Source organism: Acipenser ruthenus, chromosome 3 (assembly GCF_902713425.1).
Source record: "Acipenser ruthenus chromosome 3, fAciRut3.2 maternal haplotype, whole genome shotgun sequence".
NCBI classification, from domain to species: Eukaryota; Metazoa; Chordata; class Actinopteri; order Acipenseriformes; family Acipenseridae; genus Acipenser; species Acipenser ruthenus.
The window spans coordinates 89,018,042-89,086,091 of record NC_081191.1 but is presented as its reverse complement, the minus strand read 5'-3'; the positions used below and the strand labels follow the sequence as shown (position 1 = coordinate 89,086,091).

At 36.9% G+C, this 68,050-nt stretch overlaps 1 gene segment (V, D, J or C); it reads left to right on the top strand.

The window, feature by feature from the left end:
- Nucleotides 1–11,810: 11,810 nt before the first annotated feature.
- On the top strand, nt 11,811–56,948 carry LOC117435234 (immunoglobulin lambda-1 light chain-like). The segment is given in 6 exon segments: nt 11,811–11,861; nt 11,960–12,262; nt 45,525–45,584; nt 53,897–54,175; nt 54,394–54,453; nt 56,454–56,948. Coding segments are annotated over 6 exon segments (894 nt in total).
- The last annotated feature ends 11,102 nt before the right edge of the window (nt 56,949–68,050 follow it).

Sequence of the window (68,050 nt, the reverse complement as noted above, 5' to 3'; positions counted from 1 at the left end):
TTGTATTAGCTTCAAATGAAATGTTACAAATACCATTGTTTTATACTGACACTACTACTACTGCTACTGCTACTATTAAGCTAATAATCTCATGTACTATAGAGTTATTTTCTTCTACAACAAAATTTAATAATTTACGCAGGAAAAGATTTCAATCTTCTAATATTCCTACACTATCTCCAGAGTGAATCCCCTGTGTGTAAAGTGACAAGCTTATTGAACCCACCACATCTTAGAAAACCGTAAACAAGTGTCATTTCTCTACCAAACTACATGGAAAGTGTTACATGTTTTAGTTTGTCCTGGAATTAATATACTGCCTGACAACTGAATTATTATTATTATTATTATTATTATTATTATTATTATTATTATTATTATTATTATTATTATTATTATTGAAATGTTGTAGTATTTAATGTTGTATCAGAATTAGTAACCGGTTATTCAGTCGATCTATAAGTCAATCAGGCAATCGTAGTGAAACTATTTAAACCTGTTTAATGGATATTCACTGCCTTTAAAAAAGGATAATTGGGAGATGAAAGTAACATTTAATCGAGAGAATGCACTGCTGTCTTGATTGGTGTTTGCGCGCGGAATTTAAGATTGCCGTTAGAAGAATCAAGAACCAGCAGTATGCGAGTCACTTCCTCTTTGTCTGTACAATCTGGAGAAACACACCCCATTGGAAAACTACAGATTCAGAGAACCTTTACTCTTTTATATTTTAACTGGGCTCTGCTGGTACCTGCTAGTTAAACTAAAGAAAGAAATGACAACTTCGCTGTCATGTTGGTGTAGATTCCAAGATGACTGAATTGAGCTTCATGATTTTCATTACGTTCTTTTGTGAGTTTATCTATTTTTTCATATAAACCAGCACTTGTAATATAACTTCAGATGTGTCACTAGACTAAACTCACAACTGATTTTATTTAATTTTTAGCTGAGATGTTGGCTCTTATCTTGGAACAACCTCAATCAGTCACGAAATCCAAAGCCAAGAACATGGTTAGACTTAGCTGCAAGGTCTCGGGCGTAAACTTGGATATTGTTTAAATTCACTGGTATCGACATATATCAAATGAAGCGCTTGGACGAATATTATACTATTCCTCTACAACTCAGATGGTTTATGATACAGGTTTCACTGAAGAAAAATGTGTAGCTGAACGAGTGCTTTATTTTGCTGCTTCTGTGTTTTAGATTCACTTTTCTCCAGTACGGGACACTAATTGTATGAATACAGCACTTAATTTTGCATAAACTGCTATCATTTATCAAATCGATCAATCCCAATAAATAGACAAGTAAATAAATAAATAAATAAATAAATAAATAAATAAATCAACAGCTGGTGCACATTGTACTTTGAAACAACCATATCCCATATCCATTTACCTATTATTCAGGACCACGGACAGCGCTCCTGTAGCGCGACGTCCTTCACAGACTGCAGATACCGGATAAAGGGCCGTCCTGGTGCAGATGAATTCATTCAGCACGTGCTTTCCGAGAAGCTCAGAGAACTGGGTAGATTTCTAGCCGACGCAAAACTGTAGGGGAGTTAGAGACGCGGGTATGTTTTACTGAAGTTCCAAAGGTGCAATGCGTTCGCCTAGTACTGGGTAAAATCTCCTCAGCGTCATTTCCTCGAACAGCATATGGATATCTAATTGCTGGTGCACAACAATTCTGGGGTTTCTGTTCCAACCGTTGGTTTTGAAGTTAAGACAAAATGATGCTCTGGTGTTCTTTCGTTTTGTTTGGTTCTCTTATATGTGAGTATTCGGTTACGGGTGTCTGGCTGATGCAGCATTTTATAATGGTGATTTGAATGAACCGCATTGTCACTGTTCTTCTTTTATTTCAGATGGAGTATTTTCTGTCTCTTTAGAACAGTCGCAGATATCCGTCACAAGAAAAACAACAAAAAGAGCAACTTTCAGTTGTAAAGTCGTCGGGGTCAACATTAATGATGCTTATATACATTGGTATAGACAGAGACCAGGGGAAGGGTTAAAGAGGATATTGTACTACCAGAATGACGGAAAATATGAATACGACCAAGGTTTTAATAAAGATCATTTCAAAGCCGAAAAACTAAACGAGGGGGCCATCTGCAATCTCATTATAACCAGAGTCGAAGATAACGATGCCGGTAGTTATTATTGTGCTTACTGGGACAGCACTGTGACTTAAAACTTAGCAGACGCTCAACAGAAACATTTTACATGCTGGCACAGAAACACAAAGGCTGTTACAAGTACCATTGTATTATACATTTTAAAGGTCTATTAAGGTCCTCCTACAAAAGACGGGATCCCCCAAATTACCTTAGGACATATAAATACATCATCTGAGATAAAAAGGTTATGATTATCCATCATTTAGGGATTTTTAAAGAATCATTATCTAAAATATAAAACCTTAGATTTCTAATTTCACCAATAGTTTATTCATCAAAATTCATAAGAAAAATAAAAACGACCCAAAGACGCAAATCAAACCTACTTATTGTAAAACATTAACCGCATTAACGTTACAAACTTCATTGTAAGCACAATTAATAGCCTCCACATGTATCAATGAATTGTGAATGAAAAACATCTAATTAGTATTTTTGTAATATCACATCCAATTAGTAATACAACTTTAAAAAGGCGAGCATTTACACAATACACCTCTACTTCAAATACAATATATTCATAATAAAACTGAATACTTAAAATTCAGACCCCGGACAGAGGACAGAGAACAGCGTATCACTCTCTCAACGTCCTTCTCAGAAAGCAGCTACAGTAGAATTTGGCCTGTTTCCCTCGATGTTTCTAAGCCTTTATACAGAGGTGGCGACTATAGAAAGTACGCAGATCAGGGAAGAAAAACCCTTTCAACAGTACAGTCACCAGAGGGTTAACAACCTCGTCACTTCCTTTCCAGGCCTTTAAATTAAACCAATCAAACCCCTAGCCAATGCCCCGAGCACATACCTATTACACCATCAATGGAACGGCGGTCCCTTCTTATTTAAAATAGTACAAATTATGTTGCTATATACCAAAGAAAGGTTTGTGTAAAGTGTTTTTCTTTTAAACATTGTAGTTGTGTTTACTATTATAAGTGATCACATTTTTTTAATAGTCATGTATGATGAAATAGTTTAAGGACAGCACAGTTCCGCCAAATCCCTTTTGATTAATGTTATTAATATTCTTCTTATTATGTAGGTGCATGAATTAAATCAAATGCTGCTGTGTCGTCCAAGCTATACTCTATAATTATATAAATCATACTTTTAATTGTGTGCAGGCCCCAAGAGTATAGTCTGAAATGAAACATATCAAACACACTTTGTCAGTATTATCTTGGTTCGCCTTGCAAAAAACTGTAGTAACTCTGAACATCAAAGTTGCTGTGAGCTCAAAGTCATTGTGAGAGTGTTGACTCTGTAAGAGTTAGTTTCTAGCGAATATGTGCTTAACTGCCTATACAGAACTTCAATCAAGCATAGCCATGTTTATTTATTTGTTAAGTTTTGCTCAATTTGAATGTGCAATGAAACAAACTCACTGGATATTGTTTATGTTGATCTATGATTGGTTAGATTCATTTCCTGTTGTGCCTGAATACAACAAAAGCTTAGTCAGTTGAAAGGACATTCTAAAGCCAATACCATAATTTTACCTCAGTGAGAAGCTATGTCCTGGGCACCATATATAATAGTTGTTTTTATCTTTATCATGTAAGTTTTACATTTTAAAAACTAACTTTTGAAATAACAGCCCGTGTGACAGATACATAAATTGTGTATCTGAGTCTGGAACCAACTCCCCAGTAATGTTGTTGAAGCGGACACCCTGGGATCCTTCAAGAAGCTGTTTGATGAGATTCTGGGATCAATGAGCTACTAACAACCAAACGGGCAAGATGGGCTGAATGGCCTCCTCTCGTTTCTAAACTTTCTTATGTTCTTATATCACCATGTCATTCTTCATTGCAGGTGGAGTGCTTGCAGTTTCTTTGAAACAGTATCCACTCTCCATCACTAAAGAAACTGGCAGAATTGCAAGAATAAGGTGCAAATTCTTACCTAAAGACGCAGTGGAGCTTCAATACATCCATTGGTACAAAAAAAGATGGCCAAAGTCTGAAGCAGCTTCTTTATAGCATTGTTGCCAGCTCTGAATACGATCAAGAGAGCTATAAAAATACATTCTCTGTTAACTTTGATGATGAGACTGTGGCGACTAGTCTTATGTTTAAGTTTGAGGAAGGCAATAACAGCAAATATTACTGTGCCTCTTGGGACTCTCACAGCGATGCAGAGGTAGAGGAAACATCTGCAAAAACTATATTCCTAATTCTTAGTAAAAAAAAAAAAACAGTTTGCCCTTATGTAGCAGATAATAACAAACTATCCTTAGTCTACCGTTAAGGATTTTTGTTTAGCAAACACCTTGATATAAACTTTGCTTGTACAGACAACTGTAAATACTTCCATATTCAAGGCCAGTATAAACGTCCGTGTTCACAGGTGCCTGTGCAAGCAGATGTTCTAACTGGGTTTTAGATAAGTCATGGACTCAATATTCTTTATTCATTAGCACAATTTTACATTTCAGAAAAGTTGTTTATTTGTTTCACAATTTTAATTGCTATTTTTCCACTCTCCAGTTGTGCAGATTGATGCTAATTGGGGACTGGCTACATGCATAAAAGCAAGCAGAAAGGCTGGGGAGTGAATCTGTGTTAAAATACTAGATGTTTGTTCAGTGAAGGCAAATGCCCGCCTGGCACTTTGATGATGTTTTGTTAAACCTTTATTTTGGCCTGTGTGCCTTTTTGCTTGTATTTTTGTTATTTAGTGTATTAAAAGTGCACTTGAGTACTTAAACTGCAGCCTTCCTGACTCTGAGTCTCTGTCTCGCTGCTACCCTGCAACAGTATATTAATGGAAAACTTTTACTGTCCCATTAAAGTAGTGATTGGTACAAATAGACTTCAACAGATCCATAGGGGCAACAATTTAGAGAAATACTCACCCTAACATGTCCATACACAGAACCATAAAGACTACAGAAAGACATTGTGCTGCTGACGATTGAGTACAAATTTGAAAATCTAACCCAAAATGATGTGTGATTTTAAGCTTCCTTTGTATTTTTATGTTGCATAATTTTTTTTAAATAATGAAAATGGCTGGTAATGTTCTTTATTATGGGGCTGCTATAACCTGTGATGGGATTGTTCCAGTGGTCATGTATGATGAAATACTTTAAAGATAGCACAGTCCCCCAAATTTCTTTCGATTACTAGTGTTAAAGTGATAAAAATCACTGTTGTGCTGCTATTTTTATTGATTTATCTAAGGCTTTTGATACTGTGGATCATTCTATTCTTTTGAGCAAGCTATGGAGTATAGGCTGTGATGGGGCTTCTGCTGCTTGGTTTCAGAGCTACCTTTTAAAACGCAATGTGTAAAATCGTTTGGATTTATATCATAGCCTTGCTTGGTTACTAAGGGTGTGCCACAAGGTTCGATATTGGGCCCTTCTCTTTTTTCCATTTATATGAATAATATTGCTAAGGGAATAGATCATTCATTTATCCATCTCTATGCTGATGACACTATTTTATATTCAATTGGCCCTACTCTATCTTCAGTGTTATCAGACAAGTTTCAATCAGATTCAAAAATCTTTTTGTGATCTACATTTATTGCTTAATGTTGATAAAACTAAATGTATGTTATTTAATAAGGGACGTGCAAATGTTACCAATCCTGCAGTTCTTGAGCAAGGCTGCAAAATTGGTACCTTTTGTAAGGTTGACCTTGAGCAAGTGGAAGTTTATAAATATCTGGGTATTTGGCTAGACAGTGCACTTACTTTTAAACCACATATTTAAACCACAATCGAAAGTTCGAGCTAGACTTGGCTTTCTTTACCGAAATAAATCATGCTTCACACGGCCAGCTAAGTACTTATTGGTACAGATGTCTGTACTACCACTTTAGATCGTGGAGATGTCATTTATAAAGCTGCTTCTAATGTTGCCCTTAGGAAGCTTGATGCTCTTTATCACTCTGCAATAAGATTTGTCACTGGTGCTCCCTACCGCTCTCATCACTGTGATCGCTACACTTTGGTTGGCTGGCCCTCACTTCAAACACGTCGGTTATGTCATTGGTACAGACTCATTTATAAAACCCTAATTGGGAAATCACCCCTCTATTTAGTGAATTGTTGACTGTATCGGTGTGACAGGATAGCGTGTGTGATGACGTCAGGCCAGAAGCAGGAACTGAAACAGATACTGCAGGTAGGGTGCAATGGCTTTTGCGCCATCTTTATTTTAAATACAAAAATATAGTAAAAGATTTAAAACAACAAAACACTGTGCTCACAGAGCAAAATAAATACTTAAACAAAACACAAATCACAAACACAAAAATCGAACAGCCAATACAGGTCAGGCTGGGCAAATGCCTTCACTGATCCTATACGTTTTGTTTTGTTTTGTTTTGTTTTGTTTATTTTTCACTCTAGCTCCGCCTCTGAACATCCAACTCCTCTGAGCCGAGAGTGGGTCTTTTATATTCGTGGCTGGAGCCTTAATTACCTATTAATAAATTACCTTATTAAGGCTCCAGCCACATTCCCACGAGAGTTATATGGAAGGGGTTTTAACCCCATCCCCACGACTACACATTACAAGGCCGGCTCTCTCGCCGGTCTCAAACAGCAAATAATAAAAGAGGGACGGTGCTCGACCGCCCACACATAAACACAATAATGATTAGGACGGACAGCTTTGTCCGCCCGCCTACAAATACAACAATAATAATACAAACATATATATACAAATAATAATACAGGGGCGGGGTGTACTCCGTCACAATCGGTCTCCTATTACAACCTTCGTTTCAGCAATTTGATTAGTTTAATTCTCGTGCTTTTACTGCATAACTCATTCCAATATGCAGCTGCTCACGATTGGAATGAGTTACAATCAAGGCTTTAACTCCCTGGTTTTATATCAGAGGGAGCTTTCTTTTCTAGGCTTAAAGCTCTTTTCCCTGTTTCTTGTGCTTGTCAGAGCAGACGCTGATTTTATTAGTTTTTTTAAAATTTTGTTTTTATTTGATTTCATATTGCTGTAATGTCTCTAACTGTCTATGTATTGTTATTTGTTGTATTTATGTTGCCTCTTGGCCAGGTTGCCATATTAAATGAGAACTTGTTCTCAATGTCTTTACCTGGTTAAATAAAGGTTTGAATTGAATTGAATTGAATATTCTTATTATTATACAGGGGCCTGAATTAAATCACATTTTGTGGTGCGATCAGTGCTATACTCTACAATTATATAACCATATTAATTTTCTCCAGGCCCTGAGAGAATAGTCCGAAATATGAATTACGTTATGTTCTCAGTTTTTATTATTCTGGTTCGCCTTGTAAAAAGTTAATTAAATTAAATTAGAGTAGTAACTCTGAACATCAAGCTTGCTGGGAGCTCAAAGTCATTGTGAGAGTGTTTGACTCCGTTAGAGAAGATTTTGATTCCAGTGAATGTACTTAACTGAAACATGAGCAGCAACTCAAGAGAGATGCCTATACAGAACTTCAATCAAACTGTACGACTCTAACCACGTTTCGTGTGTGCTAAAGAATACATAAATAAAGTTAAATTATTTTGAATGTAAGTTTGGAATGTGGCTGGGCCTTGATTGAATAATGGAACATCAATCAAGCCCCAGTCACATGGTACAAAACGGAGGCCAAATCCTTTGTTTATGTGGAGGTGTTTGGAAAACCTGAAGTGAAGGCCACGGCCCAGCTGAAAGGTAAAGTTTTTGTTTAGCTTAACCCTTTATTTTGGTCTCTGTGCCTTGTTTATTTTGTTCCCGTGGTTTTTCTTGTTTGATGCTAGTAAATGTGTGCAACAGCACTTTAAACTGCAGCTTCTGCCTCTGGGTCTGGTTTTGGTAGTTATTTATTTATTTTTAAAGCTTTTGTTTAAATGTGTAATTATAAGCTAAAACCAGCAGCGTTCACTTTCAATCATTCCAGTGTAAAGGGACTTCCTCGTCGGGTCTTTTTGCATACCAGTTTTATTTTAGCTTAATTTGAATGTGCAATAAAACAATCGTTGTCATATTGCGTGTGTTGATCTTTGATTGGTTAGATTCATTTCCTGTTGTGTCTGAAGATGATTTCAAAAGCTTAGTAAGAGGACATTCTAAAACCAATAGTAAAGTTTTACCTCAGTGAGAAACTATGTCCTGGGCACCATATATCATAGTTGTTTTATCTTTATCATGTAAGTTTTACATTTTAAAAACTAACTTTTGAAATTACAGCCAGTGTGGCTGTTACATATCACCATGTCATTCTTCATTGCAGGTGGAGTGCTTTCAGTTTCTTTGGAACAGAATCAACTCTCCATCACAAGAGAAAGTGGCGGAATTGCAAGAATAAGGTGCAAAGTCTTACCTAAAGGCTCAGTAAATACTCAACAAATCCATTGGTACCAACAAAAAGATGGCGAAAGTCTGAAGCGGCTTCTTTACAGCCAGGGTCCTAGCACTGAATACGATCAGGAGAGCTATAAAAACAAATTCTCAGTTGACATCAATGATAAGAAGGACGAGTGTACTCTTTCAGTGCTTAAGCCTGAGAAAAGTGATAACGGCAAATATTACTGTGCCTTTTGGGACTCTCACAGTGATGCAGAGTAGAGGAAACATCTGCAAAAACTGTCTTCTTAATTGATATGATCTTGCCTTAGTAAAAAGTTTAAAGAAAGCTTAACACAAAAAATGGTTCTGCACAACAACAACAAATGGAGCCAATTCATTTCAAATAAAAGATACTATTTGTATGCATTAAAAGAGTTCTAAGTGGATTTCTGTGTTGCAATTGTATTGATGGCAGCATAGATAGAAAATAAGTGAATTCTACAGATTTACTTCAGATATTATGCAGTTATTATTTTCAGTTACTAATCAGTAGCCCCATTGTCTGTAAGATAGCAGGTTTGGTTTCCCATCAATCTTCATAACATGAACACTGAGAACATAACATAAGAAGATTTATAATATGAATTCATTGCTATGCTATTGCCTTAGTAAAAAGCTAAAAATAAATAAAAATAAATGTTGGTAGATAAGAACAAACTATTTTCTTAGTCTACAGTTACAAGGACTTTTGTTTAGCAAGCACCTTGATTTAAACTTTTCTTTTTCATATTACTGTGAATACTTCCATATTCAAGGCCAGTAAAAACCTCTGTGTTCACAGGTGCATGTACAAGCAACTGGTTCTAACTGGGTTTTTACAGAACAGTCACTGGGCTAAGTGCTCTTTACTCCCATTGTCATTAGCACAAATTATTTTTTCAGAAAGAAAAAAAAACATAGGCCTACCCAGTAAAATGTACCAAAATAGAAATAAACAACCTAGTCTTTTAAATTTAAAGGCTTGTAAGGAGTTTTAAGTTAATTGGGCAGCAGTGTGGAGTAGTGGTTAGGGCTCTGGACTCTTGACCGGAGGGTTGTGGGTTCAATCCCAGATGGGGGACACTGCTGCTGTACCCTTGAGCAAGGTACTTTACCTAGATTGCTCCAGTAAAAACCCAACTGTATAAATGGGTAATTGTATGTAAAAATAATGTGTAACTAATAATGTAATTGTATGTAAAAATAATGCGATATCTTGTAACAATTGTAAGTCGCCCTGGATAAGGGTGTCTGCTAAGAAATAAATAATAATAATAAGTTCTTTATTGTTGTTCAGAACTCACAGTTCCTGAGATTATCAGATTATCTAGAGGAGGCTGTATGATAAACGTTTGGTGAAGATTTGGCAGAAAGACAGACAGACAGAGACGTTCTACGCAAAAGAGTCCCCATTTGCTGAACGAGGACCCTAAGAAACGGCAGAACAAAAGCCATGGATCATAGTATCAGGATAACGATTCTCTAGATATTGGTAATAAAAATAATAATGGTGGCATACAGACAGACATCTCACACTAAATGGCTTGTGCTGAACAATGTACATAGCACCTTTCATCAGAATTGGAAAAAACAGATTCTCTAGTATATGAAAAAAACTCTAAATAAGAACTTGTAAGGAGACAAATAAACATCTACTGTGTATTGACAGCAATGCTAAAGGAAACTTGATTCACATAAGCTGTTTAATAGATGGTGCTGAGGCTCCTACAACTAGATAGATGCTTTGTCTCCTAGCTTACTATAGTATTTGGTTAACATGAGAGGTATTTTTTACTTGCACTACAGGTATACAGGATGATACACATTTTTACCTCAGCACAAAAACAATAGCAGTCGAGCGTGCAGCAATTGTGTATTATAATGTAAAGGTTTGGTATGGAGAGATCAAGTTCAAATGAAAAACAGAAAGTTTAAAGTCTGTGAAAAATACCTTTTGAATTCAATATCAAAGGCAAACTTTTTAACTGTAATCTCTCAATTTCCCATGTGTCTCCATAGACAGCTTCTTCAGGAAACATTAACATATAACTTGGAAGTAAGTATATATATATGTTTCTTTTTACCATTACAGAATTCAAAACACAAGCATCTTGAAATTTTACAAGAAATTACAATAAACAAATGACTTAAAATATGGTCCTTTTTTCCTGTTCGTAGCTGTTTTCAAATTCCGTCCTCAAACTCCATATGCTATTATACCAGCCAGGCTCATTGTTTATATACTGCCTACTAGAATTTGCATTTATTTCAGTTCTGAAGTTTTAGTAGCTTCTCTTCCTGCATTCACTGTGTGTTCAGCTAGGCTCTGGCACACAGGACATAGATAACATGTTACGATACATTCCCCATTATCATCATCCTGAAATATACATAAATGGACATGCGTTATACTCTGAAGATTACAGTAAATATATAGGCAAGAATATAGGATAGGCATTCAACACCAATCTGGTACACAGAACCATGACAGAGCAAAGTCATTTCCCACAAGAGGCATGCTGCCAAGCTGTAAATGTGGAACCATTTCACTGCAATACAAAAGATAAACTAAGACAAGCAATTACAAAATCTTAATTTCGACATAACAGTTCTAATTTGAATTTCCCCCTTTCCTTAATGAGTCACCGTTTTCAACTTGTAGTGCAGCTTGAATTGAATTATTTTATTTTACCCTTCAGTGCCCGAGAAAAGCAATAGCAGCAAATATTACTGTGCCTTTTGAGACTGTGTTGCAGAGGTAGAGGAAGCATCTGCAATTGCTACGCTCTTGCCTTAGTAAAAAAAAATAAAAGCTAAAAAAAATGGTTCTGCACAACAACGACAAAATTACTTTAAAAGAAAAGTATTGGCAATACTGTTTGCAAGCAATAAAATGGTTCAATGCAGATTTCTGTGTTGTATTGGTCTTTTATTGATGGCAACCTGGATAGAAAATGTTAATTCTACACATTTAATTCAGATATTATGCAGTTATTATATTTATCAGTTGCTAATCAGTAGCCCCACTATCTGTATGATAAAAGGTTTGGTTTCCCATTAATCTTTAGAACATGAGCATTTGATGGCTAGTTTTTCAGTTAACATTTTTTTTTTTTTTTGGTTATAGACACAAGTAACACTGTTCTTGAATAAAATGAAAATGAGCCTGTTAAAAATGCTTTGATAAAAAAGCAAAGCGTGGTAATCTGAGATTGGTTAACAAATCCATAAGTCATTTCCTCTCAAATCAGACTGTAAAAAGAGTATCATGCTGTACTTACCATCAAACCTTGAAATCCACAAGAAGTCATGTTTCAGGCTTCATATATCGTATTTGCTGCTTTTTTTCTTTGTAAGTGTTACATATTGATGATTTCTCCTTTCTTTTTATCATAAATATACGCATCAAGTATACAATAAAAAAAATAATCCTTTCTTTTTCAAATGCAGGTGGGGAAGCGGCTCTGACTGTGACACAAAGTCAAATGAGTGTTACAAGACAGGGGAATCGAGAGAAAACTGCCCGGCTACTTTGTGATGTGAAAGGACTAGCTACTACATATGTTCATTGGTACCAACACAAAGAAGGCTCAGCTCTGAAGCGGATTCTTTATAAAACGGATAAATCAAATAACCCTGTGCACGACGATGACAGTTTAAAAGTATTCAAGGTTGAAGCAGGCAATAATGACCTTATTAAACACAGTATCACTGAGAATGACGCTGCAACATATTACTGTGCCGGTTGGGAAAGTCACAGTGATACAACGCCATAGGCAACCTGTACAAAAACCCCTTGCTTACTTTCTACACTGATGCTTTTACAAAAGATTAAACCAGCTGCACTAAATCTTGATGCAATGATTCCTGGAAATTCATCTGTACAAGATGTTTGTTATTGCACGATACAGATAAGACCAACCACAATTTATTTAGCTATTCTGTGGCATTATATTTCACAAATAATTACAGGTTTTTTTTTAAAAAACTGCAGAACATTTGTGGTTCCCTTTAAAGTAAAGTATAATAGAAGTGCTTATGTCTCTGCTATATCAATCAATCTATTTTATATAGCGCCTTTCATAGTGGACCACCATCACAAAGTGCTTTACAAGATGCAGTAACAACAAGAAAATCCATAACACTTATACAGAGTGTATATATATATATATATATATATATATATATATATATATATATATATATATATATATATATATATATAAATTGCATTCAAAGTACTGTATTTAATGTATTATATATATATAATACATTAAATACAGTACTTTGAATGCAATTTTCAGAATTGAATAATAGAAAGCAATTATAAAAATGTCTTAGGTAAACAAATGAGGTAAAGAACTGAATACATTCATGAGATTTGCTCATAGATGTGACCAGGTATTTCCTAAATAAACAAAAGTAATGTCTAGTTTCCTTTTCATAAGATATGTAGGCTACTGTGAATGTTGTATGCTGAACAGGAGTATCTTAGTAAATTTACCAGTCCCTGGCCCTTTTTCAATTGATCTAAATGGCGGTGAGTCAAATTAACGACATCATTATCTAAACCTCCTTTGATTTTGGTTTAGCCCCATTGCTGGTGTGAAAGCTGTAATGCCACCCGGTGAGGTGTTCACACCATCCACTGACGTTATTTGTATCACATTGCCATTTGTTGTTTTCAAGTAGTTTACTTTATTCTACCACTGTTTTAGTAAAGGAGCCCAGTTCATCTGTTCTTATTCACGTCAGCGTTATGGCAGTGTTGGTGCACCTAATCTGACTAGAATCGGTCGATTCAATGGGACATTAAAATTAAGGAAAACCTCATGCCTTAGGAATGGGCCAGTAGGTACCAAGTAGCCTCCCAACAGGTAGAGTAGATCCGGATCAAGCGCTTTAATGGACGTCGGATGTAGTAGCCACTAGAGGGTGCTAAAGAAGCGGTGTTGAAATAATAGTAACACTGTTGGGTTTAGGGGTAGAGATTAAGTTTAGGGGTAGGGGGTAGATTTACGGGTTAAGTTTAAATTTAAGTGTAAGTCGCATATGACTACGTGTTCAGATGCTACTAGGTACGTATTGGCCCATTCCTATGGGATGATTTTTCCTTTCCTATTTAATCGACTGATTCTAGTCAGATCGGGTGGTTAACACCAAGATAACACATCTTAATGCTGCACTCTCACTTTTAGCATTGTTCATAACTCTGGTATTAAGGCACGCCTTTGCATATTCAATTGCATTTAGTACTCTGATGTCAATGAGTGAATTGGCAATTAGTCTGTTTGATGTTTGATTGTTTATTGTAGGCTCAAGTGGTGCACAAGTTCTTTTAATTTGGAGAGCAACCCGCTAAGCCTGTGAACACCCCAGAAAGAATACTCTGTATTAAAATGTATAACCAGTTTATTCTTGTGATATTAAATACAATTTCAATATATCTGGGGCAATAACATTTGTTTCCCGGTCTCCTCTACCATCTGGTTTGTTGGAGGTATGACCAGTGTCTGTTTAACAAAAATCCCCTCTAGCTTTCCCTCTTTAAAATCTCCAATTTTCCTACCCCCACTAGAGGTCGCCACTTGGCAGATCTTACAACCACCCAGCACTGGAAACACCTCTTCATTAAAGCCCCAACTAAACCTATTCTAAAGTTTATTACTGGTCTAAAATAGGCAGAATCGGAAAATTAACAACAATAATTAATAAATACCAAATCAGTTAAAGTGATTAACAAGCGCTAATTAAATATAGATAGAACCAGTACTAGTCATAATCACTAATTAATTTAGGTATAAACAAACCCTTAATTTCACAACCACCCAACTGTTCTCTACTAAAATACAAATTATAAAAAACAGATTAGTGTAGGGTTGAGTAGTTGCAGGAAGTCAGGCTGTCCATCTGTATCTCTCCCCTTTAGACAGTACCCGTTTCTATTGAGTGCTCCTTTAAAAACACAGAAAGTGAGGAAAAGCAGAATGACTATTTAGTTATCCAGTCAAGAGAAAATTACAGAAACGACTAACTTATAGTATGGACAGGAAAGCAAACAAATAATCAAAACTCTACAAGGTGCACAGTACTCGAGACTGAAATACATATTCAAAACAGAACTCAATCGTTTCTAATCGTGGCAAACAAAACTAGTCTGTCAAGCTCTTTGTACAACGTCTCATCTGCTCTCCATCTGTTCTCGTGTCTGCTCTCGCTCCATGTTTTGCCTGCTCCATCAGGTGCCGTTTCAGACAAAAGTCTGTCACATCCGGCGTGGAGGGCTTAAGATTATACCATAGACATATATAGAACTAGATCTGCCAACGGCTGACTTTGAGAGACTTCCATCCGCCATTTTGGATGCTTATAGGTCTGCTGTTGGAGCACGCCGACGCGGAGTCCACTGGCGACATGACGGCTTTTGTCGACCGGTGGGCTCTGGGTGGCGTGCTCTGCACCACCCCCCCCTTTGTTTTGAATATTTAATTTACCCACTGGCTTAGTTAACGGACGGTTTTTGTTGGCCCCCCCTTTTGATTAGGGGGTGCCAAACCGAATCTTTTCACCGGCTGCCTTCGGGCAGCTGGTGCGCCGGCTGCCAATAGGCGGCTGGCGCAGTCTGTTATCGGCCCTTAAATAGGCTGAGAGCTTTGTAACCAATGTAAACAGGCAGATACACGCAGCTTTTTTGGGGGTTTCATTTATTTAGCTTCAATAAAATTGTATTTTTTAAAACTTGGATATTAAACTATTAAATTATTCTCCAACTCTCGGTATGTCTAATTAATTTATCTATTTAGTTGCAAAAGCAAAAATCAAGATATACACATAGCCTACAGACATAGCTACCCTAGGCTATATATGTAGCTAAGGTTGTTAACTTACTCTTCAATGTCTTTCTGTTTCTATCTACAGCCAGTATCCTTCAATGCTGTAATAAATCTCCTTTTGTTTATATAAAAAAAAAAAAAAAAAAGTTTTTAGTGCACATTTCTAAACCATAAACAGAAACTAATGCTTACTGGAATAATACATTTTTATACATTTACATGAAATGTATGTAATTAAACCGGACAGGATTTTAAATGAAATAAACATTGTTAATCTGTATCAGTTTCTAAATGAAATGGTGGACAGTTGACAACGAGTGAAACTTTTATTAAGAATGCTTTCCAGTATTCATTTATAACCTATACAATAGTACATAATAAATTACATTACAAAAATTAATACATCATATAATATTATTATTTAATACTGTAATACATCATATACTATTTCATATATATATATATATATATATATATATATATATATATATATATATATATATATATATATATATAAGACAACTAATATATTATAAAATCCATGATTTCCATTACATGAGAGTAGATATTAAAACTTCACACTGATTTGAACACGGCTCTCGCCAGGATAAGCACAAACTAAGACATAGCTTTACAGTAAACTAATGTGATCCATCTGCATCTCCATTTATCTGTGTTTCCTTCCATCTGATGTAGATATCCTTCTGCCTGGCATTGATGGCTGAAGTGTCACATAGCAGGAAAAAAAATGACAGTGGTTTGAACTTGCAACATGACATCCTTGAAGAACACACGGCCTTAGCCCCGCTGCACCACTGCGCAGTTGTTGCAATATACATTAATTTAAGCTTACATCCATGCCTGACCAGCTTTCACGGAAAACCTGTTCTGCTCGATTCTAGAAATGTTCTATTTCCTATTTGAAAATATCCAGTTTCCGGTTTGTTTGGTAGAATGGAACTGTACACAAGAGTGGCATGTAGCTTCCTTGTCTAAATCTGATAAATTGTAGTTCCTTGTTTAATTAAATAAATAAAGGAATAATTTATTTGGTAGAAATAAATAAATGATTTAAACAAATGTGTGGGTACTATTGTAGGCAGTTAATATATTCTTAAAAGCAATAAATTAACGGACTGTTAATGGGGATAAAGAGATACCTTCGATTGTCAAGAGCTCGGTGGGTACTCCACAATAAACTGTGTCCTATTATAATGTACAAACCCGTTTTCAATATCGCTCTCTGAAAACAATGGCGGATTTACACATTACAACAAGCCAAAAATAGACCACATTCCAGACTGTTCAAAGTTCAGAACTCGTGTTTTTTCAACATGAGAGTGATTCAATACTGGCATTTATTAAGCATGCAACAAAATAAGTTTGAAAATCACACAAAACAGTTGCACAATTAATGTCACATTAAAAGCATTACAATGAGAACTAAGGTTTAAAACAATTTACCAAATAAATATTAGTACATACTGCCACAACAACAAGGGGTCACACAATACCTGAATAGATTTTTAAGAGTATTGTTACCTAGCCTGGAAGCAGTCACTTTCACCGTTCTGTAACCTTGTGTTTCTCCGAGTGTCAGGGCCCCCAACCTTGATGGATAAATACTGAGTGCTGAGGGCTCCAGGTGCAGTCTTGTAGTTTCTTTGAATCTGAGCGAGCAGGGATCAGCGGTCAGGGGATAGCGCAGAAGAATAGAGCAGGGGCTAGCGCAGGGGGGGTAAGGAGCTAATGTTTACAGTCAGCTTTTATACTTTTCAAACAAAGAGATTATTTGAATTTCCCGCTGCATGCTCCAATTGGATATTTTGTAGCTGAATGGGCTTGAAACCTTGATTGATCGCTCCCCCCTTCCTCTGTCTGATTAGTTCATTATCATAATCTGGAAAGGGGAACTTTTAAAACGTACATAACTTTTGCTAAATCTGATTTTATTCTGAATTCCTGTTATTTTTACCATAAGAAATGACATTTTAGACACCAAATATGTCGGGTTGCGACTTTGGTTAGACATTGCAAACAGTTTAATTCTCTTAGGGATTTATTACCTGGGTTATTCTATACTTGTTAGGCAATTTAAGAATAAAAACGCTTGCATCTTGTACTCAAAGTGGTATTAAAGCAATATGATGTGATGCGTCTTAAATCTCTAAATCTTTAAGCTATTTCAAGTGGTCATTTTTCTCTCTTTCAGACTCCTATGTTTAGCCACCTTTCTCTCACTAGACTGGGTAATTCAATTGCAGAGACAGGTTTTTTTGTTTCCCGAGTGCCTGGTGCATTCAAGGTGTTAGGTTGATCTTTATCTTTAGGCAAAGCTAGACAAATTAGATTAAAGTTCATTCAATGTAGATTCCTGTTAATATACAGTATCATAAGATAGTCCACGACATTTGCAATATATTTGTGATGATAATGTCTATATAACCTACAAATGCATAGAGGAATAAATACATTTAGAAATAATTATTTTTAAATAAATAAATAAATAAATAAATAAATAAAATAAATAAATGTAGAAATTAATACATGTTGATATCATAAATGTATAAATTAATTAATAAACAGCAAGCTAGAAAAATAAATGTCATATTAATTAATTTGGCTGATGCGTTTATCCAAAGCAATTGACATTTATATACCTATCTAAAAAGTACAAGTTTCATGTCAATATATATATATATATGAGGTAGTTCCTCGTACGTGTTAGAAAAACCTGTCGTAAACTGACGAGATTTAGTTATGCAATGAGACACTAGTAGTGATCAGTCAGCTTGCAGCATCTGTGGAGTAGCGGTTAGAGCACTGTGCTCCGGTCTGGACGGTTACACATTTACAATGTCTGCTGTTAGGTTGCTATGAAGTTTTGACGTGAACAGGGATGATGAGACGCAGATACAGGCGCTTGTAATAAAATCCACTGTGTTGTGCTCGATCTTAGTGTTCCAATAAATGTCCATCTTCTCCTTCATGACACCCGAGCCTGAAGACGTTCATGTTTCCGAAGTATAACTACAAAAAACAACTTTCACACTCATAAGAACACCAGGGCCATAGCCAGCCATGAAAAATCAGAGAGGCACTTGACCATGCATAGCAAATAAGCAGCTTTTTCCTTTGCAACATTCTAATTCAATATATAACAAAATATGAAATGCAACAATGCCAGAATATAGACAATATGCTTAGTTTTAAATCCTAATCTATCAAACTTGAATTTTAACAGTGATGTCATTATCCAAATACTGAGAAGGCAAGAGTGCTTGCATACATAAAGTTCTATTAAATCACATCCAGCAATAAAATTAGCTTAAACACCCTTTATAAGGGGATGCAGTATATCATAGCTATGAAAACACCCATTGTAAGGGATGCAATATCTCATATTTATCAAAACACCTTTTTTGAGGGGGTGCAGTATCTCATAGCTATTATAAACATTTTCGGGGGGGGGGGGGGGGGTGATGCAGTATCTCATAACTATTAAAACACCATTTATTTTACTGAAGAATGCTGTAAATAAATGAACAATTGATACACGTTCCAGCAAACAAATATTAAAATATCAAATTCAACAGAAAATAGATATAAACCGTATTCACGAAAGTAAAAATTTGTGTACAATACAACAATCTACAATGACATAGTAGACATAGTTTAAGGCACAGCATGAGCCTTAAACAGAACTGCAGTACCTATTGTTTTTGCAAGTGTTATTTATACATCCAATGTTTTCAACTGATTAACTTAAAATATATATCCAACAGCTTTATGTATTTTAATAACATTTTACCTGACGTTGCAATATATTCATATAGTGTTACTCCGAGGTTGGAAAAACCAGTTAAAACTCCTGCTGAATGGACTGACTGCAACAGGAGTTAAATTAAGCCACTGCTGGCAGGTTGAAATTGAAGACTCGTTTCCAAATTTAAAACTCAATTAAACCAGTTTAAATAGAATGTTGCAATTCACCTATCAAGTGGACAAACATCTGCCACGCTGCAATTAACCCAAGGTTTTTTTCATCGTCTCTCTTGTCTCCATTCTCCTGGTCTCCGTGGAATAAAAATACAGTAAACGGGTGATTCTCACCAACTGGCTGTAAAACCATGTCCGTGGTGGATATCTTTTTAAGAATGCATAATTGTAACAAAAAAAAAAATCATTGCAAAGGAGGACAATTCTTTGCTATTAGTAAATAAAAATGTATTGTTTTTCCTCATTTTTCACATTAAACTCTTTTTCCACTTTAAATCTCATTACCGTAATGCGTCCGAAGTTTTTTTTTTTATCTTTCTTAAGCATTTGTTCATGAAGAAAATAAGAAATGTCACTGACATAAATATGTATCTTGTTCATAATTGTTCATAATTTACTATAATCTTTGGGTTAAAAAAGTACACCTTAAAATTACTGATTTTTTTGGAGAAAAACTACGTGTCCGAAGCAATTTGTCTCATTACCGTAACAATTGTTCAAGTTTCTCCAGAGAATCCAGGAAGTATTTAAATCAAATTTTAGTTACCCATGATGCATCAGAAAGGAGGCAAGCTTCAAGATGGACACAAGGTGAGAACATGTGCTCTGTCTTTTTCTTTTAAATTCAGAGTTTACCTTGGTATATCCTATGTTTTACAGTTTTGAATCTCATTACCGTAATTTGTAAAATCTAAGAAATGAATTAGATTTAAGAAAAAATTAACTGGCTATAAAAGAGCTTTAAAAATGCCTGAGGTTTCAAAAGTAAAAATTTCTCAAAGTCAAAGTGGCTGACACATTTTATTTACAGAATTAAGGTATGCCTTCTCATTACCGTTACACTCATTTCTCATTACCATGTCAGTTATGAGACCTGTTACACTAATGAGAGGTAGAATTACGGTAATGGTAACTATAAGGCATATTATACAAACAGTTGTATTTATAGTATTATATATACATCGCATCATAGATTATTGGTGAATTATTTATTTTTTTATCTTTTTTTAAATTTAGGCATTAAAAACATTGTTTTGTTTAGATTGACAGACAGTGAAAGAGAGCAGCTGAACGAGCAAGGGTACAGAAGCACAGAGGAAAGATCTACAGTAGTGCTGAGCTTTTAGAGGAATACAGAATAAAGGAAAGAGAAAGGTAGTTTCAGAAAGGAAGACATTTTCTATTTAAAGATAAAGGTTTTCATATCAGTCTCTATATATACAGTGCCGTGAAAATGTATTTGCCCCGTCTGATTTTCTGCATTTTTGCACATTTTTCACATTGTATTTGGTCAGATTTTTTTGTAGATTGTAGTAGTATATAGAGGGAGTCTGAGAGAAAAAAATGACACCAAAGTTTGGTGCTTCTTTCATTTGTTTGGCGTGCAAGGTAATCAAACATGCAATCTTCAGGTGTGAAAAAGTTATTGCCCCCCCTAGTTAACTCAACCCAATTAAAGGGATAATTAGGGTCAGCTGTTTGAGTACTTTGGTTAACAACCAGGCCTGATTTGGGCCAGCCCTGCCCAATATAAATCTGACTAACTTTGGCCCTTACCATCAGAGTGAAGTTGTCAGCACACAGGTTCTAGAGGCACATCATGCCACGAAAAAACTAAATTCCTGAAGACCTCCTGAAAAAAGTTGTTGATGCCTATCAGTCTGGAAAGGGTTAGAAAGCCATTTCTAAGGCTCTGGGGCTCCACCGAACCACAGTCAGAGTCATATTGTCCAAATGGAGAAAGTTTGGTACAGTAGTGAATCTTCCCAGGAGTGGCCGTCCTGCCAAAATCTCTCCAAGAGCAAGGCGTAAAATCGTCCAGGAAGTCACAAAGAACCCTAGAACAACATCCAGGGATCTGCAGGCCTCTCTCGCCTCGGCTAAGGTCAGTGTTCATGACTCCACCATCAGAAAGACACTGGGCAAAAATGGGATTCATGGCAGAGTAGCAAGGCGGAAACCATTGCTCACCAAGAAGAACATGAATGCTCGTCTCAAGTTTGCCAAAAAGCACCTGGATGATCCTCAAGAGTTCTGGAACAATGTTCTATGGACAGATGAGTCAAAAGTGGAACTTTTTGGCCGACATGGGCCCCGTTATGTCTGGCGAAAACCAAACACTGCATTCTACAGTAAGAACCTCATACCAACGGTCAAGCATGGTGGTGGTAGTGTCATGGTTTGGGGATGCTTTGCTGCATGAGGACCTGGACACCTTGCCATCATTGATGGAACCATGAATTCGGCTCTGTATCAGAGAATTCTAAAGGAGACTGTCAGGCCATCTGTCCGTGAGCTGAAGCGCAGCTGGGTCATGCAGCAAGACAATGATCCGAAACACACAAGCAAGTCTACATCAGAATGGTTGAAATTTAAAGTTTTGGAATGGCCTAGTCAAAGTCCAGACCTAAACCCCATTGAGATATTGTGGCAGGACCTGAAACGAGCAGTTCATGCTCGAAAACCCACAAATGTCACAGAGTTGAAGCAGTTCTGCATGGAGGAGTGGGCCACAATTCCTCCACGGCGCTGTGAGAGACTAATCAATAACCACAGGAAGCGTTTGGTTGCAGTTATTGCTGCTAAAGCCGTAACCAGTTATTGAGTCTAAGGGGGCGATTACTTTTTTACACGGGGGCATTGGGTGTTGCATAACTTCCTTTAATAAATAAATGAAATATGTATCATTTTTTGTGTTATTTGTTCACTCAGGGTCCCGTTTATCTAATATTAGGTTTTGGTTGAAGATCTGATAACATTCAGTGTCAAAAAAATGCAGAAAATCAGACAGGGGCAAATACTTTTTCATCGCACTATATATGGATCATTCTCCAGTTCTTTGTACCAAAAGAAGGAAAACATGGTCGAAATATACAGTTTATGTTTTTATGTGTATGCAATGTCCAAAACACCTACAATATTTTAGAACAATATATATTTGTTTAATAATATATATACTCTTGATCAAATGTTACAGTGCCTATTGGTATACAGAACTGGAGAATGACCCGTATACAGACGTGCTCAAATTTGTTGGTACCCTTACAGCTCATTGAAATAATGCTTCATTCCTCCTGAAAAGTAATGAAATTAAAAGCTATTTTATCATGTATACTTGCATGCCTTTGGTATGTCATAGAATAAAGCAAAGAAGCTGTGAAAAGAGATGAATTATTGCTTATTCTACAAAGATATTCTAAAATGGCCTGGACACATTTGTTGGTACCACTTAGAAAAGATAATAAATAATTGGATTATAGTGATATTTCAAACTAATTCGTTTCTTTAATTAGTACCACACATGTCTCCAATCTTGTAATCAGTCATTCAGCCTATTTAAATGGAGAAAAGTAGTCACTGTGCTGTTTGGTATCATTGTGTGCACCACACTGAACATGGACCAGAGAAAGCAAAGGAGAGAGTTGTCTGAGGAGATCAGAAAGAAAATAATAGACAAGCATGGTAAAGGTAAAAGCTACAAGACCATCTCCAAGCAGTTTGATGTTCCTGTGACAACAGTTGCAAATATTATTAAGAAGTTTAAGGTCCATGGAACTGTAGCCAACCTCCCTGGGCGCGGCCGCAAGAGGAAAATCGACCCCAGATTGAACAGAAGGATAGTGCGAATGGTAGAAAAAGAACCAAGGATAACTGCCAAAGAGATACAAGCTGAACTCCAAGGTGAAGGTACGTCAGTTTCTGATCGCACCATCCGTCGCTTTTTGAGCGAAAGTGGGCTCCATGGAAGAAGACCCAGGTGGACTCCATTTTTGAAAGAAAAACATAAAAAAGCCAGACTGGAATTTGCTAAAATGCATATTGACAAGCCACAATCCTTCTGGGAGAATGTCCTTTGGACAGATGAGTCAAAACTGGAGCTTTTTGGCAAGTCACATCAGCTCTATGTTCACAGACGAAAAAACAAAGCTTTCAAAGAAAAGAACACCATACCTACAGTGAAAAATGGAGGAGGCTCGGTTATGTTTTGGGGCTGCTTTGCTGCGCCTGGCACAGGGTGCCTTGAATCTGTGCAGGGCACATTGAAATCTCAAGACTATCAAGGCATTCTGGAGCGAAACATACTGCCCAGTGTCAGAAAGCTCTGTCTCAGTCGCAGGTCATGGGTCCTCCAACAGGATAATAACCCAAAACACACAGCTAAAAGCACCCAAGAATGGATAAGAACAAAACATTGGACTATTCTGAAGTGGCCTTCTATGAGTCCTGATCTGAATCCTATCGAACATCTATGGAAAGAGCTGAAACTTGCAGTCTGGAGAAGGCACCCATCAAACCTGAGACAGCTGGAGCAGTTTGCTCAGGAAGAGTGGGCCAAACTACCTGTTAACAGATGCAGAAGTCTCATTGAGAGCTACAGAAAACGTTTGATTGCAGTGATTGCCTCTAAAGGTTGTGCAACAAAATATTAGGTTAGCGGTCCCATCATTTTTGTCCATGCCATTTTCATTTGTTTTATTATTTACAATATTATGTTGAATAAAAAAATCAAAAGCAAAGTCTGATTTCTATTAAATATGGAATAAACAATGGTGGATGCCAATTACTTTTGTCAGTTTCAAGTTATTTCAGAGAAAATTGTGCATTCTTCGTTTTTTGTGGAGGGGTACCAACAAATTTGAGCACGTCTGTATATAACATGATATATGATTTACTTCCAACATCAGAGGCCATTAGGGTTTTGTTAATAACATGTCATAAATCTATAGTAAAGGTCAGTCAATACCAGGTTTATGGCATGTTACTACTACTTTATAATATTCCATGTATAAAGCATTTATAAATGTTATTTGCACTCCCTAATCTAAAATGTTAACAAAAAAAACAAACAATGCAGTCTAATATTTTTATTTATTTTTTAAAAACTATTTTTAGATACCAAAGAAGAAAGCACAATGGACTTTTAAAATCAGCCAAAGAAATGCAAAAAAAAGCAGAAGAAATGGAGGGAAAATTCAGCGCGCTATTATGAGAAGAAAAAAAAATCTAAATGCCATTCTAAATATTACGCCACCATCACCTGAAGTTGATGCAATGAGCCAGGCTGGAGATAACAGATTCTTCAATCCCAGTTTAAAATTTCCTGTTGATAAAATCTGGTACTATAGAGAGGACATAACAGACATAATTCCTGAACCTTTACCTGCTACATCTTCAGCCAGGCACTTCTGTGTTGTACCTGAAATTTGGGCTAAACATCAATACAAGGCTCAGTGATCTGGAATTATATTGAACATCGGGATAGGATATCTCACAGTTAGATTTGGTGCTCTCTGTACTGCATTACTGTCTTTAAACAGTTTTGTTTACAGTTAAATTAATGTTTGTTGCTTTGAAAACCTATTGTTTTCACATAGGTTATAGTGAAATTAATTAGTACTAGACGTTCAAATACTGTATGACAATGAAGAGAAAAAAACAAGCTATAATAACAGCATCAAAAATAAACATTAAAAGACAAATGTACTCAGGCTTTGGTAAATACATTTGCGAATACTGTTCAAATACTTTTAAGATTGTATTTACCCCTATTTATCAAGGAAAGATCTTCAATTACACTTCTACCTATTACCATCTATTTGAACTCACTCACCTGTTCATGATCTTCTCAACCTCTTCAGAACTCACCATTAAAGGTTGAAAAGATCATGAACAGGAGAGTTTGAATGGATAGTACAGTAATTGGTTAAAGGTATAATTAGGTCTCACTGATGAATACGGTGAAAACAACCTTTAAAGTATTTGAACAGTATTTTCAAATGCGTTTTAACCCAAGTCTGAGTACATTTGTCATTTTGTGTTTATTTTATACAGTTATTACAGCTTGTTTTATATCTTGATTGTAATATCACTGAATAATTTGGAGATGTATTAAAATTACTAAAATAGTCAAATGTATATTGAACTCATTACCGTAATATACCATCTCCTCCTCCGTCACATTTATATCATTACCGCAACAGGCTACTATTTAGTAGTTAAAATAGAGGTAATGTTTTAAAAACTAATATGAAATTGGCAAGGAAAATGTATTATACAAATGATTTCCTCTACATCAATATATGTGTATTTTAATATCCATAATTAAACAAGTAAGTAAAACAAAAGAAGACATCTGATAAATGTGTCATATTACGGTAATGAGACAAAAGTGCGGATATTTTTTATTTTTATTTAAAAATACATGTATAATTGTTGATATGTTTAAGAAAATAACTTGTTTTTTTATATTGACAATGTTTTTGTTATAGATAAAACATTACAGCAGAATGCACAGTAGATTATTGTATTGGACCCTTCCTCGCTTGTTGATTGCACGATGCATGTAAAATAAAATTACTCATTTACATCCGACATTTGCTTAGAAAAGATAGAAACCAACACTCTCCTTAAAAAACACAGTTTTATACAATTAACATATTTGTACAATTCTCCAACGGGTCGATTAATTCCAAACACAGATATGTGATGTTTTTAGTGAAGTATACAAGTAACAGTCTTCTAAAACAAATGGAAGCATGAAACCGCACATATAAACAGGATTTCTGTGGTACGAATGCGTGGAAACCAGAGATTGGTTTATAAACCTGACAGTCATTTCCTCTCACATCTCGATCAAATGATTCAAGCTCTAAATAAGTATTATGCTGTACTTACCTTCAAAACCTTTCAACCCAGATGAAATAATGTTGCTGGCGTCATGTATCATATATGCTTCTCTGTTTCTGTGTAAGTTGTAAACATTGGTGATTTATCCTCTTCTGTTCATGATAAACATACCTTGTGATTTAAATAACCTTGATTTCTTTTCTCAAATGCAGATGGAGAAGCGGCTGTTACCATGATTCAGGAACCTAGTAGCATAACAAAGAGTAAAGACAAAACTGTCCGATTAAGTTGTGAAGTGAATGGAGTTGATATGAGCGGTGCATATATCCATTGGTATCGACATAAAAAAGGCGAAGCTCTGAAGCGGATTCTTTACAAAGCTGCGGGTAGCACTGCTTACGACGACACAACATTGGAAAAAAGATTATTGGTTGATAGAGTAGATAAAACAGATACTCTTACAATAACCAAAACGTTAGAGGAAGATTCTGCCACATATTATTGTGCCTACTGGGATACTCACAGTGATGCAAAGCCATAGGCAACCTGTACAAAAACCCCTCACTTATTTTCTACACTGATACCTTTATAGATGAATAAAACAGCCACAGAAGATCTACATGCAATGATTCCAGGAAATTCGTCTGTACAAGATGTTTGTTCTTGCACGATACAGAGCACACCACCACAACAGTGATGTTTCAATAGTTAATTTAAACCACAAGAACCTTAATGCAGTGATTCCAAGAAACACATCTGTTCATGCTATTTGCTCATGCGCACTACAGATAAGGCCAACCACAAGTCGTGACTGACTTATTTTGTGATATCATTGTTCAAGTTTATATATACCCTGTGAAAGACATGGCTGTAGGGTGACGTCAGACCAGAAACAGAAACCAAAACAAACCGGTAATGACGGGGCAAAACTGAAACCCTATGGCTTTCAGCTCTTATTAAAATAACAAAAATAAACAAACAGTTGAACAAAACAAACACAATAAACAAAAGGGCACATGGGCCAAAGTAAAGCAAACATAAAACTAGTTATATTCTATAGCAAAGAGTGCCTTGCACAGGCTGGTAGCATTTGTTATTATTCTCCTTCACAACTCTCTTCCTCCGAGTGCAGCCAAACTACAGATAAAGCCACATAATTTGTGACTGAGGATAACTATCAGTTATTATACTATCCTTCAGTCACATTCTGCACGGATTTAATAAGTATGCGTGACTGTCAGCCAATTCAGTAATTGTAGCCGACAGTCACACATTCTCACAAGGTGTTTGTAACAATATGTCGGACGGCACTTCGCTCATCCTTGCCAAATAATAATACAAAACAACACGGCTTTCGCCATCATATATACAGACGTGCTCAAATTTGTTGGTACCCCTCCACAAAAAACGAAGAATGCACAATTTACTCTGAAATAACTTGAAACTGACAAAATTAATTGGCATCCACCATTGTTTATTCCATATTTAATAGAAATCAGACTTTGCTTTTGATTTTTTATTCAACATAATATTGTAAATAAGAAAACAAATGAAAATGGCATGGACAAAAATGATGGGACCGCTAACCTAATATTTTGTTGCACAACCTTTAGAGGCAATCACTGCAATCAAACGTTTTCTGTAGCTCTCAATGAGACTTCTGCACCTGTTAACAGGTAGTTTGGCCCACTCTTCCTGAGCAAACTGCTCCAGCTGTCTCAGGTTTGATGGGTGCCTTCTCCAGACTGCAAGTTTCAGCTCTTTCCATAGATGTTCGATAGGATTCAGATCAGGACTCATAGAAGGCCACTTCAGAATAGTCCAATGTTTTGTTCTTATCCATTCTTGGGTGCTTTTAGCTGTGTGTTTTGGGTTATTATCCTGTTGGAGGACCCATGACCTGTGACTGAGACAGAGCTTTCTGACACTGGGCAGTATGTTTCGCTCCAGAATGCCTTGATAGTCTTGAGATTTCATTGTGCCCTGCACAGATTCAAGGCACCCTGTGCCAGGCACAGCAAAGCAGCCCCAAAACATAACTGAGCCTCCTCCATGTTTCACTGTAGATATGGTGTTCTTTTCTTTGAAAGCTTCATTTTTTCGTCTGTGAACATAGAGCTGATGTGACTTGCCAAAAAGCTCCAGTTTTGACTCATCTGTCCAAAGGACATTCTCCCAGAAGGATTGTGGCTTGTCAATATGCATTTTAGCAAATTCCAGTCTGGCTTTTTAATGTCTTTCTTTCAAAAGTGGAGTCCTCCTGGGTCTTCTTCCATGGAGCCCACTTTCGCTCAAAAAGCGACGGATGGTGCGATCAGAAACTGACGTACCTTCACCTTGGAGTTCAGCTTGTATCTCTTTGGCAGTTATCCTTGGTTCTTTTTCTACCATTCGCACTATCCTTCTGTTCAATCTGGAGTCGATTTTCCTCTTGCGGCTGCGCCCAGGGAGGTTGGCTACAGTTCCATGGACCTTAAACTTCTTAATAATATTTGCAACTGTTGTCACAGGAACATCAAGCTGCTTGGAGATGGTCTTGTAGCCTTTACCTTTACCATGCTTGTCTATTATTTTCTTTCTGATCTCCTCAGACAACTCTCTCCTTTGCTTTCTCTGGTCCATGTTCAGTGTGGTGCACACAATGATACCAAACAGCACAGTGACTACTTTTCTCCATTTAAATAGGCTGAATGACTGATTACAAGATTGGAGACATGTGTGATACTAATTAAAGAAACTAATTAGTTTGAAATATCACTATAATCCAATTATTTATTATCTTTTCTAAGGGGTACCAACAAATGTGTCCAGGCCATTTTAGAATATCTTTGTAGAATAAGCAATAATTAATCTCTTTTCACAGCTTCTTTGCTTTATTCTATGACATACCAAAGGCATGCAAGTATACATGATAAAATAGCTTTTAATTTCATCACTTTTCAGGAGGAATGAAGCATTATTTCAATGAGCTGTAATAATAATAATAATAATACAAATAATAAACAAAGGGGCGGGACATTCCACCACATACCCCGATACCCTTGATCCTAAAACAGTTTTTTTGTCCATACCATAATAAAAGTAGGCATAGCTATTCATCTTATTTTAAGTTTTTGAAAAACTGTTGTAGTGTCAGAGTGGGTCATAATAGCATTCTGTGTATGAAAGTAACAGAATTGAAACATACAGCAGGGGATTTTAAGCCATTCTCTGTGTTTACTTGGTTTCTGGTCACAAACTCCCCCACTGACAAAGAATGCTTTTAAAAAGAGTCGTAAACTAAATACTGGACAAATGGCTTATCTTCACGATCGCTGAATGACTCCTTTGGCGCCGCACGCCAGAAAGTTCTGGGTGCTTTGAATTGCCGTTTCAGTGGAATACCTAAATAGTTAATGACTCTTGTTCTTTGCAAAGACATTTGTTTCGTACCCTGGTTCCTGTTGTGGTTAGTGTCGGTGTCTGTGGCGGGGGGGGGGGGGGGGGGGCTGCTGGCTGGCTGGCTGCTTGTCCTCTGTGAGCACTATTTCTGTCTCAGCCTTTTCTTTTAGAGTTGGAAACAGCTTCTCAAAAGCCTCCAGACTGGCCTCACCGCCATGTACCATCACTGTCCCGTTGTGGTACACATTAATGGTGAACATTGTGATGTCAGGGTCAGTATCTTCACTTATTGATATCTGTTTTCCATTGCATATCCCTCTCTTTTTAATGTTGTCAGATGTCTTGCAGATGGTAGTGTGCCAGGCTGTGTGATGCCGTGTGTAAAACCGCAGGTTTATTTTGGTGCAGGTGTCTCCTGTCAGGCTGTAGTCTGCTATCAGACTCTCTGGAGGTTCTCTTAGCACTTTATGTTGATATAGTTTCCTGGCCTGAGCACTCCTGGCCTCAGGGTACTCAACAGCAGTGCTGAAGGGGAGGAGCTGAAAATGCTGAGAAAACAACGAGCGCCTATAAAAAAAATTACTATTTTGTTGTTTTTGAATGAAATAGATCACAAGATAATATAATGCAGTAAATATATAATTCAGTAAATATAACAAATACAGGAATCAAGGACAAAGGAACTTGTCAAATAAATAAATAATAATTGCAAAAATATATATTAAGACTGAAGTAATCAATAAAGAGTAGCTCAAGTAAAAAGGAAAAGAAAACAAAAGGAAGGAAAGAAGGAAGGGACAAAAAAGAAAGAAAGAAAATATACAGAGCATTAGAAAACGATTCAGTACCGTCAGCCAATCAGCTTCCAGCTCTAGCGGGCACTAATAGACAGTAGATGCCCACTGGAACGTCTCAGCACCAACTGTGAATCAAATTTAACATCAATCCACGCAAATGCCGGATTTCTTTCTGATTTTGTGTATCTTTTAAGCACAGTTCACATCTATACACCTTATTCACGCCAGACTCAAAACGAGGCTTGGAGTGCAGCTGCTAGCTTCCGGTCGCTGATGCCTCCAACTGTAGTGGAGAGAAGTTATGGCGTTGCACTGTTGTGTTACGTTTTGTGGTTCTGATTTAAGAAATAACCCAGTGCACATTGCCCTTTTTAGATGTTAAAAAAAAAAATTTGTACATGTATTATATATGTATTTTTTTTTTTTTATGAAGAGAAATCTCAACTTTTATTTCTGTGTGAATGTACATATTCTTCATTATAGTCACAAATTTGATTACATTTCAGTTATACTGTCCGGGAGCCAATTGAGCATTTCCAATCAGTCCTAATCAATAGATAAGTAAGATGCAGAAGTTGAGATTATGCATGGATTATTATTATTATTATTATTATTATTATTTACTTGTGGGATACAATATCCAGTTTGTATTAAAAAAAACGTATACGACACATTGAGTGTACTAAAAGAGTCTTTATTAAGGACAACTGAACAAAATTACAAAAACGTTTAGTAACACGAGTTAACAAAAAACATGCTTGAGAAACACAATACTTAGACAGAAAGGAGATCCTTAATGTTACATTAACTCCAAATAAACTGTACAGGAATAACAGAAAGAGGGACGTTTGATTCTTGTTTTTAAAATGTCTTTACTTACCTTCTTATTATACTTACACTTGTTCTACACACAAAACATTGAATGTGCTAATGGAACAGCGGATTAGTAAACAACTGAACAGAATCCTAATAATGGGATTCATATTATTATTTATTTCTTAGCAGACGCCCTTATCCAGGGCGACTTACAGTCGTAAACAAAAATACATTTCAAGAATCACAGTACAAGTATTAATACAATTAAGAGCAAGATAAAATACAATGACTTTGGTTCTAGCAAGTACAAGTATATGACAAAATACGAGTCAATATCAGAGCAGATAACAGTGTCAGTGATAGTTACATCAGGATATAATTAAATACAAAATACTACAGATTAAACAGCACTTGTGACAGATTACAGTACTCTAAAGTAAAGTACAGGATTAAATGCAGTAGCCGATAAGAGCAAGTAAAGCGCATTAAGGAAGAGTGATAAGTGTCCAGAGGGAAAAGAGGAGTTCTACAGGTGCTGTCTGAAGATTAATAACTGAACAGAACTAAGCTTGGAGAAACAAACCAAGCCTAGGTTTTTTGATATGGTGTTACCTGAACCCGGTAAGGTGACTAATTATTTTTCATTGACCGGAACGCCTTAGCCCTAACGCTACATCCATTCTCCTGCCTCTTAACTGTATTTAAAAAACAATTAACACATGCTTATACCAAACCAATAAACGTGAAACAATACAGAGGCTTGATAATAACATCAATATTAATTAAAGTAAACGTTCTTTAACTAAAACTGCGAGATCTAAACATATCTTACGAATCTAGTAGGCTAGTAGCTTATTCACTTTCCGATCACAAATACGCTTGCTATTTACCTTCTACTTCATGAATATAACCCTCGATCCAATTGCTGTACCCTTTCTGCTGTATGTTTTTTGGAGTGCTCGCATTATTATCTGCCCAATTATCAATTTCTTCAGCTTATTTGAGGAACACATATTAAAGATTTCGTCCACATAACGATATTATCAGTAGCTGCGGCGGCCATGACAGTTGCTCGCACACTAAGCCTCGTTTTCAACCAAACATGACCGATGCGTGAATAAGGCGTATTGGACAGTAAGTACTAAACAAGGACACAATTGGTCCAAATTAATTTATTATTCACCAAAACCAGCCAATCAATACTTTGCATTGACTAAAGCAACCAATCCTGTAAGTTACCTGCAACTGCCGAGAGCTAATCACAGCCTGTCAGCTCAACCGGACGGCATCTTTCAACAGCAACAAAGCAACAAATATATATTATTCAGGAGAGAAAGGCTTTGGCGGATTATAGAAACATATTGAGTTAGGAGGCATTTTAGAGTGGTATTTAATGAGAGATTGTATTGCTAGTTCAGACTCCATCGCCCATGAACTGTTCAGTAATTGCTCCGTTCATTCAGGCAATGTCCAAATTATAAATAGGAGTTTAAAACCCTAACAAGTTAATATAAAATAAAAACTGATTTACTGAATATATGTATGCCATCCTTTTATTTAAAAAAACGTTTGGGATTATTTTCTTAGAACATCTTTACTCAGCAGAAAGGTACTCGATGAATCAGTACAAGTTCAAGGTAAATCTAGGTTTTAAGGTGTTTTTTTTGTTTTTTTGTTTTTTTTAAAGAAAACAATGGTAAAAATCGTTTTCTAATAGCAATAGTGCCCTGTCGATGAGGGCACCACCGTGTGATAATTGACCTTGACTTTTGTTAGCAGCCTCGCCTTCGGCTCGGGACGCATAACTCCTGTCGCAGTCAATCACACGGTAGAGCCCTCATCGGCGGGCGATAGAAATAAAAAGAACATTTCTAAACTACAATAAACTGCCAACACAACTCAGAAAGTTGGTGTTGTACCAGTTATGTGGAGTTTCATCCCCAAATATATTAAAGGAAATAGGTGAAATGCCACTCATTTTTGGCAGTGGTTTTGTAACTAATAACAAATAAAATGGCAGTTTGTCCTAGAATTTAGAATGTAGTGTTGCGCAGCTCATTAGTATGCAAGCCGTGCTATACGCTGTATATACGCACGGTCATGTGATGCTGTTTATCTAATCAGAGGTTGTTATTTTTCCAAGCCATATCATATAAATATTTCTATAATATTTATTTATTTTCTTCTTTTCCTCCCTCTTTCTCCCTGTGTGAGGAGCCTCGGCGTCACTCCCTGTCCCTCAGGCTGTGTGAGGAGCCTCAGTGTCACTCCCTGTCCCTCAGGCTGTGTGAGGAGCCTTGGCGTCACTCCCTGTCCCTCAGGCTGTGTGAGGAGCCTCGGCGTCACTCCCTGTCCCTCAGGCTGTGTGAGGAGCCTCTGTGTCACTCCCTGTCCCTCAGGCTGTGTGAGGAGCCTCGGTGTCACTCCCTGTCCCTCAGGCTGTGTGAGGAGCCTCTGTGTCACTCCCTGTCCCTCAGGCTGTGTGAGGAGCCTGTGTCACTCCCTGTCCCTCAGGCTGTGTGAGGAGCCTCGGTGTCACTCCCTGTCCCTCAGGCTGTGTGAGGAGCCTCGGTGTCACTCCCTGTCCCTCAGGCTGTGTGAGGAGCCTCGGCGTCACTCCCTGTCCCTCAGGCTGTGTGAGGAGCCTCAGTGTCACTCCCTGTCCCTCAGGCTGTGTGAGGAGCCTCAGTGTCACTCCCTGTCCCTCAGGCTGTGTGAGGAGCCTTGGTGTCACTCCCTGTCCCTCAGGCTGTGTGAGGAGCCTGTGTCACTCCCTGTCCCTCAGGCTGTGTGAGGAGCCTCGGTGTCACTCCCTGTCCCTCAGGCTGTGTGAGGAGCCTCGGTGTCACTCCCTGTCCCTCAGGCTGTGTGAGGAGCCTCAGCGTCACTCCCTGTCCCTCAGGCTGTGTGAGGAGCCTCAGTGTCACTCCCTGTCCCTCAGGCTGTGTGAGGAGCCTCAGTGTCACTCCCTGTCCCTCAGGCTGTGTGAGGAGCCTCGGTGTCACTCCCTGTCCCTCAGGCTGTGTGAGGAGCCTCAGTGTCACTCCCTGTCCCTCAGGCTGTGTGAGGAGCCTCGGCGTCACTCCCTGTCCCTCAGGCTGTGTGAGGAGCCTCAGTGTCACTCCCTGTCCCTCAGGCTGTGTGAGGAGCCTCGGTGTCACTCCCTGTCCCTCAGGCTGTGTGAGGAGCCTCGGCGTCACTCCCTGTCCCTCAGGCTGTGTGAGGAGCCTCAGTGTCACTCCCTGTCCCTCAGGCTGTGTGAGGAGCCTCGGTGTCACTCCCTGTCCCTCAGGCTGTGTGAGGAGCCTCGGTGTCACTCCCTGTCCCTCAGGCTGTGTGAGGAGCCTCGGCGTCACTCCCTGTCCCTCAGGCTGTGTGAGGAGCCTCGGTGTCACTCCCTGTCCCTCAGGCTGTGACAGGCGCTTGTGAATTGGGCTGCCTCTTTAATGCAGCTTGTTTTCTCTAGTAAGAGGGTGGGGAGTTTTTCATGGTCTGGCAGGTCTGGGAATTGCTTCCAGAGATTTTCTATTTTTGGGAAGAAGGCTTCCCTTAATGGATTATATATGGAGCACTGCACTAGAAAGTGTAACTCTGTCTCGACCTGGTTGAGCAGCCATGTCTGCCTGTTTCGGCTGGTCTCGATGGCCAGGCTGTGCTCACTGAGCCTGTACTTTGTTAAGGTCTGTCTCTGTTTGTTGTCTTTCACCCTGGTCAGGTATTAAGCCAGGGTGTAGTGTAGTCTTTTTAGGGCCCGACAGCATTTCAATTTACTTTGTGTTTTAGTCTGTTTTACTCTGATTGTGTGTGTTAGAGTGGTGCTCTTCTGAAGCTGATTTAGTGTGGGTTAGTGCAGTGTGCTTCAGGACCAGCTGGCTGAGGGGACTCTTCTCTGGTCTCTGCTCTTGGTATTGCAGGGCTTTATGGTGGTAAGAGTTTATGTTACTATTTTTTATATGGAGCCAAAATTTAATTGCTCTTTATTTGGATATTAATCAATAGTGGGTATTGGCCTAATTCAGCCCTGCATGCATTGTTTGGAGTTTTCCTTTGTATGCAGGACTTCAATTGGATGTTTGTCCCATTTTGTAAAATCCTGCTCAGTGAGTGGACCCCACACTTCACTGCCATACAGGGCAATGGGTTAGATGACACTTTTTTAGCCATATTTTAATTGGGATCTTTATATGCATTTTTCTCTTAATAGCATAAAATGCCCTGCATGCTTTTTCTTTTAGTGCATTCACTGCCAGGTTGAAACTCCCTGACACGCTGATTTTTAGGCCTAGATAGGTGTAGTGTGTGCAGTGTTCTGAAGTGTTTTTGCCAAGGGTGAAGTGGTACTTATTTCCCTGAGATCTGGCTTTCTTCTGGAATGTCATAACTCTGGCTTTATTCATGTTTACTGCCAGGGCCCAGGTCTGACTGTACTGTTCTAACAGTGACAGGCTCTGCTGTAGCCCCTATTCAGTGGGCGACAACAGAACCAGGTCATCTGCGTAGAGCAAGAATTTAACTTCAGTGTAATGTAGAGCAAGGCCAGGGGCTGCAGACCGCTCCAACACTGTGGGCAACTCGTTGATATAGATGTTGAACAGTGTCGGGCAGCCCTGTTTCACTCCCCATCCTTGTGAGTTATTTTATTGCCAAGGAGTGTATTAATATATTGCAGTTACCATACATGTTTTTTTTTTTTACATTTTGGTGTCAGTTACTTAGTTCATGAGCCAAGTTTAGGTGAGGTTGAGGAGGTGGCATATCTCCCCCCAGCTCTATGCTGGCAGTCCCTGCTGGCCGGCTGAGAGCCGCGGCGTAGCTGTGCTGGGCCTGCTTGTGGACCTGCTGCTGGGCTGGCTGTGCGGGGTGGTGTGCTGGGCCGGTCCTGGGTTTGCTGGGCTGGGCTGGCTGTGTGGGTTGGTGTGCCGGAACGGTTCTGGTTCTGCTGGGTTGGGCTAAGCAGGTGTCGCTGGTGTTGTCCCAGTGGTGGTCTCAGTTTCCTGGGGGTCCACCTCGGTTGCTCTGGGCTGCGCTGCACTCCGTAGCTGGGAGCTCTTTTGCTGCTCTGTGGGGTGCTCTGTGGGTCCCGGCCCAGGGCGTCGTCCTGTAAGTGCCTGTGGAGGTGTACATGATCATAGAGGTGCTGGGGCCCGAGGGTGGGGTGGTGGGCCAGGTGAACATTTGGAAGCAGAGAGCACCCACGGGAGATCTCTGCATAAATTTTTTTTGGAAATCCCTTTTTGAAACAAGGTTGAAATTATAATTTTTGTGTTAGGGAACACCTGTGTTGCCCTTTTGGCCACTTTAATTACCGATATGGCCACGTTGTCCTGCTGGGCCCACAGGTCATTGGTTCCCGTATGTATTATTATGTGGCTGGGGGAGCCGAGGCTCAACACGGACAGCACCTGCAGTGCCTTCCCTGTCATTGGGCACCATGTCTTTGATACCTTCCGTCCGGGGAAGAGGCACTGCTCACTAATGAATTTTCCATTAGAGTCTATCAGCAGGGCTACTTCAGCGTGGTGTTGTTGTCTGCTGTAAGAGGGTCGGTGCTGCCTCTGGCTCTGGTTCTGGCTCTGGTCCAGTGTCAGACTGTGTATTCTCATTCTGTGTGAGGTCTGCGGTGTGTGTCGGCGTGCCTGGTCAGGGTTGTGGGTGTGTGTGACACTGTTTCTCTGCAGGGCTTTGTTGCTGTCTGGTCGATGGTGCTCCCCGTGGAGCTGCTACTGCTGGGGATGGTGCTCCCTGTGCTGCTTCTGCTGCGGGGGGCGGTGTGTCTCCTCTCTCTCCGTTGCATCTCCTCTCTCACTTCCGCCAGCTCCCTCTTTAGAGTCTCTCTGTCCTGTTGCAGCTCCTTCACCTCCGCTCTCAGCTCTCTGAGCGAGGCTTTGTACTCATTTTTCACCTGGGTGAGCTGGTCTCTGGGTTGCAGTGCGGGGGGTCACTGTCTGAGAGCCTGGTCAGCACCAGCTCCACCACCAGCAGGGACAGGCTCTCCTTCAGCTGTGAGACTGTGCTGTGAATCTCCAAGGGCTGGGCCAGACCGAGGAGATCAGTCTCCTGGGGCTGCGCTCTCACTGTTCAGTGCTGTCTTTGTGCTGTCAGGGGCAACACTTACTGCTGTGGGGATGTTAATCTTAGTTTCTTCACTGTTTTCTTTTTCTGTATTTGGTTTTTCGGTTTCTGCCAGATTTTTTAGGTCCATGAATTTTTCTTCGAAACATCTCAGACTGGCCACACTGCCCTGCACCATGACGTGCCATTTTGATATATGTTTATTGTAAGCACTGTGTTTCCAGGGTGTGCCTTAACCTATGCTTCCTTTTTTGATTTGTCTATACTGTCTGCAGATTGCTGCATACCAGGCCCTGGTATATTCTGTGTAGAAAAGCAGGTTGGTCATTACAGTCCTGTCTCCAGTCTGGGAGCAGTCTGCCCTGAGAGTCTCTGGGCTCTCTCTCATCACTCTGTTTTCCTAACCTGTGCAGTCTTGACCTCCTCAAGGAGTGATATTATAGAGCAGTGGGGGGGGGGGGGTGCTGCCTCTTTTCAGAATCAAACTGCCACTCTTCAGATTTAAGCTGTACATACACTATTTCTTATTTATTTTTATTTTTTTAAATTCTTTCTTTCTTTCTTTCTTTCTTTTTTCTTCCTTTCTTTCTTTCACCTTTCTAGTTAATTTCCTCTTTGGTCTTATAAACTATTTCTCTTGAAATTTTAAACTTACTTTTCCTTTTTAGTGTAGATGTTCTCCAACTGTTTTACAAATGTATTTTATTTTGTCTTCATTTTTTATTTCAATCCAAGGCAACTAAATATATTTTGTATTGCCATGCTTAACATGATTCTGAAGTAGATTTTGATGTGTGCTTTGGATCGTTGTCGTGTTGGAATGTCCAGTTGTGCTTTAAAACAAGTTTTTTAGCAGAGGGTTTCAGATGATTGGTCAATATCTTTTGGTATGCTATGGAATCTATGTTTCATATTAACATTTCTAGCACCTTGTAGACAATACTATTATAGCATCAAAGGGTAGGAATACTTTTGAATTAGTATTCGTGGAGTGTTGCACAAAAAAAATGTTGAAATAAATAATTTCTTGTAACTTTTTTTCCTCATCCACAAAAGCAAAACTTTTGCTACAAAAGATTTTTCCTAAAATTCTTTGTTTTTGTTCGAGAAATTTTTAGAAATTATAACTTTCCATTGGGGTATGTAAACTTTTGACTACAACTGTACTACTGATGACTGTGGTTTAAAACCCATTTTTATCCTCCAGTAACATTGTCTGTGAAATAATGATGCCGTTTACTGTCCATACTTATTCAATAGATAACCCTAAAATGTATTGCAATAGAAAGAAAATAAATGTTTAATATGTCATAAAGGTAACTCAATAATCATGTAAACAATTTATGGTAAAACAATGAATATTAACTTTAGTGAAAGTTCGGGGGGCGTGAGCCAGGGCTTCGCTCCTTCCTAATTTCACCTGTCTATCATCATTAACTCCCTATTGGAACCCAGTCACAGCTCAATTCTTTCTCTTCCATTTTGCTTTTTGCATACGCTGCGACCCGTTCCAGGAAACCTCCCTGTCGGATTCTCCTCAAAATTTGTCTCATTCAATTCTCGGATGGAAGCTCAGTACCGTCTACTTCTAATGCAGACCTCTACCCAACAACCAGACCTGCTGCCCCGGCACTATAGAGACCAAAACGCCCCCGTCAGCAGACTCAGCCTCCGGAGCAGCGATTTTATAAGGATTGGCCACTCGTCAAACTCTTAAAAACCCTGCGTGACATCAATATCAACATTTCAGCTGGAAGCGAGCGTATGCCGCTGTTCAATAATAATTGTACCTTTATATCTGCTACACCCATGTTGCCTCCATCTTGCAAGCTCGCCTCCGCAAACTTACTCGCCTAGGACAGGCCGCAGCAGCCCCATTCTCCATTCTCTTCGGGTTCAGCACTTCCGGTCCCAGCAGCTGACGTTCCCACCTACAACAGGGCATCAGCTGCCCTCAATGGTCCACAGCAAGCGCCTGTAGTCAGAAATCAAGTCCAGCAAACACATATGGTTTGTACTTTTGATATTTGTGCAACAATAAGGGCTAGATTCTCAAAGCTATGTTCCAATCTCATTTAATTTTATTTTTCTGAAATTGAAAAGTACCCCGGTAAAGCCAAATTTTTCACTTGCTGCCCCGCCCCTGCTCGCTCAACAGCACCAGCAACGCTTTGTCAGCAATAAACACTTGTTTAGATGGCATAGACAATCGCTCCAGCACCATTGCAGTTCCTTCTTCAGCCTCTCGTGCCAATCTCCGCCCCTTCATTTCATCTTGTTTCAGCGGCTCCATTGCTCACCTCAGTCCAGGCATCTCCGGCCCCGCACCCATCTATCAGCATTCCAGAGTACAACCTGGTTATCGCATCTGCTTCAGGCTCCCAATCAGCAGCCGCCATATGACGTCACACCCTCTCCCCTTTGATCCGAAGGCAAGTAATGGAAGATAGCCAAGTTCCACACATGCTCTGCACCACCCCGGGGTCACACACACACATACGCTCTGCATCACCCCACGGTCACAGACACACATACGGTCTGCATCGCCCCGCGGTCACAGACACACCTACACTCTGCACCGCCCCACGGTCACAGGCACACATACGCTCTGCACCGCCCCGCGGTCTCTAATTCAAGCCGACGAGTCTCTAATTCAAGTTGAGATGGACAAAGAAGTCATGGCCGGCCCCTTCCCAGCTCTGTTCCCCATCATCAGGATTAGCCTCATTGAAATAGCGACGCGCAAAATTATCCCTTCATTACATTACAGCTTCCGATACTATTAAATCCATCAAAGCAGCAGGCCAGTGGATATTTTAGACGCTTTTAAATCATGCCCATTCATCCCTCTCTCCAACACCTGTTTGGGATCTTATGGGAAGATGACTTTCTCCTTAGATCCCCACCTTCAGACCCCCCGCTCAAGCAATCTCCAATCTGCGATCCCTGTTTTCTTTAGTAGACGTCCCACTCTCAAGATAAACCATCGGCCCAGCAACCCGACTAGAATTCCTCAGAATCACCCAGGACACTGTCAAATCCGAAGCCAGTCTCCCACTCGACATTCCTGGAGTGCATTTGTCAGCTCATTAACAACTTCCAAGTATAAAAATCAATCTCTAAACGCAACCCGTTATCTCCCCTCGGCCACTTAAATTTCGCAATTGGCATTATTCCCCAAGGTAGAACATTCATATCGCGCCTTTTCGCTCTTGTCTCAACTACAAAAAAAACTGGATTCTCACGTAAAAATTTCTTCAGAAGCAAGAAAAGACATCAGAATGTGATACAACTTGCTGCAACACTGGAACAATCAACAAATGCAGTTCCAGCAGTTCATCTTCAATTGTTTGCATATCAGTTTCCCACAATTTCTTCATCCAAGCTCACAATCTTCCAAGCATCTACAATAATGGATCCATCCCAGCAGTACATCTGACACTCTGAGGAATCACCAATAACCCCCCTGCATCTCCTTCCAGACTTCCTATAATTGCCCCAAAAGCATCATTACCAGACACTGGTTCACTTCCCACCTCTCCGCTCTCGTCACCAGAGCAGGTCATTCTCCCCAATTCCACACCACACACTCCTTCAGGATTGGCGCAGCCTCTTCAGCAGCCAGAGCCTGCATCAGCCATCGCCTGATCAGGACCATGGGGCGCTGGTCCTCTTCAGCAGTCAACTCCTACATCCGATCGCTGCCTTCCGATATCTCTGCAGCACATCAGTCTATAGCTAGCATGCCCGGAATAGGGGCGCCCTCTCCGCCAGGACCACCAGAGGGTTTTTTCTCCTCTCCGCCGAGCGGATGGCCATCACATAGCTAGTTCCCTTAACCATTTAATTGTTCACTTATTTTGTTTGTCATTGTTTGTCTCTTCTTGGTCTTATGTTATACATTGGCACGCGGTCTTTGTTTGTCTTCACAGGTGCGGGTTCAGCGGGGAGCTGGTGGTCCATCTTTTTGGGGGGATAGTGATTCTCACTTCCCCAACCTAGAGTTCCCATAACTCCACAGGTTCTTTGTGCGGTCAGAAGGGACTACCAGCCACACTATTCTTCCACAGCTCATGTGCTTCATGTTGCATCATGAAAGAAGGCTCTGTCTTACATCCTCCTTTATCCTCCTGGGACGTGGCCCTCATACTCTTAGTGCTTGAGTCCCGTAACTAACAATTATTTGTGTTCTTTCAGATTCTCTTTTCTGCCTTACGTCAAGGCTTCTGATTAGCTGCTCCGTCCTCTGAGGGACAAACCTGGTTGCTAACTGGGACCCAGTCGCGAGGCCGAGCCTATAACGACTCTCAGAGAAGTCAGAGGACTTTATGTTTCAGGGGCCCAGACGCCGATAGGGCCAGACTCGACTCCATAGGGAAGGCTCTCTCAGTAAGAGTCCGGCCCGTTCTTTTCTCTCTCCCCTGTCCTAGAGGCCGAGCATCCGATCCTAAGTTGCAAAAACACTCCCTTTCCCTGCCCCGTGAAATGAAAGTAATATTTTACATTGCAGAAACACTTTTAATTGCAGGTAAATTGAACCTACCAAAGTGTTTTGCAACTGTACTTTGATAGATTATACACAGTAGAGGGTATATACAGTACATATTTCTGTTTTATGTGGTTATCCTGTTTTTAAGTGTGCCACAGTAGTTTTGACTGTCCTGGAAGTACAGTTTTGAAGTCAGTATTCACAGATTGTTAGTTGTGTTTGATAGCCTATTTTGGGAGGGAAATGACCATTTGTACCACTTTCTTTAGATTAGATTAGCTTTATTAGCTTTATAAGTAAGAAGATGACTAATATAATGCTATGCAAATGATTTATTTGCATTATAAAAAAAGTTAAAAACACAAAGAAAAGAAAAAAAGAAAGGAAAAAAGTTAGTAAAAGGGTATTATGTAAGATAAATACATGTTTGGAATATAATTAAACATGAAGTAGTCCTGTAGCAAATTATATTCAATGGTTTGTGCTTAACGGCAGTTATTAACAGGAATTAACAGTAACCACTTTGTTACGGCAAAGGGATTTTTCTCATTTTCCTGGAAACTCCCTCTAATACTTCTATGAACCATGGTGTGCGTTCACATCCAATGGCTGTTGCACACATATCTGATGTCATTTCCTCAACAGTTAAGTTTTTATTAACATGTAATTGCCAGATTTCCAGACTTATATATTTATGTATTTGCCATCAGATGTAAAAAGCTGTTTGCAGTTAATTAAATTATTTGCACTTTAACTTGGCTTGTAGTGGTATACCTTGTACAAATGTGTTAGGAGGTTGAACTAAAGTAAGGAAAATGTTTTTTATGATTTAACAAACCAGCCTAAAGACCTGGCACGTCTATGGTTATAGATGTTGTGAAGGCTCAGTTCAGTGTGGGGTGCCAAGCAATGGTACTATTGGATATTATGTAAAAGACTTCTGAAGAGGAACCAAGTAAGTATAAACTATTTAATGGACATAACTTACTAGGTATTATTAAATAGTCTCCTATGAGATCTAATTAATGTTTTTTGTTTTTTTTTTACTTGACAAAGTGAATGTATTAGGAATATACTATCTCAGAGATGTCACTATAATTTATCATAAGGACAGTGGCCACAATGCATCGATTCTTACCTTTGTTATGTTGGAGTTATGGAGTTTATTTATTTATTTTTATTAATTTTTCCTGAAATATATTATTGGTATAGCTTTATGAAGCCATGTTAGATCAGTAGTTTCCAAAAGTATTTTTTTTTTTCTGACTTAGAAATGTACAGCTCATGAAGGACAAACCGTTTAATAAACGTGTCCGCTCTTCATTCTGACAGCACAGCACTGAATATTAAAAAATGAATATCTCATGAAAATGAAGCATGTTACTGTGAAACTCAATGACAAAGTCAGTGTATAACAGCAAACAGAGGCTGGGCTAGACAGTGATATTATTTAAAATAAAAAAATTAAAAAAACCTATTAGGTTTAAAATGGGTGTTTCTCCTGTCAAAATAAAATAAAATAAAATAAAATAAATAACATTTGGGGGTAAAAGCTTTGAGATTATCGCCCATTGTTTAACAAAGAAAATGAAAGCCGTTTGTAATAGAGTCTTGTTAGGAAGGCAGCTTAATGGAAACATATTTTGTGTACTAATACAGTATACCTACAGTACATAAGAACACTTGAACATGAGAAAGTTTACAAACGAGAGGAGGCCATTCGGCCCATCTTGCTCATCTGGTTGTTACGTGATGATTGTAGTGCTTTATATCATTGTGGGAGCTGGCAAGGTCTTTGGTGCAGGGACAAAACTGATTGTTAATGGTAAGTTATTTTTAATCTATACATCTATACATCTTGCATATCAATAATTTCTTGTAAGTGCACAGTTTTATATACTTTTTAATTCAATATCATTGCAAACCTTTTTTAAAGCAACAAATGCATTGTACTGGTTGGTGCTTATTATGTATCTATTTAAGGTGAGCACTTTTTTAAGTTCTTAAACTGGGACAGTATGGAAATATTGTAAATAACACCCAGCTACCAAGTTACAGGGAAGCTCTAGGAATGTATGGATCAAAGTATGTGGTTCTGGTACAAAGCTTGTAGTAACAAGTACAAATTTTAGGCACAAATCTGCAGAATCTTAATGATTTTTCAGCAATATGTTAGCGTAAAAAAAAAAAAAAAAAAGGTTGTTGGGAAAGAGGCTCCAGGTGTCACAACTGTCTCTAAAGCTTTAAATCTGGAACTGTCAATCCGCAAAGTTAAACTGTTATAAAACAAAGTATTGTTTTTAAATTAAATGTGAACCTGCAGTTAATAAATGTTTGGTTGAGTAAGACTATTTTTGGTTTTGCTGAAGTATATCTACACAACCGATTGTTACAAGTAAGTGTGTTTTATTTTTGTAGCAGGGGTAATACAATTGATACAAACAGTGTAATATATACCAAATGCTACAGAGTTATTATAAGGGCTCAAATCAATGTGGGAAGACAACCAGTGGTGCAGTTTATAATTTTAAAGTCTTTGGAAGAGGGACCAAACTGGTAATTACAGGTAACATATTTTCATTAACATTCCACAGATATCCATGCCAAGCAGGTGAAACACACACCCAAAAGTGTAATGAAATTGGCAGTCATTTTTCAGTTAAAAAAAAAAAAGTTTTAACATGAAATTTCTTGCTGTTAACAGAACTCTGGCGTTGCCAGTCTTGCATACAAAGAAAGCTTTTGAAAACTTAAAACAATAATGCCTGCATTATGTAGAAAGATTTATAAAACCATGTGAAGACTATTATGAAATTTTAAAATTATTATTATTATTATTATTTATTTCTTAGCAGAATATATATATATATATATATATATATATATATATATATATATATATATATATATATATATATATATATATATTGTTGAAGCTAGTTTAAACCTGCTGTTATCACGCTGAACCATTTTGCCACCACAGTACAAAGCAGTCTAACTGTTTTTGTAAATGGCTAAGTCACTGTGAGAAGGCAGTTATGATTTTAAGGTATTTGGCTCTGGGACAAAGCTTGTTGTCACAAGTAAGTATTTTTTTAATACTTTGTAACATGTTATGTTACATCACACCTATTATACATTTTAATCTGTAAATGCTAGGAGTTCTAATTGCAATATGAGTAAAATGTATATAAATATTATATTAGTTACGCTGCTGCATATGTGAGAAAGAACAGTATCTTAAGAGTTTGAGTTAGTTTGAGATAATGATTAGGACAAAGATACATGGTTCTAACTAATGGTTTGGTTGAGTGAGGGCAATCTTACTAGTTTGACTTCAGTTTTTTAGATGAAAATACTTAGATGAAAAGTTAGATGATTAAAATGGTATAAGAATAAATATTGTACAATTTAGTTTATTCTATTTTATTGTGTCAATGTAAACACAGAGGAAAATAGTATTGAAAAAAATAGTTTTTTCATTAGCGTAAGTGTTTGCAGTTTGGACATTTGTAATTAAAACTGACTGTTATCAATAATTACATTTTATAGATGTTGCAGAGATAATAATATTGAACTAATATATGGTCTAATATTGAACCAACCAACTTTAAAATATAAATAAAAGAACAGAAATGGACCATAGTGTGCTTGTAGAAATTATTATCCTCTATCTAATTATTTGTATGATGATTTCACATTGTGGAGGATGGATGGGTAAAAGTCTTTGGTACTGGCACAAAACTTGTGGTTTCAGGTACAAATGTATTTTATTTTCACATTTCTTCTATTGACTTAAGCTCACTTATTTTATCTTTTTTGAATGCATTCAATTAAAAGCTGCTCCATATTTTTTCCACAAAAAAAGAGATTTAAAAAAATGATGCCTGAAATTAGTCTAGTCCTGTTGTTATCATCCTGAACCATCTTGTCACCAGGCCTTAATGCTCAAGTGTACAAAGTAGTCAGACTCTTTTTGTAAAGGACTAAATTACTGTGAGTTACCAGTAGCGGGTGGTACATTAAGGTATTTGGTTCTGGGACAAAGCTTGTTGTCACTAGTAAGTATTTATTTTATAATTTGTAATGTGTTAAGTTGCAGTGCCCCTATTACACATGTTAAGCTATAACTGTTGAGTTAGAAGCTGTAATTACAGTGTAATTCAGGTAAGTACAGTGTATATAAAGATAAGTGCAATGCACTCAAATTAGTGATGCTGCTCCATTAACTGTCAAAGAATGGTATTTTAAGAGTTTGGGTTACGATAATGCTCAGGGCAAGGATACAATGGAGGCACATTTCTTATTGGTTTTACTTCAGATCTTTTTGTTCAGTGAATTTAATGAGTGATTGGTTCTGTCTTGTAACTTGCATATCATACTTATTTATCCTGTGGTATATTTTCATGAATAAGTCAATGACTTAAATGGTACTGGAATAAATACTGTACAGATTAGTTTAGTTTAATATACGCAGTGGTAGTGACAGCTGCTTTCATATATCCTTACGTAAAAAATGCTGCAACAGTTTAAAATATATATATATATATATATATATATATATATATATATATATATATATATTAAACATTTCTAAAATAATTGAATACAATAAAGTAAAAAGATGACAACCCTGAATGATCTTGTCACCAGCCCTTACAGAGAATGCTCCACAGCACAGTGCAAATTATCATACCTGTTTTTGTAAAGTGATAAATTACTGTGAGTTGGCGGCTATGGTGTTAAGGTATTTGGCTCTGGGACAAAGCTTGTTGTCAGTGGTAAGTGGTTTTTTTTTAATACTTGATAATCTGTTGCACATATCATAGTGTGTTAATCTAGGAGTTGAAACTGTAATATATAAGTATAGTTTTAAGTCAATATATATATAGAGGCAAGCACGATGTAGTTACTACTACTACTACTAATACTACTAATAATAATAATAATAATAATTTTCATTTGCTCACTTTATTGCTTAGATATAGAATAAGACCGATCCAAGTGGTAGAAAGCATGTCTTTCTCTTATGTGTTTGGAAAACAGTTATGATTTTAATTTAATTTCTATAGTGGATATTTCTAAAACACAATGGAATTGGGTAACACAAACAGAAAAACAGAAAAGGCGTAGCTGCATCTGTCAGTGTCCCACTAGCTAAGTTTTTGTACAATGAATTTACACTGTGTTACCAGGGAGCATGGTTCAAAGTGTTTGGTTCTGGCACAAAGCTTGTAGTGACAGGTAAGAATGTCATTTGTACCTATTTTGTCCAATATTTGCAGAAGCCTGATGAATATTTTGTATATGAATTTTCAATATTATAACACAGTTGTATGTATACAGTATATTAGGACACACATGGAGTGCACGCTAACAGCCTACACCTTATATAAATGCATTGGATATTTATATGTTTTGAATTGTATAATTTTTGGGGGGGGGGGGGGAATTATCGGAATATGTTAACTACGCAAAGCCTTGAACCGCCTATCCCAAAAGACATCTTGTATATTTCATTTTGGATTTATATTGCATTATAATCCCAGAAAAGGTTGGATTCCTAAATTAGTACAAGAATAAATCTAATTTAGTTTAGTCTTGCAGGTAGGACTGTTAACTCTAAAGGACATTCTGTGATGGCAGTTTGTGTAAAGGTTCATGTTCAGACAGCATTCAGAGATATAGATATGATATAAAGATTTTTGGAAGTGGAACATAATGAATTGTTACAAGTAAGTGTGTTTTCTGCGTGTTGCTAATGTGATACTATTCCATCAAACAGTCTAAAGTACTCTATAGTTAGTGCACCTCCAGTTAGTGTAAGGTGCTCAGATCAATGTGGGATGACAGCTGGAGGTAGAGCTTATTACTTTAAAGTATTTGGAACAGGTACCAAAATGGTTGTTACAGGTAAGTAAAATAAATACAACTTTTTTGTAAGTAACTATTTCTAACAATATCGAATAAAAATACTATTTCATTATTATTGCTTAATCCGGTAATGGAAATTATGTTGACAGAATAGCAAGGATAGTCCACTGGGATCAGTTTTATGTTTGTTTAATACCTGTTGAATTTCTATTATTAATTTACACAGCCTCTTAGAATAAACTATGAATGTACTTAAGTTTAACTACAAAACAAATATATCATAAAGCACTGTATACTGTAAAGAGTGAAGTCTGTTATACTGAACGTTGCTCTCAATGTCTTGTCCAGGAAACGCATTATGCGTGTGCATATTTACTATAGCTTATTGTAGCATTGCATATCACTGTGGGAGACTTTAAAGTTTTTGGAACAGGGACCAAACTGGTTGTTTCTGGTAAGTAATTAGCTTTAATTATCTCCTGTGAGTTCTGATGAAAGTTATGTAAATGAACTGCTTCTTACATACTTATATTTACTGGAAAGGATGACATACAACTTATTGCAATAGTAAATACAATGTGATTGGTATATGTCAGTCATTTGTCAGGTAAAGAAGTGACACGTTATTTAAATTATAAAATTAATTTATTTAAATATTGATTATCAGTGGTCTAAATAATACTGTCAGTCACTGGAAACGTTATTTTCAGGAATAGAAATAGAATAGCGTATTTATTAAGTGCTAGCCTCATCTACTCTACATGTGCATTTTAAGTAATTGTACAACGAGTTCACACTGGAGAACAGCGTGGTGAGAGTCTTTGGTTTGGGCACAAAACTTGTGGCTACAGGTATTAATTTGATATCATTTCAAATATTTGGTGTTGATATTTTTAACTTGCAAAATATTCCCTTGCGACCCCAGGCTCCTGTTGAACTCTTTTTTGTACAGTATACTATATCATGGGACCACAAGAAGAGTGTAATTATTTGGGTACCTTTTTGATATTACAGTAGATAATTAGACTTAAAAAATGGATCGGCTATTATTTAAATCAATACATTAATACATTGATACAAGATCACATGGCAACAAAAAGAAGTCTATTTCGTTGTGTCAGCGTAGGCACTCAGAGGGGAATGGTAGAAAGGTTTTTGGAAGTCAGACAAAACTGATTGTTACCAGTAAGTACATTTTATATTTGTTGCAGAGGTAATAATATTGAGCCAAACAAGTACTATACAGTTATTGCATGGGCTCAGGTCTGTACAGTGTACAATGCTCCACAGCACAGTACAAAGTATTATACCTGTTTTTGTAAGGCGATAAATTACTGTGAGTTGGCAGCTATCGTTTTAAGGTATTTGGCTCTGGGACAAAGCTTGTTGTCAGTGGTAAGTATTTTTTTTTAATACTTGATAATGTGTTGCACATATCATACAGTGTGTTAATCTAGGAGTTGAAACTGTAATATATAAGTATAGTTATAAATCAATGTATATAGAGGTAAGCACAATGTAATTATTATTATTATTATTATTATTATTATTATTATTATTATTAATAATAATAATAATAATAATAATAATAATAATAATAATAATAATAATAATAATAATAATAATAATTTTCATTTGCTTACTTTATTGCTTAGATATAGAATAAGACCGATCCAAGTGGTAGAAAGCATGTCTTTCTCTTATGTGTTTGGAAAACAGTTATGATTTTAATTTAATTTCTATAGTGGATATTTCTAAAACACAATGGAATTGGGTAACACAAACAGAAAAACAGAAAAGGCGTAGCTGCATCTGTCAGTGTCCCCTCTAGCTAAGTTTTTGTACAATGAATTTACACTGTGTTACCAGGGAGCACTGTTCAAAGTGTTTGGTTCTGGCACAAAGCTTGTAGTGACAGGTAAGAATGTCATTTGTACCTATTTTGTGCAATATTTGCAGAAGCCTAATGAATATTTTATATATGAGTTTTCAATATTACAGAACAGTTGTATGTGTATATTATATTAGGACACACATGGAGTGCACGCTAACAGCCTACACCTTATATAAATGCATTGGATATTTATATGTTTTGAATTGTATTAGTTTTTTGATTGTCGGAATGTGTTTGCTATGCAAAGACTCATCTTGATCCGCCTATCCCAAATTGTGATATAATCCTATGAAAATCAGGAATCCTAAATAAGTACAAGAATAAGTATCATTTAGTTTTGTCTTGCAAATAGGACTGTTAAAGGACATTCTGTGATAGCAGTTTGTGTAAAGGTTCATGGTCAGTCAGCATTCAGAGATATAGATATGATATAAAGGTTTTTGGAAGTGGAACATAATGAATTGTTACAAGTAAGTGTGTTTTCTGCGTGTCGCTAATGTGATACTATTCCATCAAACAGTCTAAAGTACTCTATAGTTAGTGCACCTCCAGTTAGTGTAAGGGCTCAGATCAATGTGGGGTGACAGCTGGAGGTATTACTTACTACTTTAAAGTATTTGGAACAGGTACCAAAATGGTTGTTACAGGTAAGTAAAATAAATACAACTTTGTTTTGTAATTAGCTTTTTCTAACAATATAGAAAACATTTACTATTCAATTATTATTGCATAATCTTGTTTGTTTAATACCTGTTGAATTTATATTTTTAATTTACACAGCCTCTTCGCATAAACTAAGAATATACTTAAGTTTAATACGAACATTTTGGCAAAAAAATGACTTCCTTAAATACAAAACAAATATATGATAAGGCGTTGTATACTGTAAAGAATGAAGTGTGTTATACTGAACGTTGCTCTCAGTGTCTTGTCCAGGAAACGCATTATGCGTGTGCATATTTACTATAGCTTATTGTAGCATTGCATATCACTGTGGGGGGCATTAAGGTTTTTGGAACAGGGACCAAACTAGTTGTTTCTGGTAAGTAATTAGCTTTAATTATCTCCTGTGAGTTCTGATGAAAGTTATGTAAGTGAACTGCTTCTTACACACTTATATTTACTGGAAATGATGACATACAGCTTACTGCAATAGTAAATATATGTCAGTCATTTGTCAGGTAAAGAAGTGACACGTTATTTAAATTATAAAATGAATCTATTTAAATATTGATAATCAGTGGTCTAAATAATACTAACATTCACTGGAAACGTTATTTTCAGGAATAGAAAAAGAAAAGTGTATTTATTAAGTGCTAGCCTCATCTAACCCAGCTGATCTGCTGTTATTTAAATCAATAAATTGATACATACATACCAGATTACAAAATGGTTTAAAATGTGTTGTGAAGAGAGTATACTTGGATAAGACACACTAGAATTGCCAGTCTATACAGATAATGCTCCAAGGGCTAAATTAGTAGTGGCTGGTACATTAAGGTATTTGGTTCTGGGACAAAGCTTGTTGTCACTGGTAAGTATTGTTTTTTTATACTCTGTAATATGTTATGTTGCAGTCCACATATGACACATGGTAATAGCAATGTTATTACTGAGAAACTAGGTTACTTCAGCATAACAGTATAACTATTGTGTGAATATGTAATATAATAACATGTTCCTTAATATAATGCAGGTCTTATGTATAGGTTTTTGGATATAGTTTTGTGTACATTAAGAATTAAAAATCAAGAGTTTTGTATCATGAAGATATGTAAACTTGGCTTCAGTGTAGAATATATAAAGAGAGAGAGACTTTACATTTGCAATGGGCATAACTTTTTGTATTATGCTATATCAGTGTGATAACAACAGGATAAAGCACTTTGGAGGGGGCACCAAACTTATTGTTTCAGGTAAGTGTTATTGTAACCCTAATATCACTTCTAGACAGGTATTAAAAAGGTATTGTACAGAATGTAATCCTATAATAAATTAAACTGATTGAAACCTTTGGTAGACTTAGTTGCTATTTCAGTTTTAATAAACAGAGAAATGCATAAACATGTAAGTAAAAATATGCTGGATGCCCATAATTTATATGACAAGGTGCACAGCATTTTTGTATAGGGGTATTTCACTGTGGAGTCAGCACACAGGGAGGCTACTATTATAGGTATTGACAATGTCGACCCAGGGGACTTTTTCGACCTGAAAAAAGAAACAAGGACCAGGGGTCACAAATGGAGATTAGATAAAGGAGCATTCAGAACAGAAAATAGGAGGCACTTTTTTACACAGAGAATTGTGAAGGTCTGGAACCAACTCCCCAGTAATGTTGTTGAAGCTGACACCCTGGGATCCATCAAGAAGCTGCTTGATGAGATTCTGGGATCAATAAACTACTAACAACCAAACGAGCAAGATGGGCCAAATGGCCTCCTCTCGTTTGTAAACTTTCTTATCTTCTTATATAAAGATTTTTGGAAGTGGAATGCAGTTGATTGTTACAAGTAAGTACTATTTTAAAAAAACAAAAAAACAAGTCTCAAAACATCGTTGATGATTTTGGATATTGTCTGAGCCAGAATAATGAGGAATAATCTTTTGAATAGGGTTCAGTAAAATAGTAAAATTAGCAATTATTATTATTATTATTATTATTATTATTATTATTATTATTATTATTATTATTATTATTATTATTATTATTATTATTATTACCAAACAAAATATCTAATCAAGTGAAGATGAGTTTGTGAATTTTATTTCATTGTGAATATGATTGTATTGAATTGGGTGATAGGGGCTAACTCTTTGTATGATACTCTATCACTGTGGGATTCATGGGGCAAGACCTTTGGAAGTGGAACACAACTTATTGTTAATGGTAAGTTTTGATTACTGTAACTGGTTAGGAATGATATTATTGCCTTCTCATGACTTTGGGGTATATCATAAAGTTCATGATGGCATTTGTGATTAACCTACGTATAATACATTTGTAGGATACGAACAAAAAAAGTTCTCCTACTTACCCATGTTATTAGTACTTACATACAATGTTCATTTTGTTGCTTTTAAAGTTCATAAAAGTTAACTAGTAGTTACATTTTCTTTGCTGGAACAATGTATAAATAATGTGTAAAAAACACAAACAAATTTGTCTAGGGATATATATTTTTTAAAACTCGAAACATGTTGAAAAATATAGGTTTAAATTATTTTTAAAAAATTAAAAGAACGTTTAATGTGTTTGTAGTTATAATAATAATAATAATAATAATAATAATAATAATAATAATAATAATAATAATAATAATAATAATTTGGCAGGATATAGTTTAAATTGTATAGATAAAAAAATAAATACATTTTTCAAATTAATGTTGCTCATTTACAAAAAAATAACAAACTGTCAATATATATATATATATATATATATATATATATATATATATATATATATATATATATACACACACACACAAACACAGTATAATCCTTTCAGTCATGATTTTATTTCATTTTTTCATTTCATTTTTTTAAAAGCAGGTGTGATCTCTATGTGGTTTGAAAAGTTGCCTTGCCAAAACGTATAAAATTATGCATTATAAAATAGATACACAAATGAGAAACTTAACATGGTACAATTGTGCACTCAGTGACTGATATCTAAATATACAGTGTTCCCTCCTGATTTCTGACTTCCACTAAAAATAAGCAAATTGTAAATCGCTGAAGGGCCGTTATACACTAAACTATCAGGGATACAATTGAATATCAACATTGACTAACAGTGAATTAACCAAATGAGTGAATTATCGAATGGTGAAATATTGAGGGAACACTGCTGCTGCTGTTTGGTTTTTTTTGTTTTTTTTATTTTGTGTTTTGTTTTTTAAAAACACAAATCTAATGAAACATTTTAAAACAATTGTTTATTTACAATGTGAAGTATATACATACTTAAATGTGTTTGAAGTCTACTTCAAAACATGTAAGTTGAATTCTTAAACAACTGGTTATTATTATTATTATTATTATTATTATTATTATTATTATTAGTAGTAGTAGTAGTAGTAGTAGTAGTAGTAGTAAGTAAACAAGTAGGCTGCTTAATATTTTGTGACCATGGTATAATAGCATAAGAGAAAGGAGTTTTTCTTATTATAATACATATAAAAAAAAAAAAAGAAAAACACTATCCACTGATTCACTTGAGGGGTTATGGGACCGGGTGGGGATCTGTGCACCATTTTAAGAGAGATGTGTGTGTGTGTGTGTGTGTGTGTGTGTGTGTGTGTGTGTGTGTGTGTGTTCTTTTTTGTATGTGGTGTGCTATGTATTAAGACAAAAGCAATTTTGTGCTAAACATTAAGATTTGAATATAGTGTACTTTACAACATTGAGTGTGTTGCTGGAATAGAGGCAACAAATGTTAATGTTGCAGACACAGTACGGAATAACAACCATTCATTAGCTAGAAATGAAGCTTCGGATGTTGACCTGACAAATACTGGCAACGCATTGCCCGCTGTCTTTCAATTAGCCTTCACTGCTGTGGCACAATGGCATCACTAATCATCCACGTTTTATCTGTAGATAAACAGACAAAAGAACCTGCAGTGACCGTGTTCCCGCCTTCGTTTAAAGATGACACAGTCACGCTGGTCTGCCTGGCAGAGAATTATTTTCCAGATGTCATCAAATTAGAGTGGAAGAAAAACAGTGAAACAGTGCCTGAAGCGATGGTGCAGGATGAGAAGGTCAAAGCCACCATTATGCTCAAAGTCACTGGTGACACCTTTGTCATGGACCACTATTCCTGTCATGTGACTCATGAATTAAAAGTAAAGAACTATTCAATACCACGGAAAACAGGTATTTCACACATCATTCATTTCATTAATGGTTACTACTGTACAATTTAGTGGTTATCTTTTTTATACTGCTTATATAAAGACATTTTCTTTGTATGCCCAACACATAAACCAAAACATTAGTAAGCAAACTTTTCTTTAGTACCATTATGTTCTTCAATGTTTTGTTTCTCAGAGTGAGCACTAAAAAGTGATTTTATCTCTTTTTTTCTGTATAAGCTCAACTCGAACCAGTCACTGCACCAACGTGCCCACCATATACTGATGATAAGAAAACAGGTAGACCTTCCATTTTATATGCATTTAGTTGAATAATGTGTTGTTGTTGTTGTTTTTACTGAAGCACAAACTATATCCTCTTCGGGCAATGGCTTTTCTCAGCTTATGGAAAAAAATAATGACTGATGCAAAGTATATGTTTGTATTTAATGTATGTTTGTTGGTAATTGTATGAGCTGCCATTTATGGAGAATTTAAAATTTGTAGTAATTTTTGGCTAAACCATTAAAGTGTAATATATTACACTATAACTAAGGCCCTGTGAAAATCGCGGAAATTTTCTTTAAAATTCACGGCAGTGTCACGGGTAAAGTATCGTATTTCGCAAAATGTGCACAGAAATATGTTATAAATTACATTTTTTAAACAGCAAATATACAGATAAATGCACTGACATAAAAATAACGTCAGCGTTATTCAAACAGCTTGTGAAACGGTGTTGTAATTAACAGCCTGTAGGTAAAGTGTATCTGCAAGGACAGCTTTCAGTTCTAGTATGTCAGGTGCAATTTATTTCTTGCAAAACAAATACAATGTGTAACCCATACTGAGCTTGTGCATCAGTCGACTCGTCAGTGACCACTGACAAGCAACCAGACTGTTTTACCAATTCCATAATCTCCTGCTTGTGATACTCGGCAACTTTAGATAGGCTAAGTGTTCACGTCTCAGCTGGGCTGATGAAGGAATCGCTCCACCATTTGCTACACTCTGTCTGAAGAATTTCCGTAACTTTTGGTTGTCCAGTTTTTCAAGAGGGATATTTGCGCAAATGCCTCTGTCAGGTCAAAATTTAATAAGTGGACTTTTGGAATATGGAAGTCACCGGTTTTTGTTTCTTTGCAAGTAAAGCAGTCGTAGTACTGCTCTGTATTTCTGCCTTTCTCTTTCGGTGAATACTTGCTGTCAACAGATGAGTTTTGGTAGTGATGATCTACAGTAAAGTTGCAGGACGTACAGAAGAGCTTACCTCCATCGCTGTGTAAAACTCCTGCTGGATACTGCTTTACGTGATCTGCAGCAGACACATTTTTAGCCTTTTTAGAGACATCTATTTTCTTGTTTACAGTGTGTAGTATTTTAATTTCCCGCTTAGATTGCATATAGTGACCTGACATAATCACCGCACAGCACTGTGTTCATGGCGAATATTACACGCACATATCAGAGCTGTACAGTTTCGCTAATGTGATTTTTTTTAGAAAAAAAATTATGAATTACAAATAATTATGAAATTATTTTTATTTCTTAAGAATATTGCAAAATTCGTGGTACTGGGCTCATTTCAAATTTCCGCGCAGCCCGTGAAATCGCGATTTTCACAGGGCCCTAAGTCTATAACATATTGTATACTAGTATACTACTACTATGTGATGCTAAAGGGTATCAAGAATAAAATGAGGTGCATATTAAGTAGGACCCTTATTGTAACCTTTCGAGTCGAGTTATGTAGGCTATTAGAAGCATTTCAATATTTAGTTTTCTTTTTACATATAGATTTTTTTTTTTTTTTACAAAAAAATATTTTGATTGTGGTGCCTGTATCCTTACAGCAGCTATACAATTATATTATGACAATTATAAGGCAACTTAAACAACTGAAGCCATTTATTTTTGGTGTAAACGCAATCATCCATCATCTTGCTCTTAATTGTATGAATACTTGTACTGTGATTCTTGAAATGTATTTTTGTTTACGACTGTAAGTTGCCCTGGATAAGGGCGTCTGCTAAGAAATAAATAATAATAATAATAATAATAATAATAATAATAATAATAATAATAATAATAATAATAATAATCCAAGCCTCAGTCCCACACAAGTTGATTTAGCCTTGGTTTGAGCTAGCATTCTAGAGCTTTGTCAAAGTGTTATTCCAAATTGTGTCCTGATTGCTCATAAAGCTTGGGAATAATATAATTTTATATAGTATAAGATTACACCATGATCTCGTTTTTATAATCGTTTTTCATTTCATTTCATTTCCTTTTTTTTTTAGAAACCAGTTCTTTGCCTGCTTTTAATGTGGGCACGCTTGCTTACACTCTCTTAATCCTGAAGAGTGTTACGTATTGTGGAATCATATCCATCCTAACTTCCAAGACGAAGTCTACTCAGGTCCTTGGCATCAAGAAGAGAGTGCCTTGAAGCACCAACTGTGTTTGAAGTTGAAAGAAATATATGATATTGATGCTTGTCAATTTTGTAACAACAGCTTTGCTTTACAATAAATGATTGTATTTTAATTATTTTGTTCCATGTTTTAGCAATGGTTACATATTAAACTTTTTATGTGGCTGGATGCGAAAAGATTTATTTAAAAAAATGTAGGTTTGCTAGTTTAGTAGCTTTGTAAGCATGCTTATGATTATTATAGCAAGTTGGAAAAATAATATATCATTTTATTAAAAAAAAATAGAATTGTTTAAGGAAACAGTTGACATGTTAACTATTGCATTTTACAGAAATACAAATAAAATCTTTCAATTTTAAATGTGAATGTTTTTATTATTATTATTATTATTATTATTATTATTATTATTATTATTATTATTATTATTATTTATTTATTTATTTATTTATTTATTTATTTATTTATTTAAGCATATCGGTATTGTAAGTATTACAACTTATAAACTTCAACATTACATGCACTTCAACAATAGTCAAATATACAGAGTGGACTGGACACAGACAATGGCAAACTGTTGAGATCAAGCCCTTATAAAATGGATCAGAATACAAATCCTCCTATTCATAACAGAACCTTGTTCAAATCTAGACACTTGTTTCTAATAACAATAACAATATTTTCTATTTTTAAATCAAAATATTTAATGCATATTGAATGTAATTGAATTAATTAAAATCTAAAGGTTGTATCACAGGTCTCTTTCTATTGCATTTAGGGATGTAAATAAGATCATTAATCTGCCGTGGAGGAAAACGTCATTTCATCGAGTCAAAGGGTGCTTGTAACTAAATCGGCTGCTGTTTAGACAATTAAATGGACCCCCATACAGCACCACAGATATACGTGAATCGCAGGTTAGGTGGTTGTATCTGATAACGGTGCATTGCCACAATCCCAGGTCACACATTGTAAAATATGTTTAATGCCGCACAGAACAGGCATGTGGGCTGATCTAACTAGGCAAACAGTAATTATATATATATATATATATATATATATATATATATATATATATATATATATATATATATATATATATATCACAATATATAGAACACCATTACATCATGTAAGAATAAATCATGAATTTGAATGTAAACAATAACAAGTAGTTGTCATGCCGTCAAAAACCTATAAATACCTCCAATGTTTGGATTCAAACACAGGCTCCCTTGAGAAAGATATGTACAACATATCGAAACGTTGGGCAGCTGGCTCTTTGAGCTAAAATATATATATATATAAATATATATATATATATATATATATATATATATATATATATATATATATATATATATATAATTTGTATGACGTTATAAGAATGTAACATATATAATTACATTATTCAAATATAAGTGTCGCCCGTACGTGTACATCATTGCCAATCCTTTGTAATTGTTAATGTATGTGGTTTTAAAAACACACATTGGTCCAATGTAACGTAATATAATTAATTCTGCCTCTGAATAAAAATACACTAACACCAACATAATTCATTCAAATAATTTAAAGAACTGTATTTGGTAAAATGAATTGTTATTACACAGTAACTAGCACATGTATCGTATACTTGTAACTACAGTATAACTAAAATCTGTTTACCTTCTAACACGTTTATCGTGTAGTCACTATACTGCACCTTCAGTTGTATTCGACAGCCTAATTAGATATCCATGTAACACTGGATACATTTAAACAAATAATGCATACATTTCAATTTAATATCAAACCAATCAACTGATCAAATCTAAAATCCATACAACTGTCGCGTTAAATGGTATTAAAAGCAACTACACGTTTTCTGTGATCAGGTTATTATTTATCTACCATATAATATATATATATATATATATGTATTGTTGGTTACAATAATTATAACTAATAGATTTTGTCGGTAACTAATACATGTGAAGTAATAGAATCGGAAGGTTTTTTTTATTAAGGTTATGAAATGCAATAAAAATAAAGAAAATGCAAAGTGCATATCTTAAGAAACAAGAGCAAACCATCTGAAATACAGAATAAATTTACAGCACATGATGAGCGGTTGTATACAATGTACAAGCATGTTATTAATTATGCTAATAACAATGACAGATTATGAGTAGAAATCACCATTAATTATTATTATTATTATTATTTATTTCTTAGCAGATGCCCTTATCCAGGGCGACTTACAATCGTAAGCAAATACATTTCAAGTGTTACAGTACAAGTTATAATACAATAGTTTTTTTTTTGCTATAACATGTTATAAGAATGTGATCATATTATTGCATTTCAAATACATAACCACTTATATCAGATATCTAAAGTGTCACCTGTATTCCTATGCGGATCAGTTTGATTATTGATGATATGTGGTTTTGAAAGCCTGTTATTTTAAATGAAATATTGGTTCAATGCAAGGTAATACAATTCAGGGTTTGAATAACAATAAGATTACAAAATCTTCAAGTAAAAAATAAGAAACATTAGTTTTGCAATGAATTACGCAATTGAATTGAAACTAACATAGTGTAGAAATTGCTACAATGTAATTAAAAGCAGTTTTTTGGCTGTTCAGAAATATTCATTCCATAATATATTCTCAGGTAATTTATAGTTTTAACCATGCTGTAAATCCAAACTGCAAAATCACAATGTATCTAATATACTGAACAAATACATTGATTTATATTGTATTGAAAGAAAATAATACAACATAGTGATGATGCAAATTCATTCAAAGCACACATTTAAAAAAAAAAAAACCCAAAACCTTGAAATGTGTTCTCATGTACTACAGGATCTGAACGACCTATTTAAATAGCCATTATATTTGATGGAATGCAACATAATTGACATGTTCTTCTGTCTAACAAACCAAACAACTGACCAAAACTAAAATCCATAACATTAAAGGTTTTTAATGATATTCAAAGGGTGTTATAGATAATATCTGTCAGTAAATAATTAATCGACTTTATTATTTTTAAAATGTTGTAACAAGTAACATTTTACTACTAAATGTGAAATCAAAAAGAGAACCTATTAAATAGAACCAGTATTTTTCAAAAATATAAGAAATATATAAAGGATTTTTGAGGTTCAAGTGCAAAGAGAAAGAATAAATGCCAAATACATAGCTTTAAAAATATCAGAAAGTCAGAATGCTTTCTAAAATACAGCATATAAAAAACACAGGCTAGTGAATGATATTTAACATGGGAAAACAAATCTCAATGGCATAAATATAACTAACACAAAATGATAGAATAAATCACTTTTTAGTTATTTATTTATACAAATTATTAGTCGACAACAACAACAATAATAATAAAAATAATAATAATAATAATAATAATAATAATAATAATAATAATAATAATAATCATCATCATCTATTCAAAATATTAAAACTGATCACCACTAATTTCAAAAATAGATTATAACGAAACCATATTTCTTGTTTGTCTGTAAATATTTATCATTGATTTTCACCTTGAACAGCAGTCTCACTTGAAGTGCAAAGAACCCAAAGGCTTGCTGTGAAAGGGTTAACCTCATCTCCTCTGCACTGTAGAAATGATGCATGAGAGACAGGATGGTGGAAAATGTGGTTAATTTCTGTTTATTCAGAATGTTTTCTTGATAAGAAGATATCTTAACAATTTAACCACAAATTGAACTGGGTGGGTTTCAATACCCGCTCTTGTACGTCTTGTTTGCAAATAAAACTGTTATTTGTGGGCAAGCTGGTTTCAACAATATGCTAAAGGTTTCCAGAAAGGTTTTTTTTTTTTTTTTTTCTCGCTGTTGTTTTCCTGCCCTATTGCTATTAAAATTCACACTAATCATGATAATCTTCAAAAGCTTCCTGTATTAGCTGTAAATGTGTTAATGGTACTTTTTGTATGCTTCTGTTAAACACCACTACATGTACGTGCTGTATACATGTATATACCGACGCCTATTGATACATTTCTGTAGATTATAAAGTATAACACTTCAGTATGAAATACTATATGAATAAAGTCTGCTGCCCAGCAACGGTATGACAAAATTTACCTCACGCAACACAAAGTAGGCCTACCTCACAGTTCTTTTTTCTGTCTTTGGTCAATTATGCCATAAAACAGAGTTAAGTATTATTAATTCCATTACTTTTTACTTTCAGCATTACAGAAATGCATCCTTTACTGATGCTTTCTACCATACAACAAAGTGATTACTGAACTACATAGACTCAAACGATTAAAAAGTATATTATTGTAAAAAAAAAAACAAAAAAAACATTTTAAAATAATTTTAACACTGATGGGATTCATAAACTCGACCCTCTTTGTTTATCCAACAGATGGCGCTGGTTAAATCTCACAACCTTATAATATTATTCTTTATAATGTGTTATAAACCAACACAGACATATTCAGAACGGAAATAAGTTATTTAAGAAAAACGTTGTCACACGCTATAACAGAACAATATATAAAATGATGAAATGGATAGAATTATGAATTTAGGATCTTAGAATTTACATATAAAAACCTCAGGAAGTGAATGTGAAACCATATTTAAAATAACTTCTTAATTAAACTCTTTTAATCAACTCTGCTTTCATCGTTCCGAAAACACTGTTCACATTGTTAAAAAACATGAAGGCTATTGCATTTATTAGTGTTACTTGAGTTGTAGAATAATGGAGCTTTTTAAATTGGGTCTCTCCTAATTACTGAAGAATGTTCTTTCTATTTGGACTTTTGAACATGTATTACTGTATGTGTGCGTGTGTGTGTGCTTGTGTGCACATGCATGTACAGAGTCCAAACAAACACTTTATTTTATCACAACATTGTTGCGGATCAAGTCCACCCCGCAATTCTTCACCCTCATGGCAACGGCTACCTTCAAGAAGATAATGTATCTCTCCAGGGGTGAAATCCTCAACAAAAAAGTGCAGGTACTCATATGCACAGCACGGTGCAAACATTTTAAAAATGGAGACAATTTGAGTGCCAATGAATAAATACTTAAAAAATGTATACATATTGGTACACGATACATTTATAAATACAAAAAAGGCTTAAAAAATAACTGATCAATTATAACCAATTCATCATAAACAAAGAAGCTTAAAATAGTGAAAGCTTTGTACCCTCTGCTTGTATCACACAGTCATTCTGTAATATAACACTTAAGTTAAACCTTAAATGACAAGTGTCACGGGTGACTAAGATTTATTTGATATTTGTGTTTTTTGTGATAATTCCTTTTTTTCTTCTTCTTCTTCTTCTTCTTCTTCTTCTTCTTCTTCTTCTTCTTCTTATTTTTGTTATGCACTATTAGTATTCTTGTTTCACTGTTTTGATTGTTTAAGGGCACTATTTTGATTTGTGTGAGCATGGTATGATTTGAGATGTTTTTTGTTTTCACCCAGAGCACGCACACAGAACAGAGCTGTGAGAAATGGGATGCTAATAAATAATTGCAGTTTGCTTACAGGTGTGGCCAATTGAACCACTGCATATAAACGCTGTATGCAGACTATACAGAGAGAGATCGGGGGAGACCCGGAGAATGGGCAGAGCTGGGAGATCGAAGACAGAGACTAGAACAAGAGGGAGGAACGAAAGCCAACAGGGTAAAAGTGGAGTGAGCTTGAAACAGTTGGGATCCAGCCTGACGGAGAAGACAGGCAGAGAACCAGTGCTTGGGTAGCTGCAGCTGGTATCAGCAAGCAGAAGCAAGAGGTGGGGTGTGTCAGAGAGACGAAACCAGGAGAACGTTAGGTTACTTACCATAACCCGGGCTCCCTGAAAGAGAAGACGACCACCAATGAACATTATGTATGGGATATGCCTGCCCATTGGGTAGGTATCGCTGAGCTCTCTATACCAGAGCTTCCAATAGGCCCCTTCCTGGGATGACGCACTCATCATACAAAGTCGATATCATACACAGTCGAGATGGGCTGAAACAAGCCGGCGCATGAAACTCAACAGCGGGGCGCAGCCTTTCGTTCTCATTCCGATTACTCATACTCACTCCCCCGCTGGCAGCGCAGAGCCCATTTTTATATCGCCCGCTTTCCCCCCATGTCTCACACCATTGGTCCATTCACCACACAATATGCAAATAAGCTCTAGTGACTGGTTCCTTCTCCCATTCGCTGACGTGCCGCTCTGTCCCCATTCACAAAAGTAGATAGGGCGAGCGGGCCAATCTGGTCGGCACCCACGTAAAAGAGAGAGAGCAGCACACACTCGCCTCACATTCTGGTACAGACACACACTCACATTGTCTGATACAGTCCATGTTGCCCGGGTCTGGGCGCGGATGCCCCCGCCGCTACTATATATATATATATATATATTTCAATGAAATAAAACCACACATACACACACACACAACAGGAAAGCTGTGAGGGTAATACAACAGACACCATGGCAACGCGAGTGAACTAGAATTTTTAAGCGCATCGGAGGGCGTGCCGAGACAATCCAGCGGAGTCAATTCCACAGCGGGGCGGGTGGAAGATCACGTGTCTCTTTTTCTTTTCTTTTTTTTTTTAAACTGCAATATCAGCGGAAAACACAACAGCGAGTGCTGTAAGGTTAGAAAGCAGATTGCAATCGCAAAGCGTTGTAGGCTGTTGAAAAGAAAAAGAGTAAACACAGCATCAGTTGTGCAGCGTTTATAGCTGAATTCACAGAAGCGGGGAACTCCAGAAAACTCAAGAGAGCTATTTCACACAGTCTCGATCACAGCAACTGGACAGGGGTATCTAGCTTGGACTATGTGCAGTCACACGACCGGGGCAGCGCGTAGCCTACAGCGGAGTGGAGCACTGTCTACAGGCAGAGGGCATGGAGGCACCTTGTGCACCGAGCACCCGAGGGCACTATGCGCAGAGATACTAGACACCTGCCTACCGAGCACCGTGCACACAGTGTACCGTGCAGCACTGTGCGTTCGTGCACTAGCGCTGTAGCAGTGGGCTAAGCACCGTGTGCACGCTACGTGCACCGTGTACCATGCAGCGCTGTGTCTGTGCACTGACACTGTAGTGCTGGGCACCATGTGCCATATGCAATAAGCACCTTGCGCACCGAGATACCAAAGTACCAAAGGCTATGCATGTGCCGCAGTACCTAAGCACCTGGGGGCAGCTATGCAATTGGCCTAGCCCCATGGAGGAGAGCACGGCCAGAAGAGTCACTCAATAGCGGGGATGCGGCAAGGCCTAACACCCTGGAGGAACTTTGGGCAGCAGTGTGGAGTAGTGGTTAGAGCTCTGGACTCTTGACCAGAGGGTCGTGGGTTCAATCCCACGTGGGGGACACTGCTGCTGTACCCTTGAGCAAGGTACTTTACCTAGATTGCTCCAGTAAAAACCCAACTGTATAAATGGGTAATTGTATGTAAAAAAATAATGTGATATCTATATAATGTGAAATAATGTATAATGTGTATAATGTGATATCTTGTAACAATTGTAAGTCATCCTGGATAAGGGTGTCTGCTAAGAAATAAATAATAATAATAATAATAATAATAATAATAATAATAACTGTGTACTCGCAAGTGAGGAGGCCGCTGAAAGACAGAAAAGCGAAAGGCTCTGTCTTTTCAAAGTCGTTGATTCCTGGAAAAGCGTCGAGCCAGCTTTCAGCACGAATGCAAGGGAAATACAATACAATAGATTGACATAGAGGTCTTACCTTACCATCTTGAGAAGGAAAAAGATAAATGGCTTCCTCAGGATGACAGTGGGCGGGACCGAGTGCATCATCCCAGGAAGGGGTCTATCGGCAGCTCTGGTATAGAGAGCTCAGCAATACCTACCCAATGGGCAGACATATGCCATACATAATGTTCACTGGTGGTCGTCTTCGAATTGAAAGAGAACTATAATTACAGACGAAAGGTGGAAGAGGAGCAGTAGACGTTACAGTGGGTAAAGACAGATGGTCAAAGAAGAGTTAAGCACATTGCAATTTAATTACGTATGCATGTCGCCACGCAAGCACATGTAGTTTCTAGTCTGTTTGATAAATGGTGGAGGAGATCATTGACTACACTTGTGTTTTATTGCATATGTATGCAACTTCCTGTCTGTCTTAGGCACCCTGTTGATAGAAACACTAATTGCACAAATACGAGCGACTTTATATGTGTGGAAGTACTTGTTTAGTGAAAGCAACTTGCACTTTAGTTAGACAGCGCTGATTTGTATAAGTATATTTAACCCTTGGTCTTCTCATGTGTACCAGATTTTCTATTATATTAGTATTGGTTTTAAATAGTATATCATTTTAGTTGTTGTTTTATCTATGAATGTAATATATCTAGTTAACTGACGATTTTAGTGCTTTTAGGACTATTTTTAGGGATACTTTGCTTGTTTATGTATTTTGATGTGTCTATGTTTATCAATGATAAATTGCTTTAGTATTTATTAGACACACAGTCTCCCTGAACTGGAATAAGGATCTGAATTGCACTATGTGTCCTTCTTTTATCCCGAGTTGGAGGGCCAGAGTGGGACATCTATCCCCCAATATGTGAGGCGGCATCGGACCATCGCTGGTGTGCTGTGTGCAACGCAAAACCCTACCTTGTTGAAGGCTGACCGGTGGAGGGGCATCAGCAACGCCAACGGAGGACTGTCTGTCTAGACCGCCTTAGTCTTGGGTTGTGGGTGAGGTAAATTTGAATAAACTAATTGCTAAATACCAATGACCTGGCTAGGAGAACTGGTTAGCAGAAATTGTAGTTTAACGGCTTAGTTATTTATGTCCCTTATTTATCATTGCTATATACCAAATAAACATAATTGATACTTACCTGGTTGTCTTGTCTGGTGTGTTCTGCTGCTGGTCCCCTCTGTGGATGCCTCGAACCTGTGTGACCAAAGAAAGTGGGTTAAATAAAATTATAACTATTGTCCTGTTGCTATTCGCACAGGACTGGCGTAGTCGGACTACATTTTATAGTGCTGAGGGTACCTTAGGGGACACGTGACACAAGCATTAAGAAATATTACATTATGCAGTAACTGCTGTAGAGAGGGAGTTTTGTTTCAAGATAGCCTAAAAAAAACAACAACTGTGCTATGAAAAAATGACACAAAAAGGTTTAAATCAAACAATGCAGAATCAGTGCTAAAATACCCCTCAAATGTACTTGGCCATTTTAATCTCCGTAGTATTCTCTGAAATCATCCCCATACTTTCCAGACCCTGGGTACTCACCTACAACAGGACCCATGCTACAATAATAGCCTTGGATTAGATTAGTTTTCAACCTTTTCATTTCACCAGTGTTTCCAGCAGGGACCACCAGGTGTACCAGTAACTGTGCAATCTTAAACTGCTGTTGTAAAACCGAGACCTACCCTATTACAACCAGGTGTGTGTCTGTACTCCCTTGTTTGTTGCCTCATTCTGCTGAATGGTTAATCTATTCATGAACTCTGCATGTTTATATTTTTAATATTTTGCAAGTGTTGTGTATGGAGTTGTACAGTAATATGGAGACAGCATGCTGCAGCTGCCATGATCAGTGTTCGTGACATCCTGATCTGACAGCATGTAACACAGACAGCTCTTATGATTTACATACCGTTTATTCTTCAGTAAAAAACAAGTTTAAATTGCAGTGAGTTCGTTCTGCTATATTTACGATATTAAATACACCACAGCAAGCACATTGTCATATATTTTCATCAGCACAATCTGAGATCTAAATTTAGTAAATCGCTTTTGTTTGTTTGTTTATTTATTTTTTGTTTACTGCGATCAAGTAAGCAGCAGTACATAGTACACTTCCTAATTACAGTCCCAAGTACTTCTGCGTGTTCTGCTGTCACATTTTTTAAATGACCCTGCTTTAGTACAAAACTCACGCTACATACTGTTTTACATAATGATAACGGTGCACACAAATTACTGTGCCTGCTTCTTTGTCTGAAGAGATATTATCAGCTCATCTGGAATCTTGTGCAGTTAAATCATACTTAAACTACTGACGGTAAACAATGTAACTAAATCTATTATATCTGGAATGCAAGACGCAACAGACGTGTTGACTCAAAACTTTATTTAGACACTACGATTTGACTGGCGAAAGGCACCACTGGTTTATTGGAGTTCGTAAAGATTACTTTTTTCAGCTTGGTACGGTAACCTTTTCACTTCCTTATTTGTTTAATTCTTGCGCTTTTTGCTGCATTACAGCCCTTAATTATTTTTTTTCTCTTTATTTTAAGTTTCCTGGGTATTTTGTTAATGACACGTGTGCACTACAAACCTTAAGTGTATTTGTATTTGTTGCTGTTCTTGTTCTGCGTTTCGTAAGTGCAACCGTTCATTTTAAGCTATTTTTTTTACACAACAGTACTTACAGATGTTTGGTCACCATCACAACTGTTGCAAGAAACCGGGGTTCCGTATTCTGCTGATGTTAATACATCTCTCTGCACTTACAAGCATTTTTATTTGATCAAATTGTTACCGTCCTTATCACACTTCAGTTTATTAAAACATGTGATATGCGTTTTTTTTTAAAATATACAGACCGACGTCATGTCGCATTCGTAAATATTGACACTTGCGTTTAAAGGGAGATGCAGCATTTTTGTGCTAAAAAACAGTTGTCAAAATATTTTTTTGTTTGTTTTTTTGCTTTGTAACAATTTTATTCGCAGTCTGGAGCCCTGTATCATAATTTATAATTTCTCTGTGATTAAGTGGTACACACACATCAATACATTACGATGGTGCGATTGAGGGAGCATTGTGTTTTGATGAATCATATCATCATAAAAGAACACAAGGGGCCATCAGCAAGGACGGGGATACACTGGACGTGGGACCCCAGCGTACCAGCGCCCAGGGAGACAGTTCCAGAGGAACCGCCCCAGGCAGCCTCCACCACAGCCTCAGCAGCCCCAGCAGGAGCCCTGAAGACTTGTGGCCTCAGTCCCACCCATTCGCACAACACCATCTGCACTACTGGTGCAGTTAGTTGCACTTCAGACTCCTGGGTGCTCGCCACTGTACACACCAGCTACGCACTACAATTCCACTTGGGACCTCCTCCCTTTCGAGGAATCACGCTCATATCCGTGAATGACCCTCTCCAGGTCTTGGCCCACAAACGAGAGGTATAAACACTACTTCAAAAACAAGCCATCTGTCTCGTAGAACACACCTCTCTAAGAGAGGGGTTCTACTCGAGGTATTTCTTGGTGCCAAAAAAGGATGGCAGCTTTTGCCCCATCCTAGACCTGAGACACCTCAATGGGTTCTTGAGGGAGAGGAGGTTCCAGATGGTCACACATCTCCACATCCTCCATTCTGTCTGGCCGGGCGACTGGTTTACAACAGTGGACCTGAAGGACGCGTATTTTCACG